At 43.3% G+C, this 72,089-nt stretch overlaps 1 protein-coding gene across 4 annotated transcripts; it reads right to left on the bottom strand.

Moving 5' to 3' along the window:
- Positions 1-21,132: 21,132 nt before the first annotated feature.
- GPRIN3 (GPRIN family member 3) lies at positions 21,133-55,749 on the bottom strand. Of its 4 annotated transcripts, none has more exons than XM_050338353.1 (3): positions 55,295-55,749; positions 34,255-34,368; positions 21,133-29,809 (listed from the first exon to the last, which is right to left on the bottom strand). In XM_050338353.1, the coding sequence occupies exon 3, from the start codon at positions 29,715-29,717 to the stop codon at positions 27,336-27,338; it is 2,382 nt and encodes a 793-aa protein (XP_050194310.1). In that variant the 5' UTR covers positions 29,718-29,809; positions 34,255-34,368; positions 55,295-55,749; the 3' UTR covers positions 21,133-27,335. The 4 variants fall into 4 exon arrangements, with proteins under 4 accessions (XP_050194310.1, XP_050194311.1, XP_050194312.1 ...); XM_050338354.1 differs by lacking the exon at positions 55,295-55,749 and adding an exon at positions 54,860-55,205; XM_050338355.1 differs by lacking the exon at positions 34,255-34,368.
- Positions 55,750-72,089: the final 16,340 nt, after the last annotated feature.

The following is a 72,089-nucleotide window of genomic DNA, read 5'->3' as shown; positions in this document are numbered from 1 at the left end:
GGTTGGAATCTGGTAGAGCTAATTTAAATCAAACTAATCTCTCACTTTTACACGAGAGCCTTTAACAACTTGAGGTCAGGCTGTCATCTCTATAACCTCTTGGGAAGAGCTGTTCTCAAAAGCTGCTCTGCTGCTTTTCAGAATAGGGACTTGTGATCTTGATCCCATTACAATAATTGACTGTTATTAGTCTCTAAGTAGCAGATTAGTCAAAAGCCATGGTTCCCAGTGGACAGAGGTAGTGCAAAGACATAGCTCTTGCCGGAAACAATTTAGAAAGGCAACTCCTCTGTCTCAAAAAATTGAGTTACATCATCAGTATGACAAAGTTGAAACCACTAATTTCTGACTCCAGATCAGTCACATTTACAGGAACTAGCTAACTCCTTTTGTACCCTGTACAAAGTTCTCATTACAATCAAGATCCATGCATCCTAGCAGAGATACTAACAAAGAAATGGGCCAATATACACAGCAAAGTGTCCCCAAGGATGCTGAACTGGCTGACTTGGCAAGACACTCAGCAGTGTGCTTTGTGTTATCAAGCTTTGTGGAAAACATCTGAGGCCCCATAAAACCAAGACTGGAATTTCTATAGCTGAAAGTATCAGTGCTCCTAGGAGAGGCAACTCCTTATCTGTGGAAAAGAGGTGCTCAGAGCTGAGATGAGTTTAAGTTTTTCTACCTATCTTAAGTCTTCTTTGTTTTGAGATCAGTGTTTCAGGCTATATACAGCCCTTTTCCAAATGCATTCAAACACACACATCCAGCTCTGTAAAACATACCAAGCATGAGAATGGCAGTCTGGTCCAGCTCCCAGTCCACCTTAATAATCACCATTATTTTCTATCATTTTCCTTTGCTCACAGCAATTTTTTAAATTGATCTTTGAATGTGTACAATTTTGTGCTCTGTAGATGTCTCAGACAAGATTTAAATAGCAACAGATTGTGTTGCAAGCATTTCACATTGATGGAAATGAAAGGCCCATTTCCCAAAGCTTTTAAATACGTGCTTAACTTTGGACACATGAGCAATGCTATTGACAGCAAAAGGATAATTCACATGCTTTGCTGTACGGCTGCACAACAGCTGAATGGCAATACAAATTGCTCAAGTGATATTCATGGGATTACTCTACATGTTTTCTTTCAAAAAGTAAGCCTACAGAGGAGATATCACTTGGCAAGGGGAAGAGGACCTGGTAACAAAGAACACACAAGAGCCTGAGGCACACAGAGTCTCTTTTGTCTCAGTGTTCACAGGTAGGACCACCCTTAAGCAATCCAAGGTCCCTGACACCTGCAAAACTGCAGCAAGGAAGACATAGCCTTCGTGGGAGAGGATCGGGTTTGGGGATATTTAAACAAATTGGACATACATTAATTCCATGGGCTTTGATGGGATGCACCCACAAGTGCTGAATGAGCTAGCAGGTAGCATGACGGTGGGACCAGTCTTCCTGATCTTTCAAAGGTTGGGTTGCTCAGGGAAGGTTTCTGACAATGGAAAGAAAGGACACTTCTGTCTTCACAAAGGACAAGAAAGAGGATCCGGAGAAGTACAAGCCAGTATCCCTCACTTTGATGCCCGGGAAGGTGATAGAAGAAGTAATTTCTAAACACACAAAGGATAAGATGATAGAGCAGTCAGCAGGATTTCTGAAGGGACAAGCCTGACTAACCTGATAATAATGAGATCACTGGTGAGGGGAGAGAAAAGGATGTTGTTTATTTGTTCAGTGGACTGTAGTAGGCTTTCAATTCTGTTTCCCATAACATCCTCTTAGACAAGCTGATGAAGTACAACTTAAATAAAGGGACAGTAGATTGAAAGCTGTCTGAACTGCCAGACTCAGAGTCATGATCATGAAATCCAGCTGTGGCATGAATCCCAGCTGGAGGCCATTCACTAGCGGAGTACACAAGGAAAGTATGCTGATGTCAGTACTGTTAGGCATCTTCATTAATGATTTTGATGAGAGGGTGGAGTCTACCCTCAGCCAGTTTGCTGATGACACAAAATTGAGAGGAGTGGCTGATATTCAGGGGGCTGTGCTGCCATCCAGTGGGACCTCAGTAGGCAGGAGAAATGGGCTGACCTAAACCTCACACAGTTCAACAAGGCCAAGTGCAAACTCCTGCATCTGGAGAGCAACAACCCGACACCTCAGTACCTTGTGAAGGCCAAGTGTTTGTAAAACAGCTTTACAGCAAAGGACATGAGGATTCTGGTGGGCACCAGGTTGACCATAAGCTATCAACATGCTCTTGTGACATAGAAGACCTCCAGCTTCTTGGGGGATCACTAGGAGGAGCATTGCCAGCAGAAAGTGATACTTCCTCTAGTGCTGGTGAGACACATAGGGAGTGTTGAGTCCAGTCCTGGGCTCCTCATACAAGGAAGATATGGATTTAATGGAGTGAAACCAGAGAATGGACCAGAAGATCATTAAGGGACTGGACCATCTGTCATATAAGGAGAAACAGAGCTAGGACAGTACAGCTTCATAAAGAGACAGCTGAGGGAGGATCTCATCAGTGTGCAAAAATATCAGATATGGGGAGAAGGGATAGAGAGGACTGAGCCCTTCTCAGTGCTATCTAGTGACAGGACAAGAGGCAATGGGCACAAATTGAAGTACACAAAATCCCATTCAAACACAAAATTAAACATACTCTTTTTTTCCTTCCTGTGAGGGTGGTAAAAACACTGGCACAGGTTCCCCAGAGAGGTTGTGACATCTCCTTCATTGAAGATATTCAAAACCCAACTGGACATGACCTTGAGAAATCTGCTCTAGATGACTCTGCTCTGAGATTGGGGGTTGGTCTAGATGAACTCCAGAGTCACCTCTCACATCCAACCAATAAATGGCTGTATGAACAGCATTTAGAGGAAAGGGAAAAAAAATCAGAAAGTATGAATAGGAAACTCTTCAACAAAATTTGCAAAAGTATATATTTGTGATTGACCAAGCAATCTACAAAAGTGAGGGGCAGCTTTACTCAAGTGAAAGAAGTAACTGCCTAGTTTTATCAGCTTCTAATATGCTGAAGTTCATGCTTAATCACATTTAAAAAAAAACAAAACAAAACAAAAACCAAAAACAAAAACCAAAAACCAAACAACTATCATTCCTATTTTGTATTGTTTCTTGCCTTTGGTGGTGTAAAAGATATCCCAAAGATAAATCTCTGGATTGCAAACTGGCTTTGAACATTTGCCTTGTGCTAAATCATTGTTTTGACCAAAAATGCTTAGTCCCATTTGTTCTCAGATAATCCAGCAGCAGCTGCCACAGATGCCATGCTAAATTCAGATTTACATTAAGATTTTTAATTTTACTTTTCCTGGTGGGTAAAATAAAACTTTTAAAATACAGCAGTATAGCTGCCTTATTCAGCTCAACCGTGAAATAATGGCCATTGCAATATACTCAAGCTGAAGGCAGTAACAGCCCATTATCCTACAAGTGGTGGTTTTTGCAGAGCTAACCTTTTAGCTACATCTTTACTATGCCATTTCCAAAGCTGCCAATGCTACTGTGTTTACATCATAATCTAAATGGAAAGTATTTATTAAAGTTTTAATTGCCTAAAGGAAAAGCACAGCCTAGCAAAACAGAGTTATATCCAGTTTTCTTTCTCTTTTTATCTTCTGCTTGCAAGGTTCCAGAAACGCTTCAAAAACACTGTTGCTCTCCTGCAAAAGTCCTTTCTGTTGCCACTTGTGCTAAGGTGTGGTCTGTAGTTTCCTCTTTTGACACAAAAACAGCAAATGTATTTTAAGCTTACAGAAAATGCCAGTGAAACTCCTGGAATACTTATGATTCCTCTAGTGCAGGCTGAGTCATATTAGCACCAAAATGCTGGGAAGCCTGAAATGCTCTTAGAAATATTGTCTCTGTTGGTGAATCAAAGACTGAGTAATTGTCAGCTTTCTGCAGACCTTGGAGATTCACTGGCCTCTTTCACCATCCAGAGGAAGTATTAAGCTGATGAAGCTGCCCGGAATTGCGGGAGAGAAAACAAGGAAGGTTGCTATGGAAAAGGACTGAGTATTAGTATTTGACAGACTTTAACTCATCTCAGCCATACGCTAGTCACACATTCAGTTCAGTCCTTAATTCTAACTTTTTCATGGTTCAGAGGTGAACTTGGAAATCATACATATATGGCTGGACTTTACGGTCTTAAGTGTGCTTTCCAACCTAAATGACTCCAAGCTCTATAGTATGCTAAGTGCATGCATACACTATTATTGTGAGTGCTAAAATTTGCAGCAAACCTTCCCAAAGCAGAAGCATCAAGCTAGCATCCAGGCCAAGCCCTGCATTAGCAACAAATTACTTGAATCAATATTTACTTCTGCAAGAATCAAAACCAGGAAATTTCACAGGCAAAGGCAAAAATAAAAAATATTGCTAACAGGTGTACAGAAAAGCCAGTCACAAGGGAACCATTTGAACAGCCTCATTTTCCCATTAGGAGCTAACACAGGGATGGTCCACCATTATTTATTGCAGAGCTGATCATGATTTTGCTATATTACAACCACAGAAAATAGATGCTACAGACAGCAACTCTCACTCAACACTATGGATATGACCATCCTACAAGGAGGAGATTTTATTCAGTAGTGGTACCATTGGTTTCTTGTTTGGAATCTCAAGCACTGTTGAGATTCAAGTCAGTAAAATTGGTTCTCAGGCTTTGGAGTTTTCAGGCCAAAACATGAGTTGCAGTTTTAAGCTACCTTTCATTTTAGAAGATATTTATAGTTATGAACACTGCTGAGCATTGTCCTCATTTTCCACTTAGTTCAAAAGAGGTGAAAATCTGGGAAAATTTCTGCCAAGGTTTTGTAGTTTGTTGGTTTTTTTTTTTTGGTTTGGTTTGCGGTTTTTTTTTTCCTTTTTCCTTCTGCATTCCCAGCAATGGAAACAAACCAGAACAAAAGGAAGGGCCAGTGTGAGCCCAACTTGAATCACAATGCTTGCAACTGGCACACAAACATGCTCATTAACCAAATGCGCTGTAGTCTGACTCTGCTGATAACACAGAGCAGGAGCTGAATCACAGCTGAGCAGGGCTAGACAGAGCCTGGGTTTGATGTAGCAGACTTTTGTGGAGTTAGTCCAGCAACAGAAAACCTGTTTTCTAACTCTGCTTGTCATAAGTTAACAGTCTAAGTGGAGCAACTTGTCAAGTACTTCAATGAGAGCACTACTGAGGCTCACGATAAGAAACAAGCAAAATTTCTGCTCAGCACAAAAATACCGTCAGTGGCTTTTTTTCTCCTTGTTGATTTGTCCTAGATAGTTTTTACCTAATTTTCAGCTGGTCATTTCTACAGAAAAAAGTGTGGGACCAAATTTTGCTACACTGAATAAAGGAGAATTTAGAAAAGTGTTACAGAGCACATGTGCTGCCCTTTCAGAGAACACAAACCTGTTCTTGATTATTTAACAGTATTTGAAGTGTTCAAAGTGGCTATGCTGTTACATACAGTATTTTACCATCTCCTAATTCCAAGTTTCTGAGCCACTTAGCTATGGGCAAAAATCCTAGAGGCATAAAAATAAGGAAAGAGAGATAATTAGTTTACATGTGCTGTCATGAAGATTATGACATTTCTGATGATATTTTAAATATTTGGGATAGACAATACTGACACAAAGTAACTCAATGAAAAACAATACAGGAATAGCTCAGATTATTACTTTATATACATGTTGGACACACTTTCCACTGAACCATGAAGTTGATCTCTACACAGTTATTGTATCTCTTTTTATCAATGCTGATTTATTACCATTTTTGCCTGCAAGAGCATATGCATCAAACTTGAAATTGCAGTAATTTTTGCCTCTTTGACAGCCAAACCAAGGACCAAAATACCAGGTTTGGATGACATTGACCTCCTATAACTGCTCAGGTATTGATGTTATGTGAAAGACAACAAGTGGGGAGTGAACAGAACCTCTATAGCCTTGGAGAAGCTTTTGCATCAGTCACTTCACAATTTTAAATGCCAGATGTTTGAAAATCAGCAATGAAGATGTGTACACTCCCAGCCCACTGTAGCCAGTGACTCTGTGGCAGGGTATAGTCCTTTGACCCTGGCCAGAAGCCAGCACCCACTGACAGATGCTTTCCCCCCACCTCTCTCTCCAAGTGGGCAGAGGAGAATAAAAACCAGCCAGTATTCTTGAGTAGAGATAAGAACTAGGAGAAGGCACTGTTAATGGGCAAAACAAACTCAGAGTGAGAATAAAACTTAGATTTATTACTAATAAAGTAAAAGTTAAATTCATTGCTAACAGAATAAGAGCTGAAGAGTAAAAAAATAAAACAGTCTTATAAGACAACACCTTTCCCCACTCCTCTTTCTTTGCAGATCTGCTCTCCTTCTCCCAGCAATGCAGGGGGACAGGAAAAAGGGGGGTTGTTGTTGTTTCAGTCCCTCCCCTGGACTGCAGCTCTTCCCATTCTGTTGAACAGTAGGTTACTCCTCCATGGTAGTATAAGGGGACACTTATTTCACCATGGATTTCACCACAGGCTACAGGGGGACATTTCTGAGTCCTTTCCCTGTTTCCATGGTGTCTCTCTCATGGACTTCTCCAGCATGAGTCTATCCCTTGGGCAGCAGTTCTTCCCAATCTGCTGTACCATGGGTCATCCCTTCACAAATGAGCTGTATTGGCCTGGGTCTCCCACAGGAAAACTTGCTTCACCCTGGATTTTCCTCTCCACAGTTCACAGGTCTCCTGCAGGACTTTGCTCTATCCTTGGGCCTCCCACAGGGTCACAGCTTCCTTCATGTAACCACCAGTTTCAGCATGGGCTCTTCCATGAGCTGAAGGGTGGAGGGAATCTCCAAACCCCAATGGTCTTCCACCAGCAGCAGGGGCCTTGGTTCTCAGTCTTTCCCATGTTGGAGGGGGAGAGGGAGGTTCCCCCACTCAGGCCCCTGCTCTCCCCGTCCTGGAGCTGACCTTGGAGTCTGCTTGTTATCCCATGTTCTCCTCCGCTCTTCTCTGGGCTGGAATTTCTTCTACGACCCGGCCTTCCCTTAAATATGTTATCACAGAGGCACACCTTCATTGGCTCAGCCTTGGCCAGCAACAGGAAATTCCTCCTAGAGCTGGCTGTCGTTGGCTTTTTCATAGGACAGTGAAACTTTTAGCAGCTTCTAACTGAAATCACCCCTATGGCCTCCCTACTACCAAAATCCCAGCCACCTGAATCCATGACAGAGGGTAACTAGGAAGAAGCTCAGTATAAAGGTGCTTGGAATGTACATGTAAAAAATGACAGCATTTAATGAAGTTAAAATGTTGCCTCAAAACGCTGCTGGAATAGCACAGCTTGTTTCCGGGAGTGGAGGGAAAATTGAATCACCACAAAGCAACACTTGCAGAAAATTTCAGCAGTTCTTGATATCTTGTTTCTGTAACTCATTTGCTCACGGCTAGAAAGAAGAGTTTTTAACCACCGAGCAGCTATTCAACGTTTTCATGGACTCATGACGGTTTGGTAGCATTTGCATTCTCTAGCCAAATCATACTTTTTGCAGTAAGAAACCAAGAACCTTCTGTCTACTTGGTTTGTGTAAGAGATTCTGTTGCTAACATATACTGTCTAGTTCAAACAGAAGTAAAAGGACTTCTGAGTCCTGCACACCATGGCATTAGAGCTAAACATGTCTAAACATGCTTCTTGGACAAGACTTGGAAATGATGAAAAGATTTAGGAAAATCATGTCAATAGCAAAGCCTAAATTGTCAGGAAGGAGTGAAGAATCTGATTTGGTGATATTGAAATAAGGTCTGAGCTCTATTTGTAGTGAAAATGTCCTGAGTTCAAATCATAAGAGATTTTTAATTTTGTTATGGGTTCTTCTATCAGAATAAAACATTTTCGTAGTTTCAAAGGCACTCCAGATACAATAATGGACAGGCAGTGCTGATAGATGACTCCTGTGCTATCTATTACAGGGCATCTGTCACACATATCCCTGGACTGTTTTTCACTGCTGTTATTTTAAAGATGACAGACATGTTTTCAATTAGAAAGGTTGTCTATTTATATCCCCTTGACACAGCTCCTTTCACTGTTCTGTAGAAGCTTTATCTAAATAGGAAGGAGGACAGTGTAGTCTGAAGGATGCTCTTCCCATTGAAATGATTTATACAGGCATGGCTTCCTGGGAAGATATAGGGGTCAAAGAGGAGGTTAGGGCTAAACCATGAATATTGGTCCCAGTTAGCTTAGCCATGCAGTTTTCAGCTGGGGCCACACATTCACTTGGCTAGAAACAATGCATGAAAAGTATACCTAATGGTTTATAAACATGTTTCAAGAAATTAACACTAAGAGGGAAAACCCACTGGTGACCTGCCTGGTCTGTCTGGGAGGTTGCAGTGAAGAAAGAGGATGGAGTGAACAGCAGATAGCCTTCTTGAATCAAGTGTCCCCAGTGTCCCAGCTGCAAGAGGGGATGTGTGCATGACCCATCTACAGACAAGCACTTCGCAACATGCCCAGTCACCAGAATAACCCCTTATTTGTTGGTTGGGGCTGTTGCCCCTCTCTGAGCCTCATGCTGGACATGGAGCTGTCTGAGGGGTCCTCAAGGACCACAGTGATGGCTTTTTGCTCTGGACCTCTAATGTTCTGAACTTGTGCCAAAGGCTTCCTACAGGGAAGCCTGCTGCTGGAGGAATGTTTACCCACCACCTCATCCTGCAAACCTAGCAGGACAGACACCTGAAGACTGTCCCTATAGAATGCCACTTACAAGGTATCCTGGTTTTCAGCTGGGCCTCAAGCTGGCACAAACTTGTTTCTGAAGTTTATTTTCTGCAGGGAACTTCAAGGGAAAGACTTGTTCCCCAAGGAAAAATCAAAAACAAACTTTCAGTATCTGTGGAAATCTTGCCAGTGACTTCAAAAAGGCCAGGATTTTGCAGTGGTCTAATGGTATAAATATAGAGACCAAGAAAAATGGTTAGGTCATCCCTCTTGTATCCATTTCTGGTCTTTCCAGGCCCCATCTACCAGAAAGATTAATTTGTAATATTATTCTAAATACAGTTGTCTGAGACCTCAGTTTCAGCATAGTGAAATGTTGCCTAGTTAAAATGATGGGCTTGCTGTTATTTTTGCCTTCCCTAAAATTACTACTTTAGTAGTAGAGTCTCACTGCAAGACACTTATTCTTTAAAAAGATTCAGCATAAGAGACTCTAACTATGTATTAAAGCATTGGGATAACTTAATTAATTGCAGAGAATGGTGTGGAGGAGACCCTCACATCTTTAAAGCTTTATGCTTTAAACCCAACATTAAATAGTCTCAGTTTCTCTATTTAAAAAACAAACAAACCAAACCAAACCAAAAAACTAACCCACAATGACCTGTCAAGATTCATTGAACTTCTGTTCTCCTTATATATCCCTGAATATAGTTACATCTGAGGTAAGTTAAAGATATGCTATTAATGCCTTAAACGAACATGAGGTGCAGTTAACAGTAAATTTAAGGAGAATTGAAGATATTGTTGACAGCTAAGGCAGCAGGGCACCTTTTCCTTCTAATTGAAGCAAACTGCAAAAAAATGGATATTGATGATCAAGTAATGTTTGCCGCAGAGTGGCAATATAGTTTGGGCACAAAACATTCTTTCACACACTATCACAGACCACAGCCACTTTCTCTGCAACAAGGTGAAGACCCTCAGCAAAAGAAAGAAACTAGGAGATAATGAAAGAAGTGCCAAAGAAATGCTTGCCCTTGAAACAAGTGTGACTTCGTTAGATGAGGAGTTCTCTTGCTTCCTCATGCACAATCCTCTGATTGCTTTAACATTCAGATTTTGAGCACTCATCCCCTCAGGGCTTAGGGCTGCCAATAGAGTCTGTTATTCCCTATATCTCAAGTCCCCTGTAAAAATACCCGGGAGACAAGATTATAGCTTTAGCATCTCCTGATCACTGTTGCATTCACAGGCACAAAAGCCGTACTGATGTAAACTGAGTATCTGCCCCACTCCTCCATCTGTTTCAAGTGACTATACAGGCTATGCCAGCTCCGCCTCCACAGCCAGGCTGTTTCTTATCAGTCCAGATGCCTCAAGCTGTTATTTGCTATTATGCTATTGATCATCGTTATCTCTCAGACACATCTTCAGAGAGAAGTTTGAATTTGCAGATGCTCTCTGCCTCCCAAACCATCTCTGCTTGAACAGGCCCATGAAATCTGGAATGTGAAATGCCCATTACCATGGACTTTCACTAGAGCATCGTGCAATGAGCCCCCTGATGACACCTGGTGAATGGAAGGAGCTGTCCTCAAAGCACTGCTGGAGTTGCAGTGTGGTCACCCACAGCCACACACTGCCAGCTGAAAAATTAACCTAATACACATTCACGGGAATGGGATTAAAAGGTCACTTGATGGTGATTAGCAAAACCCCAAACCTTCTGTTTAGTTTTGTTGGCAACCCCAGATATACACGGTAGCTATGAGATGCTTCCTGTGCCTTCCTGGCAGAGACATCTAGTTGCACTGGGTTTACACATCTTAACCAGGCACAAAACTGCCATCAGGCCTGCAGGCAGGACTGCAGCTTTTCCCAAAGCAGAGGGTAAGCAACAGGATCCATGGCACAACCATGGAGCCACAGCAGTGTTTCTGTGCCCTAGATGTGGTGAGGAAAGGAAACCCCCCTTAAGGCTGCAGGGATTTGGGGGAGATCAGGGACCAGGCTCTGGTTCTGCCAGAGGTTGGGGTTGGGAAGGTTATATGCAGATGTGGAAACAGCAAACAAGAGCACTATCCCCCTCAGTCACTTCTGAATATAAACTCTATGATAAGAAAATGACTAACTAAATCAAGGGCACTTCAGTGGAGGGGCTGAATGCCCCTACAGGTAGCATTAACAGCCCTGTCGGCTTCTCACAAGCGTTCAGTGACTCCATATTCAGGTAAGAGGAAGAAAGTAATTCAGGAGGCAAGAGCCCCTTCATACCAGGCACTGTACAACTTTGGATAGCTTCCCTGCCCTCTGAGTCTGCAGTCCCAAGAGGACTGGAACAAAATAGATCAGTAAAACAAAACGATCTGGGACTGGGAGGTCGAAAGATAGTCAATAAACTGTGCTCTGTCAACTCTGAACATTGAATTTCTGACAAAGGCTCAGTTGAATTAAACCTCAAAACGTAACATCTAACCTCCCCCAAAAAGTGCAAAGTTCAGTCTCACTATCTACAGGACAGAGGTTGTGCAAGTCAGATTCAGATCTTAGGTGTATGGAGTTATTCAGATTCAAAGTTAGTTCATCAGCAGCTATTAAGTTACTGATGGCTTTGTTGCAGTCAATAGCACTATGTTCATTAACTCCAGCTGATAATCTGGCCCCTGGGGTTTGATTCAGATACAAATCTTTAATCAACTTAACACCAACACGAGAAGCTGCAGATGCATTTGTGGACAGTCCATTGATTAGAACAGGAAGAAAGAGGTGATTTTTTTCCATGTATGTTTAACAGCTACGCTTTGAATTGTTTTCAGATTTAACATCAATCAGATCTAATATGTTTCTTTAGAGGAAGCTACATAAACCAGAGTCCCTTCCCTTTTATGTGAAAGAAAAACACAGTGCAGCTGAGGGGTATGATGGGCATTATTATTCTCAATATGCTGCAGTCTCATTACATTCCAGGGCAGTCGTCCGAGTCGATTGCAATGCCCAGAGCACTGGTGATTGCAGTCCAGGGGCTGGCTGATCTAAAAGCCAACTAGGATGCTGAAAGAATAGGTAAATGCAGATTCCCTCTGCCTTTCAGAAGGAAATTAAAGCTCTTAATTTTGTTTCCTAGTAAGAATCTCCCTGCTGAGCAATTCTGCTGTGCTCTGCTGCTCAAGATTCTCCTGGAGGAGTTCAGGAATTTCTTTAGTCTGATCATCACTTAAGCTTAAGGAGTGGTAAGACTTCAAGAGGGAATTCTTACTGCAAAGGTAGAGGTGAGATTAAGTCAAATGGAAATCCATTCTCTACAACCCCTGCATGTGATCCTAGGAAGAAGACAGCATTAACATAACATGACACTTGGCCTGGCCAAAAGGAAGCTGTGGTCTCTGGGGTGAAGTGAAGGTCACAGGCAGAGCTGGCTGCTGGCCAGCTGCCAGGCTGTGTCCATCTTGCACAGGGACAGTTTGGCCCAACATGAAAGCACCAGGACATTTGCTACAGTGGGCTTCCCACAACCTTGCCCTCCATCGAGTAAAGTCTTGGCTGCCTCCTTTCCTTTGATGCAGGTAAGACTGTAAGTAGTAATCACAGGACTTCAGAGGTGGTATTGATGAGTAACCAAAGCATGTACTGCCTGAGGGTAGCCTGGGCTGCACAGGGAAAATGGTGTGGATGCTGTGCCTTATTCACCCTTCTGCAGATGGCATGTTGTGAAGTGTCCCTGCATAACATGAGAGATGGAGAGGGGCCACGGGCACTGAGATGTGTCATTGGTCTGTTGGTGATGATACTGCAGGTTTGTATGGCAGGTGCTTGGGCAGATGGACATACAAGTGTTGATTTACAGATTCTTCCAGGAAGCAGCATTATTTAATGCATTTAATTAGCAGAGGTTCTCCACTAATTCTGTCTGCTTAGCAAAGGGATGCAAAGGCCATCAGCCTCCACTTACTAGAGATCAGCCTGCAGGCCTTTGCTTCCTGCCGAATCCCTGTGGGAGGTGAGTAAGCTCAGCTTCTGGAAGGCATTATTTTTCTGCAAGATTATGTCCTTTGACATGGAAAACCCCAATGATGAACAGGTCTTCTGCAGGTTTTATCATCAGAAGAGACCCTCCTAGTCACCTGAACAGTTTGTCTAACATATGCCAGAGAAACACGTTCACTAATTTTTGCACGCATCTGGCTGAGCTGAAGCTTACTGGTCTTGCATGAAACACTCCCAAGTGATTTAGTTGGACAACATTAGAGACTCTGCTACTGACACTTTTTGATACTTGCCAGCCAGCATTGTCTCACTATGGCCTCCATACATTGCACTCCTGTCCAGGTCATGAGCTGATGAACAGCTGGGTGGCTTTAAAAAAACCCAAACCTGAGCACTTTGTACATTGAAGAGAAGAGGGTTTTAATGCTTTGTCTCAGTACAGAAGCTATAAAGCATCCTGCAGTGTGACTGCAGCATTTTCTGCTTCTCCTGCTATCAGCACATCCTAGCAAAAACCGTTCTCTTAGACTAGAGGAACAAATGCTTGCACCCTCTGTTACAAGTGACATGGAAGGAAAGACTTTCTCTAAATATGGCAGGTAATTAGAAGACTAAGAAGCGTCTCATTCTCTCAGAAATTAAGGCTAAGGCTTTAAATACCAATGCTAAGGTGCCTACATCATCAGCTGAAACCTACCTACGCAGCAGTGCCCAAGACTCCCTGTTGCCCAATGGTTTTGGGATAGCCTACAATAAAAGTGTCATCTACGTAAGTAAGAGTTAAAGCTGCCTCCACAATTGACTGGTTAGACATTTTGATGGCAATTTATACAAAGTTATGACACAGTCATAAGACTAACCCGTCCCTTGGTGGTTCAGTAGGCAGAGACAGCACTACTCACTGGAATGAGACATGGGAACTAAACCTTGGCCCAACACACTTGCCCTCTTCACTGCAGATTTGCTGCTCTTGTGAGGAACAGCCTATATGCAATCACTTTATTACCACAACCTAAGAAGTCATGCTGGGTAGCTGCCTCCCTTTGGTTTCCTTAATACAGGGTCATCCATTTACAAAATTCTTCCAAAAGGTCATCTCAGGAGGAGGGAGAGATGAGACACTGAACGTGCCAGCCTCAAGCCATGGCAGCAGGCACTGTGAAGGGTGAAGGTATTTCCTTTGCTAAAAAAAAAAAAAATTTACCAGGGTGTGATGGTTTGCTACTTGTAACATGAAAATTTTACCTTATGCGACACTTCTGACTCCCCTGGGTTTAAAATACAGTTTAGTCTATAGTTAGCTGAAACAGTTTATCAAGGAGAATATAAGGCACTGGATAGCTGTATAGACATAGAGACGGTCATCGTCTCCAGAGGGGACAATTAACTTTGCAGTGCAAGAATCCTGCCAAGATCAGCTGCTTCCTCTAGATGCCTGTCAAGCTTTGACAGCTCATTAAAAGTTAGGAAGGAAAAAGATATTTGCTTCCCTCAGAAGCAAAGCATAGAGGCTTACCCTTCTGCTCAAACAATGCAGTCAAAGTGACCTTCACTCTTCCCAGCTTTTCTATGCTACACCATAGCTAGCAGCAGGGGAGGACCCAATTCTGTGCACAATTATTGCCAACAGTCTTTTAGTGCTTTAGAATTGATTCTTCAGTCAGATATTAATTTGCAGTGCAAGAAATGATGTAGAGCTACCTGCAGGTTAGCTGCATCGATTATGCCAAAGGCACAGTTTCAAGATAATCATTGCAGTTTGGAGAGATAAACTTCAGATTTTTATTTTTTGCCCCACTGAATAGAAACAGAGACTCTGCAAGGTCATATCCACTTCAGGCCCTGCATGCCAAAGGCATAGTGCAAGAAAGAGTTAAAGATCCACGTGGCTGGTGCTGCTCCTGAGAACTGTCATAGTGTTTGTGTGCAGTGTGTTAGAGTGACATTAAAATCAATGTGTGCTGTGTATACCTGCAGGCAATGCTTGGTCCCTGGTAAACAAGGCAGGCAGGGCTGGCATGAGAGCTACACGACAGAGGACTCAATAACTTTCCTCTATTTAAAAGAGATCTCATTTGAAATATATGGCAATCCCCCATAACTTGCCAAAAACATCCAAAATACTAGAGCACATTTTCATTCTTCTTTGGAGTTCTAAGGTGAAAAGAGTGCTGAAGATACTTTTTCACACATGAGAAAGCTTTTGTGTCATGTTTCTCTATTACTCTGGTAGGTTACACAATCAATATACATCTGCCTTTTCTATGTATCAAACTTCAGTCAACATATTTTTCTCCCACTAAAACCAATAAAAACTTAAGGTAAAAAATCTACCAGGGACTTCTTATTTGTTTTTGCAGCTACGTGTCTCATGGGGAAAAAAAAAAAGAGAGGGAAACACTAAAACTTCCAGAGGAAAGCCTGGCCTCACAGAGTTTTGTGTGACTCTACGGTAAGTCCACACAGCTGTGCCACTTTGCACCTCGTGGGCTGCCCTGCCTGGTGGGAGCATAGGCACACCTGCTGCAGCCTTAGCTCTTTTGTCCCTCTTTTCTTTGGATCTAACTCTCTCTTGTTCTTATTCTTGATTTGCAAAGTGGGAACCATAAGCTCAGCCAAGCATCTCAAACCACCTTATTTCTCTACTGAGAATCAAAACCTCTCCACAAAGCTGTACCTTTTCCTTGCTATGTATTAATAACATCACATGCTCCAGGTAGTGCAATACTCCCACTGTCAGTCCCACCTCTCAACCCAGATCTCCATCCTCTCCACCTGACAGATTTAAGTTTCACAACCCTTTGGACCAACCTTAAATAAAGGCACCACAATAAGCAAGAACTCTGTGTTACATCTTACCTGCAGCTTCCCTAATTGTCTCAGCTGTTCTGCAGGATAAAGAGTCTTCTCAAGCCGTCACTGGAGGCTTTCCCATCTCTCCTGAGATGGACCCTTACCCATGTTATGCCTAGGTGTCTGCTACAACTTGCTGCATCTTCATCAAATGCCTTTAGGCTCTTGGCTCCAGCTCACTGAGCTTAAGTAATGAAGAGCACTCGTGCCCCTGCCCTCTTCCCACCTGTCAGAGCCCCTACTGCCTCCTGAGCTTAACGCACATCACCAATACACCTGGTGTTTGCCGAGGTGGCGAGAGATGGGAGCCTCCTTTCTCACTGTCCTCCCTGCAAAGTCCAACCTGCCAAGACCACTGGTTAGAAACCAGTCTTACAGGAAAGCTGCTCAGAGGCTTCTCATCTAAATTGTTATTTTTCTTTTAATGAGCTCATTTTCATCCACACTGTAGCACTTTGGAAAACATGTCAGTCACTTCATTTTCGGAAGCCAAACTGAACTCTTGCAACAGTGTTGAAATGCCTTTTCAAAATATAGTTCATTCAACTGGAAAGGTGCAGAGCATCTCCAGAAAAGGAGCATTTAAACCAGCCCATCCCTTCCTCTACAGACCTTTTCTCTTCACTATCAAAGCAAAGCTCTGCAATGTGATGTTCTTCCCAGTCACACTTGTTTGTTGCACATGCTGCATTCTCAGACAGGGACGCCAAACCTCTTTTTCCTCTCAGCATCTGAAAATGTAGGATTTTTTGGATTTTGGTTGGGCATGTGACCTTTTAAGGAAATAAGCCACAGCACTGAAGGACTCAGAAAATTTATTCAAGCAGAACTTGCCAAACAAGTTAAAGAAGTACGAAAGCTCTTCTGGAGCTGGTATTGAATACCTCACAATGCTAGAAAAGCGTGTGATCAGAGCAGACTGGCAGGAAAGAGCAATGTGTACATTGTGCCACTATATGTGCTTGGACAAATAGAACAGAGGAGTGTGCCCTGTTACAGGGAGGCTTCAATGTCGGGTTTTTCCTTTTTCAGCTAGCAGTGGAGACAGAAAAGACCAGCTGTGCTGAAGCTGGACACAACCTCCATATGTGCAGCTATCAAAAAAGCTGGAAGCCATACCAGGTAGCTCTCCTTTTGTCAGGAGTTGGTTCTAAAAAGCTCCAGTTTCTGTTTTGGCAGAAATTAGGACCATTTAGGGACTGCCTTCAATTATGTAGGCTCTCTCTACAGTGCCATCAATTAGTATGCAGTAGCACTTCCACCCCAGTATGTGAGCTAGGCTGGAAAGAAAATGTCAAAAAAAAAAAAAAAAAAAAAGCGCACAAATGTACAGCTTTTCTCTCTGCAATATCTCTGAGTGGACACTATGAGATGGTTACTGCAGCTCTGTACCTGTGGAAATTGTGCCATCTCAGGGAGATATCCTGTGGAGAAAATGTGAATGCTTTCTGCTCCACCTGTGCTGCTGCAGGGGACCAGGCCAGAGAACCTGTCTTTGGCTTTGCAAGGGCAGAGACATGAATGACAGATGGGGAAGAGGCTACTCACCCATATCCATCCCAGAAACCATGTACTGACTGTGTTGTTTGCAGTCAGTTTAATGATCTCAGGACACGTCCCCAGAGGATGGGAACGCACACTGGGAAACACAGGACAGTTGCCAGTATCAATCATGGCAACACCCAAAAAGTGAAGAGAAAACGAGAGTGAGTGACCAACCGCTTCATTCTTCAGCTGTCCATCATCAACTGAGCCAAGCTGGAAAGGTAGGTGAGTTTGGGAGGAGAGAGAGCACTGTCAGCCTCCAGGAAAATAAAGCCCAAGATGATAATGCAGAGGATAGCACTTTGCAGAGAGCTTTCAGTTACACTAAGTGAATTATTCTTCTCTGAAAGAAGATGGGTGCATGGAGGAAGGGTATAGTCTGTTGTAGCATAAGCTGTGCAGCAGGGAAGTTAGGGGATATACCAGGAAAACTTTCCTAGCAGAGAAATATATTAGTATGCAGAGCCATGTCAGTGAAAGCAAAGAGATAAACGTGTAACAAAGAGTATTTCATGTAATGAACCAAAATTGCAGCATATTTTGCATTTGTATTTGCCTCATATAATTTGCAGGACTCATTACAGGGTGTTACCTAAGCTGCTGTATGGCTCTCAGCTTTCTTAGCCAGTGTTTCTCCTTTAAATAAGCTGAAGTTACACTGGGTGCAGGGAAATATTTGGACATGACCTGAGCAACCATCAGCCCTATTTATTTCCCATTTCTTCTCTCCTGCAGCCAGGAAAAAACAGAGAAACCTATCCACCAATCTCTGCCTACAGAGCAGGTGCTCAAAGTGTCCAAAACCTAAGGGGAGCCCAGGCATTTCGGAAGCGTAAGTAACTCAATGCATGGAGACAGCATCTCCCCAGAGGCTTTTCTCTAGCTTAAGGCTTACTAAGGCAATTTCTCTTATTAATTGGCAGCTCAGTAACTATCCTTGAAAAAGGAAGAGACACAAATCTCAAGGGAAGAAACACGAGGAACTCCCAAATCCCAGGAGGAGTAGCTTCATGGACGGCCTCACCTCTGCCGGTTCCCAGGCAGACCTCGTCCCTCCTGCTTCTCGAGGCCAGGGTGACACAGTCTAGCGGTTCCTGGCTCAGCGCAGACGTGGGGGCTCTGCAGAACCCAGCAGACATTCCTGCACACCAGCCATTTTCTGTCAGGTGCCGAGGAAAAGGTGGGTGCCGAGTGGTTGTGCCCTAGCTGCCAGCGTGTTTTCTACCAGCCCATGAGAAAAATGTCCTTAACTGCTCAGCTCACTGATGTTATGTAAGTGGATTTAGAGGAAAAAGCACTGCCATGAGCTGGTTTCTAATTAGGAAAAGAAATAAAAAGAATTATGGAATTAAGGCAGAACCTCAGCATGAATGACCCAAATCCCTTCCTTGTGCCGCAGTCCACAGCAGGCTATTAGAAAACTTTTTTTTTTTTTTTGATGTTAATTCATCACAAAGATGAGGCAAATTCTTTTGTAGGCTGGTACCCACTCTTCCAAGCTGCTGATCCCACTTAATTCATCTATTGTAAGTGCAAAGGATACTTTAGGAAGAGGGGTGCTTTGCAGTGTAAGAACTCCTACAGACACTGCTGATATGTAGCAATGGGGCACACCATAGAACCAAGAATCATCATGGTTGGATAGACCTTTAAGATCATCATCCAATTGTCTACCCAGCTCCAGTCCATTTACAGTCCACTGTAACCCCTAAACCATTAAACCATTTCACCCAGTGTGAGATCCAGATGCCTCTTAAACACCTCCAGGGATGGTGACTCCACCACCTCCCTGGGCCACCTATTTCAATGCCTGACCATCCTAACAGAGAAAAAACCTTTTTCTAACCCTAACCCTAACCTTTTTTTTCTTACTCTCCCCCATCACAGCTTAAGGCCATTTCCTCTGGTCCTCTCACTGCAAGCACAGCAGAAAAGAATGGCCCCCACTGCGCTACAACCTCTTTTCAGGTAGTTGTAGAGAGCAATGAGGCCTCCCTGAGCCTCCTCTTCTTGAGACTAAAGAAATCCAGCTCACTCAGCTGTTCTTCATAAGACACATTTTCTAGACCTTTCAGGAGCCTTGTTGCCCTTCACTGGACACGCTCCAGCACCAAAATATCCTTTTTGAAGCCAGTACACTGTACTCAAGGTGCAGCCTCACCAGTGCCGAGTCCAGGGGGATGATCACTTCCCTAGTTCTGCTGGCTATCCATACAATCACCGTACAATTACCATTTCCTAATCTGCACTGGCAGCTTTCTGTAGGTTGTGTGCACTATCATGACAACTCAGAGTTGCCTACAGTGAGTTACTATTGCACTGGGTATACATGTCTCATTAATAGTGGTGATGTCAGGCATCCACAGGTTTTCACAACCTGACCTCCGCAAGAGGTAAGAGTACCCTACACTTCTCACAAATCAGGTCATATTTGTCTGAATACTAAGTTGCAGATTTAAGTGTCTACACTTTAAAACACTGGCTAGCCAAACAGGTCATTTATGGTTCTCAAAGAAGCGAGCAACTTGAAATTTGATGAGGAAATTTTAACTTCTCCATTCACAATACTGCCTATTGTGAGTGGTAACACTCACCTAGAACAGAAGCATTTTGATGGCGTTGAATCCCTAAAGGCATAGCAGTTCCTTTAGCAGGTTAAAGAATCTAAGCAGATGCCCCAGGATGTAGTGCTGCTGGTTGCAAAGCTCACATCCTCAGTAAATCAGTTGAAGTCAGACTTACTCTTTATATATGAAGGCACTATCTCCCTGAAACTGCCACGCTATATGATACAAAATCTGCATCAGATGGAAAATGTGCACTGGTGATTATTGGTTTGATAGAATGATAGCTTAGCTTCTGCACTGGTCTTTTTTCTGCTGCATCAGTCCCTTAGGCTTTTTCCTTTCTGCAGCAAGACTACAGGCATGAAGTACAAAAGGGATACCTCAGCTTTCTGGCCTAAGAGAGACCTTGTCAATTGTGGCACACAGCTGAATAAATCCAGGTACTGCAGGGAAGCACCTTGCTCCTGGCAGTTTGGGTTCAGGACTAATGTTTGACAGCCACTAGCATGCAGGAACATGAACCTGACAAGGAATCTTAGCAAAGCCCATTAATAAAATACCCTGCAATTACGCAAAGGACTGGGTAGTTAGTTGAAGCACACGGAGCACTCACAGCCAAGACACAAGTACAGAAACACAGTGAAGAAAACAACTCTTTTCTGGGGAGAGACTCCAGCTTGGGGTGAGCAGACAGAAACTCACTGGGTAGCAGAGGCACCATGCAACCACATTATCTCAGTCTGTTCCGCTCCTCTCCTCTCACCACCTAGGGTAAAGTGTGTGCTGAGGTTGGGTCCTCATGCTTTCAAGTAAAAGTCAGGTACATGGAAATACCATACCTGTAACACTGCCGGATCAAAATACTTCACTGCCACAGTTATCTTATGCTCTTTTGTACTCAGAGACAAAACTTTCTCTTTGTTTTAGGGAAGAAAAATGGTTACTGTGATGCTGATGCTCTCAGCTTTGTGTGTGGTGTGTGCTGGTGGGTGGTGGTGACCATTTGCTACAGCAGTGACACAGCAGGGTTAAAACACTGCGTTTTCCACCTCGGCTCCTGGGCTGCCGAGCTGGATGAGTAATGTGTTTTTGTGTGGCAATGGACTGCTGAAAGGCTGAGTGAATTCATGCAGAAGGGTAGAGTAGCAGCTGATGCAGAAAAGCCTGTGCTCATGAACAGCTGTGCAAAGGCAACTGCACTTACACAGACGGAAGCAGACAGGTCTCTTGTCCAGCTGGGACAGCACTTGGAAGCTTCCACCATGCTAAGCTTTGCAAGGTGCCAGGTCTCAGGCCTGAATTCAAAAAGCCCTTCGTAGCCGCTCTGACTTACAGACATTCACAGATTTAGCCAGAAGGTCCAGCCTGAAGAGTCCTTTTTTTTCCCCTGTCAGCCTACAAACAGAGACCCAGAATAATTAAGACAGTGCTCATTTTATTGTACTCAGCATGGAAACCAGATGTAAAACAGCAAAACATTAAATTCCTAAGGGACTCGATCAGGTGGGTAACATTGCTTTAGTATCACTGTAAGACTTCTTCACATGCAAACTTCTGTTGGTATGTCTCAAATGAATGCCACGGTACACCTGGAAGCCTAATACTAGCTTTATTTTGTACAGTACATCACGTTCAATCAGTGTAACTATAAAATGAATAACGCCACAATAATATTATTCGTTGTTAGAAGCCCCGAAGTTAGTTTTCTTCTGCTGCTGACTGATCCACGGCCATAGTTTTTTGGAATTAAAAGTTCCGCTATGCTCCCTCCCTTTAGCTCTGGGCAGAAACTCCCTGTACTTTTCAGTGTGCCACTGAGACCTTTATTTCACAACTCAGATGTGATTTTATGTGCCACAAACACAGAGATCTTTCTCTTCCATTTTTATGGAAATTCCTCAGGGCAGTGTCTAAACTTGCTTTTGATGTACTTGAAATTATTGATTGTGAACTGGGCTAAGGGAAGTGCTGTCAGGAGGACACTCAAGCAGAAGGGTCACCTGTTGTAGCAGAGCTGCTGAGAAGCATCTGAGACTCATATTCTGCAGCAGACAACTTCTGGAGACTTTGCTGGCAGATGTAATTTATTTCTACTCCAAAGAGTGTCAGTCTAAGCAGAAAACTAACAAAAACTTAAGGTCTATTATTTCAAATGGGGCGATGTGATTCTATTCCTAATGAACTCCAATGCTTGCTGTCACCCATAGTCAGTTTTTTAGAGACCAGATAAGGAGAAAATCCTTGTTTCTGTATTGCAGAGTGATTTAAGCTTGCCGCAAGGTTGTATAAAATGCTAAGCCTCCAGCATTCAATCAGAAGGGCAAAGGGAAAAAGTCATTAGAGCATGAATGATGCATGAGACTTGCACACACGCACTCCCCTTTTAAAAAGGGACACATGTACACATAAGCTTACCTACAGCAAACATTTTCCTAGAGGAAAAAATATTTCCTCTCTATGTGATTTGGCTCAGTAATAATTTTTTTTAAAAGCAGCCTGAATGGTGAAAGGTATGTTTCACTTTGCAAGATCTTCGTTGTCAGGTTTTGATGCAAAATCCACATTAGAAATTCTAGGAAGGAAGGGCTACTCAGAAATGCACAAAGCAGAAAAAAACCAGTAAATCTCAAGAGTTTAAAAAACCCCAGATGATAGTAATTTCAGCTTGGCTCAATTCAGCTGTAATACTTCATTCTTTTAAACATCTACACTAACTCAGGGGGGATAATTTAGGCCCCTAAAAGAACATTGCAGCCAGTTCAAGGTACAGGCCCTGACCTTCAGGTCCGTGAACCACTGCAGCATCCAGTGATCCTAGAGATACTTGGTAGTGTGCAGCATTTGGATAAGGATATATGTGCACATCTTTGGGACAACTGAAAATACTGACCACTCACAGAGCCATTACAGAGACATCAAAAAATAAACCAGCCGATGTTGGTTACTAAAACTGCAGCTGTAACTTTTTAAGCCCATGGAGCCTGACAATCAGTTGTCCCTTTCAGAGAAGCTGTTCCCATTAAGCTGTGTGTGAAAGATTTTACTCTGTCTTGGTAATGTTTTGCATTAATTTTTAAAAAGTGTAGAAGGATAGACACTGAACAAGATAACAGAGCTAACAGGATAATAAAACTTGTGCTTTCACACAAACCTTGCATACACTGAGCTAAATTATAAAACACTGTAATGGTATATTCCATCAAGTTTCCAAACCGAAAACCAGTGGCAGCCAATTTGAATTTTCCTTCAACACTGATCTTCATTTGGATTTCCACTTTTACCTTTAACATTTCAACATAGTAATGAAATTCAAGAGAAAATTTAGTGTTATCTTCAGAGCATACATTCACTTTTTCTGAATCCCTTGAATATACTTCTCCAAACAGTGCATTTTACAATTGCAGTAGCAGTAATAAACTGAGGTTGTTTGCCTAGAGGTTTTATTTAATCGAATTTGGATATATCTATAAATACTAGCCAAATATATAACCTTTGGAAATGCTAATTTTCCTAAAAGCCACGGGATACCACCAACAATATGAAAAATGTGTGAGGCCAGAATGAGGAAATGGGCAGACCCTAAGCACTGGCTTTACACACACAGGAATGGGAATTCCTTGTGAAGCACATACATTATTTTATATGTCTTGTGGTCCCTTCCTCCCCATGTTTCTCAGCAATTCCTTCTTGTATATTCAAGAAGTTTTTTTCCTCTGAAATGGAGAAGACAGATATTCCCCTTCTTGTCTATTCAGCTACTTCCCCACTCTTTTTTCTTCCCCAAAGCAACACACAGCTGGCAGATACCAACCAAGTACACACAGACATACGACACAGCCTCACATGAAATCCAGGACTATATTGCAAATTGCCTGCACCAAGATACTCCAAAACTCAGGTTTTGTATTGGTAACACTGAAATGTAATTATTCTCATCTTTTCCTAGTGCAAAGCTCCTGAAGTGAAACTAGAGGTAAATATTCTATTCTCATTCACTGCTTTTATAAATGGTTCTGTCCATGTCAACCTTCCTAGAAGATGCAACCAAGAGGGAATAGTGACAATAAGCTTGTTTCCCAAAATTTCTCATCTTGCAAAAAAATGAATTTAAAAGTTACTTCAGCTGGCTAGGCTGCAACACAGGTATTTTTCTCTTTTTTTCCATATAGATTTACTCTTGGAAATGACAAAGTATTTTCTGTTTTGAACCCTCTTTTTATTAGCCCAAATGGATTTCCTTAGTTTTTAGTCATCCAACCATCAGCAATATGATTCTGAGTCACTGGGCAGAGAAAAGGAATGGGGTGGTGGCACACAGATCATCTGCCCCTATTCTCTGCCATATCCCTACTCCAGGCACACTTTCATTTTTGACAGATGAAGACACCAAGTCTTTCTTGGCTGCTACAAGCCCACTCACATGCATAATATTTGCTAATTGCTACCCAAAACATGGTTCTGTTTTGCTGCTGCTGAAACATGTGTCATCCATATGAGGATTCACATTTTCATCCAGACACTGTATGGAGGAGCAAGCAAAAATCACCAGTGTTAAAACTAGCAGCTTTCCTACAGTCTGCCCTAGCAAGGCAAAGTCAAAACCTAAAATATTTTCCATGAGATGTGCTGGTGATTATCGACTCATTTCTGTGTGCTGGCTTTTGGCACTTTATTGCTTGACTTTAAACACACATCTGAAGGACTTCTGCACTCACTAGACTGTGTCACAGACACTCGGCATCTTTGCACTTATATTTTCCCAGAATACATGCTGAGCAGTAAATTTTTTTTTCAGTTATGCCCATGCAGTTGTTCAGATGCATCCACTTAGTAACTTGTCCACCACTGCTTTGTGGTATGTAGGCATTAGTGAAATTTTCCTAGAAGAAAATTTGGCGTGGGGAAGGGAGGTGTGGGTGGACTGGCTAGTGAGACTCACAGCTGAAAGAAGCTGCAGGGAACCAGGGGAGATCTCCCATTCCTCACAAAGGAGAATTAATTCTAGTGCTGGCCCAGCACCCTGCTCATTCATCGCCAAGCCCAGTTTGGTCTTAGTAAAGCCACCCATATGGTAGAAATATTTTGCAGAGCTTAAGCTAAAGGATAAAGTTCATAGAAATCGGTGAATGTGCGATAGCTGTTTATTCTCCTCCTGAAAAAAATAAGACAATCTATTTGTATATTCAGACTGAGGATATTTGTAAACGGACAGTTCAGAATAAGCTGGCTCACGGCGCGACAGGAAGGGTGACAGCAGAGAGAGGGACGCAAGCTGAGCCAAGGGACACGGTTTCACAAGAAGACAGGCTGGGCAACAGCTAGTGAGGGAAGGGGCAGAAGGGAGGCAAAAGGAGCAGCACAAAGCCTTGGACCTGAACAGCAGACAGCAAAAACCACAGACAGCTCGGGGAACCTCGTTAGGTCTGACATGGACACAATGTGGGAAGAGACACTGAACTTGTCAACTAACCTGACCTAATGATACTGCCAATATTAATCCCACACAAAATTTCACATGAAACTCACATCTCAGACACTGCTAGGAAGGGGGTGGAAACAGCAGTACTAACAGAAAAAAAGGCTGGAGACTATCCTCCTGGTAGGCAGAGGTGGGAAGACACTCTCTAATGTGATGTTTCAGAATGAGCAATTCGGCATCACAAGTGGGAGTGGACTTGAATTAACGTACAGAAATTGATCAAAGACGTGACATAAAACCCCCAGATATTCACCAGAGGAAAACTGGGAGTCAATTCAGTACTATGCCTAGGGGCAACACCTTTCATTGAAATGGGTTAAAATACTGTATATTACAGTATTTTACTTTTCTGTTGGGGAAAAACTGCCCCAAAACATCTACTATGAAGGGTTGCCAGTTGATACACTCAAGAAATCTGGCCTCCTAAATAAAAGGGAACTACCTCAGGTTCATTTTACAGAAAAAAAAAAAAAAGAAAAAAAAAGATTAATACTCATTTACACTGCGTAAACCTGTAAGATTTAGAGTAAGTTGTAAGAGTAAGATCTACAGAGTAAGTCAGGTGTGTGGTACTAGAGACAGAAAAAAATTATCATGATTCATGAAATATATTTAATGGAATAAAAGTAACTCCTATTTAACTCTAGTACTTTGCAGGACTACAGTATCCAAATCCTCAGTGCTTTGCAGGATTGATAACTAAATTTCCTACAAACTGCAGGAGTTCCCCAGCCTCCCATTATGAACTCTAGTGGACAGAATAAAAAGCTAGTGGGAAACATATTTCCCAGGCTGAAAAATATTACGTTGAAAAATGTGACCAACATACATTTGAGGCATTGTATATCACAATTCTGGAGAAACAGTCACTAAGCTACCTTTTATTAGCAGTTTCTATAACTTTTCTAACTTCAGAAATACAGCAAAGATTGTCTCAAGATTTCAGTACTGCTATAAAGTAAATTTTTCAAGTTAACAATATAATGGTTTATAATATAGAGTGTTAGGTAAAACAAAATACACACAGGCTTAATAAATGGTATTGGTTTTATGAAAGGCAGCAAGAAAAGCACCAAAATACTGAAAAAGTAGAGTTGGCTAAGGACTTAAAAAGGGAAAAAGACCCACACTAGACATGGAGGCTCATGAACCCAAATGGACAGGACAGCCTGCTCGTACGGGAGAACATCTCTGAAGAGAGAAGAAAGATCCAAATCACTTTAATGAGTGATTTAGAGGAGACGTGCTCAGCGCCGTGGGAGGCTGGGAGCAGGGGCTGTCCACCCCAGCTGAGGAGCCAGAATGGCTCACTGCTTTTGAAAGACCTGGCAGGAACACCCCAGCAGGCACCATCCCACTGGATGTAGGTACATCTACCAGTATGCTCTCCTGTGCCTTGCCTGCTTATACCTTAAGCATGGCTTAAGGTATATTTTGTCCCCATAAGGGGACAAAAAGCCCCTCTCTCACCCTCCCCTCCCCTTCTGGCCATCAAAATCCCATTGATTTAGCTCCTCCCAAAGAGATAGTCCTTCAGTGCTGATCCTCACTCTTTGCCTGGTTCTCCATTTCAACAAGAGGCTCCCTGGGGCTCACCTGAGAACACTGCCCCACAGTATCAGCAGAAGTGAGACTGCTCAGTGATCAATGTCCATAGCCTGTTCATGGATTTGCCTCAGCGTAGGTAACTTACACACCAGGAAAGCCGTCTTGTGTTAGGTCTTTACAGGTGTTAAACCTTAGTTCCACCTCCCACAGCTTCCCCCAGTCCACCCCCTTGTATAAGACCTCATGATGCACACAAATAATTTCCCATAAAAATTCTGATAATCTCTCGCTTCCTGCTTTATCAGAAGGTGCTGCTCTCCCTGTAGCAAGGTGGCAATTGAAATTTGTGCTTTTGCTAAGTGCCTAGCTTTTCATCTGACAGTAATCGGGATGGGGGCATAATGTGGGAATACACCAGCTGCGACAATAATAATGGCATGATGGAGCATGTGGCTAGTCAGAAAACAAAGGGGAATAATTTTCCACTGTTGCTGCATCACAACCCCAGTAACACAACCGAACAGCAGGACTCGAGACTTGAGGAGAGGGATTCTCTCTACCACTGCAGAGATCCAGGCACCCCTGCAAACCATGTCAGTCTAATACAGAAGAGGGAGCAGGTCGGACACAGCAGTTAGGACGCCTAAAATTCTGCAGCATGGACTGGAACACGTTGTGCTGCCTCCCTTTCAGTTTCTTATTTGAGGATGTATCCGAGGAAATGGATTTCCGTGTCTGACTATTCTGGGCCCGGATCAGTTTCTCGTGTTCCCGTATTTGTCTCTGTAAGTGGTTCTGGATGGCAATTCCCAGGGATTCTGGATCAAGGGAAGCACCGTAAACTTCCCACGTCATTCCCTGCTCGTCCCAAACAACATCCCTGACGTGTTTGGACTGCTTCACTTGCACTTTTGCCTCCATGGCTGGGGTGGGTTGCTTTTTGTTTTCCCCCAGGTTTGGCAAGGCCTGAGTTGAAGCAGGAATCGCTGCTGTGTGAAGCTCGTGTCTGGACTCCCTGGCCTGGAAGCCTTGCTGCTGGAGAGATGCCGATGCTGCTGCAGGATGGGCAAGACCTGCAGAACTCCCACTCATCTTAGGTGTCAGTCCTGCCTGCAGGTTCTGGCTGCTGGCTGTCTGAGACTGGCTGGTGTCTCCCTGGCCTCTGCTCTCCTTCTCACCTACATCCTCCAAGCACGCCGTTACGTGGACAGTGGCAGGCTGGCTGCTAACACTCATGCCTCCTTTAAGATCAAGCACCACCAAGTTTTCTTCCTTTGGTTTTACCACAGATTGATAAGGAATGGCCTCCCCTTGACCTGCACCCTTACTTTGCACAGGCTTTTGCTCAGAGCTGGCTGGGATCTCCTTCTGCTTGACTTCACTGTCTGTGCTACAGAGTAAAGCTAATGGGCTGCTTCCTGCAACACTGGCAAGATCTTGCATGTTGTTCTCAGTTCCTGGGACAGCAGCAGGGGAAGTGTTGCTTGGTTCATCAGTGCCAGTCCCAGACTGGGATGGAGTTTGATTACTGGCGCCAACAGCAAGCTGCTCGACTGGGACAGGCTTTGGTGGGACTGGAGCATCCACTGGCAGCTGAGCAGCATCCTTGCCACAGCAGGCTTCACCGGTCGTTCCAGCATTACCCACAGATGTCCCTTGGGAGGTAATGGCTGCAGGGGAGAGGGGGACAACAGGTTTTGCATTATCTGCTGACACTGGAGACACCATGTCGGATGGGACCCCAGGCGGTTTGACAGGCTGGGTTTGGGCTGAAGCAGTCACAGCCATAACAGTCGATTTTGGTGTGATACCAGGAGAACATGGGGACTTTTGTTGTGGAGATAAACTGTCAGTATGTGTAGCCTGGCTCAGCCCCATACCTCCTTGGTAAATTACGTGCAGTTCTTCCTTCTCCTCTGGAGGAGGATTCCCTTTCAAGAAGGCAACAAGGATGCTGGGACTGGTGGAGGCGGATTTGCTCTCCACGGTAGCCACAGCCTGAACCTCAGCATCTCGCCATGTCCTGCTTACAGCTTCCTGAGTCAAAGAGTTGCTCTCTGGCTGAACCGTCATTGTACCTGTTTCTCTGAATTTGGAGAGCTGGGTGGGGCCTGGACTTCCTGGCCTGGGGTCCGTGTTGTGTACAAGATGTGGACTCCTGTGGCTAAACTGGGCTGGTGCCGTGTTGCTCTGCACCGCTTCAGCTTTATCTGCGGGCTGCAACTGCGCCGTGTCTGCAGTCCCGCTGTTCGCCTCCAAACTGGTCTGTGGGTCTCTCCCCAGGTCAGCTTCGGTTTGCCTTGCTGGCAAGGCTGACTGACATGCACTGGAACCATTTTTTTCTGCTCCCCTGTCTTTTTCCCCTCTTTGCAGAAGGTTTGCCTGAGAAGTATGACAGGATTCATTACCCCTGATAGGATCACCGGGGGAAGAATAATTTAACACCTCAAGTGCCGGCTGATCATCAGTCCCCTGAGGTTTCAAGGCAGAGTCATCTATCTGCGTCAGGGAGCTCGTTTTCACCTGGCTGCCTTGCACGAACTGCCGGGAGCTCTGAGGGGCTGGCATCATCTCTGGCCCCTGCCCCGACAAGAGGGCTCCTGCTGCAGGAAGGGCTGATGCTGCCGGTGCTCCGCTGCCTGCCAGCTGGGAGCAACCAGAAGGATTTACAGCTGTAGGACGCCCCTCTGCAGCCGTGCTGGCGAGCCCAGGAGGAAAGGCTTCCAGCTGGCTCCCATCGTCCTTGTGGCACTGCTCACACCTCTGTGTGCCGGCAGCACCTGCGCATTTCAGCTCAGACAAGCAAACTGCAGCTGGGCTGGACGGTGTGCATGGGAAGCCATTGCTGGTCCTCTGGTCGCTGGGTAGCTGGGGCTGGTGTTTAGCAGACTGCAGGTCTCCCAGGTGCTCCTCCTCTGCAGAAGCTGAGACAAGGGAAAGCTTGGCAGATCTCAGAGGATCTGGTACAGTCCCCATGGACTGCCTCCAAGATGTTGTCTGCGCTCAACTTCTCCTTGGAGTTTTCTCACTGGGCAGGCTGTCAGTGATGGGTTTCCTGTGAAGCTAACCTGTTAATGAAAAGAACAGCGTTAGCAGCAGTCAGATTAAAGAAAAAGCACCCAGAACACGTTGATTTTACAGCATGAAAAGAAATACTTGCAAGCAAAGGGGAAAGTGAAGCACCCAACTCTGCCTAAAAGTCACAGAAAAGACAGATTTCAATGATCTTCCAGTTCTGAAGTCTGGCTGGAGAAACCAACGTTAGGGACAAAGCAAAAACAGCTGCTCTGTTGCCAATACATTAATGAAAACAATGACATACCAAGAGGGAGGGAAAAAAAAAGAAATATGAAGTTAAAGAAGAGGTATAGACTTTGTGTAGAGGTGTCTGAAGTCACAAAATAAACTCACTGTGACAATATTCTCTAACAAGTCACAGGTGGAAGGAAAAGCCCTGTTGCACCTTGCCTGTTGCACCTAGGTGAAGAACAGATCTGATTCCCTAGATCCACCCCCAGACCTGAGCAGATCCCACACCTTCAATAAGTATCAGTTCCCCTTTCTTCTCAAGAATAGCCCTTCTAGCTCCATTACCAACAAGGAGGTGGTCACAGGGGGCAACAGGTCAATTCAGACTAATGTGGATGAACCCAAACCTCACTGGTAAAAGGAATATGGAGGGATCACAACCTGCTGAATGATGCATATAAACAAGAGGAGAAGCTGCTGCACAAAACAGCACAGAGGCTGTGCACACACTTACTGTTTTCACGTTTAGATCCTTTGAAATACAAGGAAGCCAGCAAGATTAATAAATGGGGGTACAAGTGATCTAGAAATCATTTTAGGAGCAGGTGGTATGACATTGGAAGGGAACACTGAAGCACTGCAGGACATGAGGGGCCCATGCCATATCCAGGGAAACATGGGAGAGGGATTTTAAGTAGGTGCAGCAGACTTATCGAGGTTGAAATCCTACCAGGACTGCAGAGAAACCATCACTTCAAACAGGAGGCGATCTCCAAATGTGCCTGTTGGCTGGGCATTCCAAAGGGCTTAGCCCAACTTGGATTCTGTTAAAGGTAAAGGACTGCATCCCTGTCAGTGTTAGCAGAGTAGTGGTGGCCAGTGATAAAATCCCAGCTCACTCTTCTTTTAAACTGCATGCTACATGTGCTTGTCTAAAAAGTTTTCCCTGTCTTATGCTGCCAGGAAGACACAAATATGAGACTTGGGAGACACCTTAAACATTTAGTTTTGTTAACCAGAGAGATGACACCAGGAAAATTACTGTACCTTTCTGTGTGCCTCCATCTCCACAGGCACACAGTAGGATCTCCTCTACTACATTCCTAGGGAGATGCTGCTGGAAGCAGCTGTGCAATCACTAAGCTGTTCCAGACCCTCCCTCTCCACTAGCAAAATCAACAAAAGCTCTTTTCAGAAAACATCTCTTCCCTCCTCTTTCTCAGCCTGAATGGCAGCGGTATAACTTCCTTAGTTTTTGTTAAATTAATCCTAAGTTTCAGTACCTTAGGATACTTAGAAAGAGCAACAGAAGAAACATGCTCAATGAAAGGAAAATTTAAAAAATACAGCCAGTCTATTTTTCTAAGAAAAGGAAAGTGCTGCAAGTTATTACTTATTCATTGAGCTTTACATCTTCCAGATATTAATAATTTATTACTTTTATACTGTCTCTTTGGGCTCTGTCCAACCACAGATACACAGTCTGCTGGGTTAAGCCAGACCTGAGAAACTGTGATCCTGCCCCTGAAGGGGGCTTAGCTATAAGCTAAGTTCCTTAGCTATAATCTGTGACATCAGCCCAGCATCATCCCACAATGGCTTTCCAGGAAGGCGAAGGATTGCTAAGATTTTTGAGAAGTATGTAAACCAGACTGCAAATCAGTTGGAGTTTGTGGCTGCCTATGAGACATCTTCACTTTACTTTGTGCTCGCTTTACAGACAGACAGCATAGTCCTGAAGGAAAGGAGAGCCATTCCATGTTCTGCTGTTGTACTATAAACATCTAACGTCTGCGAGGAGAGGAGCAGATGGCTTCAGGAATCTTTTTGTCTAAATTCTGTTACTGTCTTCTCTCCCTTTCCAGATATTGATGCAAACTAAACCAGTATATACAATTGGGCAGGTCAAATATCTCTTTTATTTTTTAGATCCAGAGTTTATTTAAGAACAATTAAATAATTGATGGAACAAAACCAACCCACATTTTTAGGATGAGATGAACTTACTCAGCAGTTTCAGAAGAAATAAAGATTTCAGAGAAAATCTGTTCAGTTCTTCACTATACAGAACCTGGAGCACCATCTTTAGCTCATACCCTCTCAACAGGGGAATGATTCCTAGTTTTTCAATTAAATTAATTAGTTTTGCTCTGAACCCCTGCATGAATTCTCCCCATCTGTTTAGTGGCTCTTCCCCAGCATCACCTGAAACACACATTTAAACGTCTGCCTCGTGCTAATTGAAAGAAATTCTGCTACAGAGCCGTCAACATCTAATGCCAACAGAGGAAATTTTGCCCCAGAAAATCCACCTGGACCTATTCTCTGATGTGGGACAACAGAGCACAGACCAAACATTTTGTTTGACCCTTGAACACGGGTTGGGGACACGGGTTATTCTGCTGCCTGGAATGACTCTGAAAATGAGTTAGAATAAGGTTTTTATAATGGTTTTGTTGTCAAAGTAACGGGAGCTATTTTCTAGACTCTTCACTAAGCCATCCTAATGACAGGAGCCAAAGGCACTGCAGTAGTCTAAATAAACACAGTAATTTTTGATAATGTTCTTACTGAAGAATATATAAAAGTCAGAAAGGTAAGTCTTATGAAAGAGAACAACAAGCAAACCAAACAGATTACAGAATTGTAAAGGTATTTCTGTTATTGAAATCTCATTTATGACTATTGTCTCATTCTTATTATTTGAGTCCTGTTATACAGGAATGAAGAATAATGCTGGGACCTTTGGGCAACGCTGTTCAACTGCCACGGCAGTGAGAAGTCAAACAAACAAGCAACAATGCCTGCAAGCAAATACTTAGGAGAAACAGAAATACAAAACTCAATAGTTGGCCAAAAAACATGTCAAAACAAATCAAAATCACTGATGAATTTTTCAAGTCTTGTACCAGACCTGAAGCAATCACCCAAAATTTTCTTTCATCAGGAGGTGAAATTAGTATCTCCACAAAGGTCAAAATCAATTTTTAGTTATAAGAACAGATTTGCTATGCCAACACAGTTCTCCTTCCCCTTATTCTTACAGGCCAAATTAGCCTGCCTGAGTGTGTCACTCTCGTGTCAACAAAGAATTACTCTGTATCTTTTGCAACAAGAGGTTTCTACCTTTGACAACTACTGTGTTTGGCTTATATGGTCTGGGAGGGTTCCTGCACGGCAAGCAGACCTTCATGGACTCTTGTGACTGAGTAGGTCTTTTTTATGTGCTGTAAAAAACCCCATAGAAATACCATAAACTCCCAAACCAAGAAGTTTCCAGGCGACACAATGCTGACAATGGAAAGAAACTCCTAGTTATTTCACTAACACCCAACCCCCAATTAAACAACACTACACTTTTTCCTCTTGCCGCTTATGAGAAAGTTCTGCATGTTTCATAATACAAATCAATAAATTTGCAGCAAATTCCTACATAAGACTCTGCCTCCCATTCTCTCTTGTATAAAATCTGAAAATGTGCAAAAGCGCAAATAGGACCGCCAGCATCTCCACCTACCCTCACTTGTAAAAATAAAAACAATTAAAAAGAAGCTCTCAAACTAATCAAACACTCCTTCCCCAACTCTGGATTCTCATTAGCTTTCTGTTTTTTGAGTCCTTCACTCTTAGAGCCCTCTCTTCACCCTCGTCTCTGCAAATATAAGAGCATTTGCTCTAAACAGTTCTAATCTTACATGATCTCTCAGAGCATCACAAAAATCATTATACAACCACACGGGTTAAGGACAGAGAAAAACATTTGCTGAAGTGAGAATTCAGTCTCCATTCTCATTTCTTGATCTGAGAAAAAAAGATAATGGCTCACCCAAACTCATATTAGACCACTGAATATAAAGAGCACAAAGTGCACTTCTTTAAATTTTAAACATACATACGTATATGTGTCCTAAGTCTGTACCCAGTGGGCTTTTTTCCCCACATAATTAAGTTGCTGTTCTCTGTAAATGCTGTAACTTTATTTTTTTAGTGTCAAAGGGTGTTTGTTACTCTGTTTATCTGTGAAAAATTTGCTTCACGGGTTATTTTCTCCCAATTATCTGTGGGATTGAAAACTGGCAGTGCAAATGAAGGGCAGCACAAACCAAGGACACAGTCATTAAAAGATGAAAGAGGTTGCCCGAAGAGGCAAGATACAAGACACAGAGCTTCCATCTTTCAGTGTGCTCTGGGATGCTGACAGGAGACATATTATCACACTACAATCACAGGGAAGCAAGAGGCGGCAGTGGATGCCCATAGATACCTTGCATACATGCAGTTCCTAGCAGGGACGAGGCTGGCATTTCAAGGGTAAGGTGCCTGAAGTCCCACTTCACCTTCTACACCTGGGGACTGCACATGTTTCTGAGGATCAGACCTGCAAACACAGCAGGAACCAGTTTCAGGGACAGACAAGGAGGTGGATAGCAGAAGCAACAAGTTCAACACCACAGGGCTGCAGCACCTTCCATGTACACATTAAGCAAAGTGGGTTGTATGTGGTAGGTTAATTTTGATTGTCTCTGCTGACTCAGCAGAACTTCTGTAACACTTCAGCATATACTGCTAAATAGCTATTTACTCCCTCACTATCCAGTGAATTGATAGGACCTTACTCAGCCCAGATGGACAACAGCCTATTGTTACACTGCTTTTAGTGCAATAAGGGGTTGTCTGCCCTTTTCAGCAGTTTACCTTTTCCTACTGCTTCTTGATGCTTTTCTGCTGCCTTACACTACAACGCACCTTGATTCTGCTCATCAGCTGAGCCCATCATCCTGGGTATCTGAGCACATTTGTTGCAGCATCTGTGCTCAAGGCTATCTTGAGTTAAGGGCCTACTCCACAGTCTGACCATATCCAAAGCCTTCTCTGGCTGTATCACAACTGCCCTGAGGACAAAAACAGGGAAAAGTGCGATGTATTGTGTGTCTTATTTGTGTATTTACTATTATGTTCCTTTAAATGGCTGGTGGGGTTAGTCACACCTCTCTAGAAGGAGAAGCTCAGCTCAATGGGCCATGGGACAAATGTTGGAGCAGGAAGCTGAGAAGGAACTGAGATGTGCAGCCCCTGCAGGGAGCACCCAGTCAGGTGCCAAGGGGGACAGGATGAGAAAGACTGGAGAGAGCCAGGCAGTCTCATGCAGGTCAGGAGCCTCTGCAACCCTCATCTGCTTATTTTTATTTTTCACTATATTAAAAATTACACTCCTCATTTGCGATTTTTTTAACTCTAGGTTGTGTGGGGGTTTATTTGAAAAGCTTTTCAGTTTTTTTGTTAGTTTTTCGGGGTAGGGAAGTTTACTTTAGAAAAACATCAGATCCACCTTAAGGCTCCACCCAGCCTGAAGCCCAAGCACACATACAGACACAGATCCTCTGTACAGCCTTCCTGCTGCTGGCTATCAGGAGTTTAAGGATTTTTCCAAATGGAAGGACACACTTCAATCACCTTTTGGAAGTGAATGCACATCTATGAACCTCCTTAGCGTATCTGGCCCATACAAAATGCTGTGCAATGCACACGTGCGTGCCCTATGGGAAAAGGACCTTTATTTGTACAAGTGGAAGTCTGGGCTGCTCATTTTAATGTTAAAGCAAACACCACCAAACAAAACCCCACAGCCTCTCCTAAAACCCTTCCCAGCACTTGCCCTAGAAGCCCTTTTGAATCACGTGTGATGCCACAATACTAGATCAGCTGAAACTACCAACTGAGCCACATGAACAGCCCTGAAGAAAACTCTGCTCCACCCAGGGCTCCCAGGGTGCAGCCTGGCTCCCCACTGGGCCTCACAGCTCTTCCTCCCAGATGCTGACACTCAAGCAGAGTTGAACCAGATTTGGGGTACACCTCTGCTCCAGTTTCAGACAAAAGGGTTCAAACCAGTCCAAGTCCCATGGCTTGAGCAGAACCTTGCCTTGACACTTCAAAATGGTCCAAGGACACAGGTGTACCTAAGCAGTTGCTCAGGGACAGATGTGTGAGAATATCTGCAATCGGCTTTTAATAGGCAGGCACACAGAACAAAAACTGTGCGGTGATCAAGCATGATTCAGTTCTACCGTCCTGCTGGCAGTTACCCTACAATTAGAAAGATGTCCATCCAGAAAGGAAGTACAGCTCTGCTCTGACACAGGATGTTCTAGCCTGTGTCCCCATCTGTTCCCTGTGGGCAGCACCCATCTCGCCCTGGCCAGGAGACAAGCGGCAACCCCCACATCCAGCTCCAGCACCCAGTCACAAAGCCCTGGTGGGAGCCCGTGCACTGTTAGCAACACCATGATGTAATGCAACTTCTCTCCTGGTTGCACTTTGCTTTTAATTTCTGTCAGAAAGTCACTGTACTGGAAGGGATCACATTATCCTTTTGCATACCCTGATGCATATAGCTACTACAGTCCCACCAGGGGCTTTCACTCAGACATTCCCCCCACAAAAGCTGGGCTGGGTCTGCTGAAGATGTCACTGTCCAGTGGCCATGGCCAAAGGTAGCAGGCTGGCACGTACTGTGGACATGCTGCAAGAGCATCTTGTTTGCCTGGGAGTAAGGACGAAGTGGTTACGGATTTATGGGTGCACTCTGGTTTTGCAACTCTTCCAGGTTTCCAGAAGGAAAGTGGGGTTGCCTTGAGCTCTGACACTTTTAAAGCATGAAAAAAAGGTATTCAGAAGTGGGAGAAAATATAGTATTGAGAAGACTGCTAGAAGTCAGCATTCAGAAAGGAGACTGAAAATCTTGGTTTGAATCAAGAATTGTGGTATCATCTATCGCCATTGAAGGTTGAAGCCTTCAAAGTTCACTTCCTTCTCATGGATTAAAAGCCTTTTCCAGGAGAAGCTCAGATCCTCACATAATCATAGCCTCTAGAATCTCTCAAAAATGCCCCACACACGGTCAGAGGGCGGTGGCATGGGAAGGAACCACAGGAGGGCTGGGTGACAGCCTGAACATGCAACATCCTTCTCCCCATACCATCCCTTCCTCTGACCTCCAGCCCCATCCCGCCCCTCTACTCCCCCAATCAGCCCATGCTCCTAGGCATTCTCCCTGCTGGCAGACAGAGGCCCTGGGCAGCAAAGACAGGCACACCTCCTCCCAGGGCTACAGCACCCGGTAAAAAGTCTTTCTTCAGCAAGGTGTGTAAGTATGCACAAGTCCCTGCTGAACACTGGGCTTGCTGCAGAACACTGCCAAGAGCCTGCCAGTCTTTCTCCTCCAAGGTGAAAGGGAAGGATAAATGGCTTTATGAAAACAGCTAAATCAAACAACAACTACGCTGACCAGCAGCCAGCTGTAACAGTTGCATAAGCTACACTGACATTCCTTCCTCATATCCTGGGCCACCCGAGAGGGGATGTGACATGCAAGTAAAACCCACACGGACATATAGTTTATTCCTTTTTTTCTTTTTTTTTTAATTTCATGTTATTATGTTTAGCCTCATTTTTTATCAACAGGTTTTTCTTATTTCAGTATCTGACACCAGAAGTCATTTTTAAGGAAACACAGCCTGACTTCAAGGGTAAGCCATGTTTCAGGAGGAACGTCTGCGTGTACACCCCTGACACATGCACACAAGAGGAAACCAGCAACCTGCTGTCCACATCAGGTGACTCCATTTCACATAGCCTCACTGCCACAGTATTTTTCTTTAGCTTACTATTTAGTAAAAACAAGAAGGGGTGTTTGAGGCATGTGAACAGGACGCTTTCAAACACCACTTTCATGTTTGATGTTGAAAGCAACAGAATTTCTAGCAGACCAAGTGGGAATTTCACTCCTTATCTATCCTGCTATCTTCTCCTGTCTGATAAAAGTATGGTGAAATCTAACCCCTCATTAATGCATTTCATGCAGCTGAAAGCTTTTGAATGTTGACAGCTGACAAACAAAAGCCCTGTTTTTTGTGAGAGCAGTTTAACAGTAGCCAACAATAAATACCTTTTTCCCAAACAGCAATGCCAACTATAAAGCAGAGTGATCATCTTTAGGGATGAAAGCACAATGCTGGCTTAGTGCCCATGCAATTCTTGCTTTCTCAGCTATGACTCTCAGACAACTAGCAACAACCAGGATGATAAGGTTTATGTGGATATCCATCTCTTGTAAGCTGGACCAAGACCAAAATCACATTTCTGTGGTCAGGAGAATGTAACTACTGCTGAGTAGGTGTGTCATGGAAAGGGTGGCTCTAGGGACAAAGGATGTTATATACTTCTAACATGCTTTCCGATCCTCAAAAGAAGTTTCCTGAATTTCATTATGACCTCCTTAAGAGTATTCCCCCAGTGCACTGAATACAAACACTCATCTCATGGCTGAAGCATCCCTGGCAGAGGAGCTGCTAGGCTAGATAATTAGGCCTGATTTGCTGCTGAATAATCATATTATCAGTGCCCAGAGAAATGTATTGTAGCAGCAGTTCTTGTTTTAAAACCAACCTTGCAAGTAAGGAAATTTTGCCTTGGAAGAGCTGATGGCAGGATCAATGTCTTTTGCATAAAGTAAAATCCAGTGATACTGTTTAACTCTCACATGCTGCCTGAGAAAATTAAGTTCTCCTCATATATCATTTTAATGAAGATGCTGGGCTTAGTATTAGAGAAGGGAAGAGATCTTTACATAACAGGCACCTGGTAAAGGACATATCCATTGTCATTTACAGGCGTTATCCTAACGGAAAAGAACTACTCCAAATGGCATGTAATTAGAGAAGAAGGATGTAGTGCCTAACCAGTCATTACTGTAACAGAAATTAGCCGTACTGTGTGATTAACCTAAGAAAGGCATGATGATGATCTCACCATCTCTGCTCTTGTCTCCTGGCTATCAGAAAACACAACTAATGCGAATAAAGGCTGGCAGCTGAAACAGCTATTACTGTAGCTTTATTTTTCTTTTAGAAAAAAAAAACCCAACAGTTAAAAATATCTTGCCTTCTTCCTGCTGCCACCTCAGCAGTTGCTTCCTGCTTTTTCACGTTGTCACTTTGCTCTGCTGTTTTCTGTCACTGACAATAAGAGCAGCAAAAAGAACAAAATAATTTCCTTAGTAAACCGCCTCCTGCTAAACACCTTCTCAAAAAAAACACGAGAGGAAGCTCCATGTGCTGGGCCACTTTCTGTCTGATGTATTGAGGCTCTGCAGGAAACCAAATGGCTGCAGGTTGGAGGCCTTTGCTGTTCAGGGATAAAAATCGGAGCAATTCTGTGGTATCTTTACAATGCTGGTAAATGCTCTTTTGAGGGCAATGACTCAAACCTGTATGATCAGCTAAGGACTCTAACCTGCTCACCTCAGCCACTCAAGCTTTCAGTATGACTTCAGTGAGACCATTACATGGAAAGCTGTCACCTCAGACTCTTCTTTTTTTTTTCACTTGAGGCTATACACTTTATTTTGTTGAACATTGATCCTGCGGAAATTGGACAAAACCAGAGATCAGTGCCTCATTTGTTATTTTTTTTAACTGATGAAGTACTGCATGTGGGACATGGGGAAAGTGGGATGTGCTAACTGAGCAGGGACAGGATGACACACCCTAAACGGCACCTTGCAAAACCAGGAAAACCAACACATGTCATGCACTGCAGATAATCAGTGACACCATTGTTCTTTATATCCAGGAATGACGGAACAGCCTAATGGTGTACAAAGCACTGTAGGCATGTGAGGGCTTCCAGTCACCTGACTCTAATGAAGGTAAATGCTAGATATAAACATTACAACTATAAACCACAGCATGTCTTCTTTGGTTTCCACCCAGTGCTGACAGAAGGTGTTGAAAGACACATCAGAGAAACCTTCTAGAGGACAGCAACTGCCACTGTGGCAGATCTGATCAGGTAAAATTGAGAGAAACCTGCTGTTCTGGCTCTTGGCTTGAGCAAAAGGAGGCGCTGGCACTGACAACAACTCAGCAGTGGTAAAAATCGACCCTTCAAAACTTACATCGCTAACTTGGGAGTCCTGAAATTCACTATACAGCCAGAGAGCTCCTCAGGATAAAGAGAGGGTCTTAAGTCTCCTCCATCCACCACTTACATGTGCTTGAACAGAGAAACTGCAGTGCTTCCTCTGGGTGAAGAAGCCAACTCAGTCACCAAGTCACTCTCTCATCACCTCCACTTTCCTGCGGCAAAGAAAAACACCAACAGCTGTGCTGTATGACGGCTTATTTTAGGAACAACTCATTATTTGCAGTCTATCCCACAGGTGTCTGATAGCAATAGCTTTTTAGAGTTGCCCTTGCCGGCAGCCCAGGCGTATAAAAATCACTCAACACTAACAATCGAAGGAACCATCCTCACTTCTTTTAGAATTGTTTCCTAACAATGGCTTATTCAAAACCTGCATTTTTATCCATAGATTCAATGTGCTTCTATCCTTCCAGCCCCAACAAGGGCGGGGGCTAAGGTACCTAACTGTCTACAACATTTTATACTATGCTTTAAATATGATTTTCACAGGCTTAAGAATAATTACATTCTCTGCTTCTGAATTCTTAAAAATCTCAGTCTCAGCTCTTAAGACAAATCCTCTTTTAGTATCTGAGACCTGGGAAGTCCCATCTGTGTCAGAACCAAACTAAACCCAGAAACACTGCCCCAAGACAGACAATATTTAAGATAGAGCAATGCAAAATCTGGAGACTAGTTCAATAAAACATGCTGGAAACAGAGACACAGCATGTCTTGTTCCGTAAACCCTCTCAAAACTAGTAATAGTATTGGGAGTCACTTACTGGAGGTGTCACAAGCCAAAGCTTTGCCTGTTGCAGTATGGCACAGCTGTATCCATACTCTGGACCTCTGCCTTATCCATTCCAGACGTACACTCTGGTCTGTACCCTGGAACTCTGCAAGGCCACGATGGCTTATACCAGGTTAATGTGACATTCCCACTCCTGTCAAAGGGAGCTAGAATTTGAGATTTACACTGAATCTATTGCTGGGCATACCTCTTCTCACTTCCTCTACACTAAAGACAGGCATATTTACATTTACATTTCACTTCAGGTGACTGAAGCAACTGAAGCATACTGTGATGGAGGTAGTGGTAAAAAAACATTAACTTTGACTTGAACCACTGTCCTTCAGGATGATTGCCAAATTGGTTAATAAGTATAATTAGCATTAATTAAAATGACAGCTCAAACAAGATGTATCACATCTAAGTTTAACAGTCTCGGCTTTACTGACGCTGGCTGCCTCAACCACCTGGCCAAGCCCAAACCAGACATTCCCACGGGCAGCGTGACTGGCACTCACCATGGCAGCTATCCCTCCAGCTCACCTTCCAGCTTCTCAAGCTACACACAGCAAGCAAAACATGCCCTCAAGCATTCAAAAAGATTTGGCAGCCCCAAGGAATTACTGAGTTTATCACCAAATGCCCAGCATCTCCCATCAGGCTACACTCTTTACTCCTCTTTGGAGCAGTTTCAGCTGCCCTTGCTCGAGCTGCCAGCATATTTAATCTGCAAATCTTAGAAGTGAGCTGAGGTCAGGTTATACCTTGCTAGAGCACAGCTGTGAGCGAGCAGGGCTGTGCGATAGCTTTGTCCTTGTTTCTAAGTCAGCTGGAGTGGAAGCTGGCAGGGTGTGAAAAAGGATCATTCACAGCTTAGGGTTTAATTACTGGACTCGCATTGAACATCAATGCCTCATGCACAGAGGCGTGAGCAAGAAAACACATGGCAACCTTGGAGCCAGTATGAAAATCCAGACTAGATGGTTTATTTCCACACAAGACCTCCTTGAAGATAAGTACTAGATACTTCAACCAATCATCTGACAGCTGTGAATGCACAGTAGGCTTCCTACCACAATTTACTTTTATTGACATCCTATTTATGGATACAATTCATGTTACCACAAAGTATGCATACTTACATGATTGCAGGTAGACATACACATACATATAAACTTTGATAGATGCTAACACAAAGATAGTCATCTAGCCTAATCTGAGTGATTAAAGCCAGGCACTGAAATCAAAGAAGTCTGATGCTCAAAAGTGCTGAATAATCAGAACTACCAGTAAAGCCAGTAGGATTCAAAAGTTTCTTACTATTTTTGAAAATATTTTGAAACTTTTATTCCAATTCTTATCCAAGAAACGCCAGAAGGCTCTGACATTCTCTGCGGTTTTGTTGGATGCTACATGTGAGCACAGAGATACTAAACATTCATTGCTTAAGCAGGCAAGATACTGAACTGAGGTAGGAACTGGTACATTTTCTGCCTCTTCCTTAGAAGCTAACACAGCTGAAGATCACAGAGAAAACTATGCAACAGTCAGTGTCTAATGCCAGTGGTTTAACTACAGAACACCCATCTCTTACATCTCATCATCTACTACTAAGACCTGTGTAATCATGAGCACAGCAACCTGGCTTCAGCGATGCACCTCTGCAACATCACCAGAAAAAACACTCAAAATGGGTGTCTCCCCCTGCTAGATTCCTGCCATATAGCAAGTCCTGAATCTATGAAGAGGGAAAGCAGACTGGTACCTCTGTTAAAGCAAAAGCCAGAAAACCAAACAAGTGTAGAGAATATGCTGCTGCTAGCATTTGTGAAGAAAAAACCCAAAACCCACAAAACCACCATCTCAAAGCTGAGTAAGCAAAGGATGTTACAGACCTAGGAAGGCCATCCACCCAAGAAAAGTACTTGCAAATACTGCAGATCCGCATGTGTTCACACAAGGAGGTAAGCACTTTTGGAAAGGGCTCTGTTAATGCTCTTGCTCTTCAGAAAGCTCAGGCAGGGCATGGGATCAGATGGGATATGAACGCAGGACAAGCAAGAAGTCTAAACAGGGCAGTAGTCAATGAGATACTGAGCCGATGACTCAATTGTCTTTTCTTCTTACAGATGAACTGCTTCTCTTGCAGAGAGCAACTATTGCAACTTGTTCTGAAAGACCTTTTCTACAAACCTGTAGTCTGTGTGCTTGAGCAAGGGGACTCAGAAGCAACGAAGAACAAATGAAATATGTGGACAGAGGCAGATTGGGTCAGAGGACCAAGTAAGTCCAGGGTACAGAGCTATGAAACTAAGTGCAATTTATCAAGTATTCACTGTATAACTATATGATCAAATGCCCAGGCCACATTCCAAGAAACCTGGCTGTCAGTAAGGTGACAAGCCTGCACACCTCCATCCCTGCTCAGCTACTGGTCAGCACAGTCCAGGTAATTACTACAGCCTGATTTTCATTCTCTCAGCTCTCTTCACTCTGCTCCCTAATCTATTTATTAACAACCCTAAACCACATGTGTAGGCAGCCACAGAGAAACTGTTGGGTTTGTTCTACTCCAAGTTGACAGGAGAAAAACATTTTTGCAAATGCAGACTGCCATGGGAGGTCATTTGAGAGAGACAGATGTGTGGTTAGCACTGCAGATGGGCTGGAAAATCCCCCACTACCGCTTCAAAACTCTTATCCTTTTCCTTGCCCAGGAGGACAGAAAACACATTTTATCCCCTCATGTGTGGGGGCTTTCCCCTTTATTTTAAGGGAAAAACTGCAACATCTGGAAAATCATTAGCCCGCTGGCCTTCTCTCTAACAACTAGGTGAAATGGCTCAGTTTTGAATGTCAAGATTAGCATGCCTCAGTTTCTCCCACAAAACTAGAGTGTTAATGCTGACCTTGGGAACACCAGCCTTCTCCCACGTGAGCTCAGTAACTTCATTCCATTTACGAGGCTGACAGATCTCTACAACTGCTGATTGAATTCTGTCTGGTTAAGAAGGCAGGAGAAGATAAGGGGTGAAGGGGGAGACCTGCTCTTTCAGAAAACAAATGAGGATGTGCAGGGGAAGGTAAGTTGGTTGGTTCTTGTGATAGAGGAATTTTTGTCCCTTCGCCAACTGGACCTAGGTTTGAATGCTCCTCCAGCACTGAATCCCCATCTGCCTCTTACTGCATGCTCCTTGCCAGACCATTTCACAGCTTCATATAGCTCAAGGCCAGGAAACTGTTCATAAATGGATGTTTTAAAATAATCTTTTAAAAATGATGCTATACCATGGTGCAAAAGACAGTTTTAACACTGCTTAAATATTTGGGGTGTTGACCGTGTTCCTACATCTTGCTACCTCATGTTGCACGCTCAACTTGAGCATTGTTCTGTCTTTCTAAGCCTCTGAAGAGTATTTTCCCCCATTTCCTGATTTTTTTTTTTTTTTTTTTTTGGTAATCTATTAGGTCTCTTTCTTTCAATGGTTGACCAAGAAAGCTGCTCTGTGATCATACAGAAAGTATTTTTCTGTGTATTGGGAAATAAGAAAAAAAAATAAAAGGAAAACAAATAGACTAAATAGACTTAACTAAAAACAAATGTGTACGTGCCTGCTCCCTTTTCAGTCAGAAACAGGAAACCCTCTCAAGAAAGGCAGACTTAGTCAGGAAGTGTATATAACCAATTAACCATTTCAACAGTCAAGAGTGAAGCAGTTAAAATCAAGACCAGGTGACTACAAGAGATTTACCCCAGCTAAATTCTGTTCACAGAGGTCAGCTCAAGAGCCCATGGATGAAATTTCACATGTAACACACAAAGTCAGCCTTCAAGAGGAGAGAGAAATGGAAAAATACTGCATTAATTCAAGGAGCAATATATATCTATTGTCACATGCATTTCTTCTTCAAAATACTCTTTAAAACTAAGCTAACGGGTCTAACCCAAACCACCTCTAATCACGTCTTCAACTCCACAGTGTAAAAGCTTAGTGAGAGCCATCATATGATCTGCTACAACACAGACACTTTTACACACATGTTTCCACTCAAGATATGAGATGCTGAACCATTAACCCAACCAGAAAAAGGTTCAAAGAAGCATCAGGAAGACTGCAGGAAGCAATCAGAACAGTCCTTTCTGCAATCAGATAGAAGAACCGAGAAGGTCGTGAGTGACAAGACCTGCTCAGTGTCTTTTTCCCCTGCAAATTTTCTACCACTCTGGTCTTTCTTAGATTCAAGGATAGGAAGCTATTGCAACAAACTATTGCATAGGAAACTTTGGGTTTGGAACCTTCTGCTCACTCACTGCATCAAGCACACTGGATACGGGTTCCAGACTTGCAGAAGTTTGGTACAATCAAACTTTTTACTCTTGAGAGTTCATTATCATCATTATCCGCTGTTTAGGGTGCACCATTGCTCTGTTCAGTGTTCCAGCCAGAACTATTTCAGGACCATCACTAAAGACTGTAGAGGACAAGGATTTCAAAGCGTATGCCACTGGCTGGCTGAAGTATCACAGCTGAATATTCTGTCCATTCATCTCTACCTCATCTGCTCTACATTCACTATGAATCAGCTAAGATAGGATGACTGAAAGGATGATGTTGTTTGGCTTCCTGTCAGAATGGCAACTATGTTGTTTGGAACAATTTCATGTTAATTTAATAATTCTGGTTATATACATCTGGTAAAAGGCCAAATTTATACCTAATATGAACTACAGCAAGTCCATTAATGGGGTTTGCATCAAAGGAATTACAGCCTTTAACTTCAAGGTCAAATTTCACTGACGCTTATGTGATTTTTACAATAACAGGTGTGGTTCTGATTGCCAACTAGTTGAACTTGGGGTCATTAAAGACTAATTTAATTGCTGAAATTGAGATTATAAATCACAATGAAAAAGAAGAAAGGTTTCAACAGACAAATATGAGACAAACTGAGGCTGAGTAGGTGGGATTCATTAGTCACCAGAAGGCAAGCTCTGCTCATGAAGGAACAACACCACATGGGTTGTGTTGGAGCATCCATACGGATGGAAGTGATGAGTAACCGCAAATAACACTTTTACAGAGCTCATTACTAGGGATCATAGTATTAGAAATGTAATGTAATTAAAGCGTGTTTTCTTGGTAGATGCTTAAAACTATTATTAGCTTTGTCGCGTCCTTTTACTTCAATTTTCTTCTAAAGCTTTTTGAGAAGCAGCTCAGACATTGTGTGGGCTTTCTCCTTGTCATCTGCATGTTTGAGTTGGCTGCTGGTAGGAAGATCTGCTCATATTCCTGCAGGCATGCCAATCTGGATACGGCAGACACATACAAATAGTCTGCATGCAGTAATCTAGCTAAAAAAAAAAACCACCAAAAAACCCAAAAAACCCCAACAAACCCAAACAACCCACCCCCCCAAAAAAAACCCCAAACTCCACAAACAAATGCACAAAAAAAACCCCCCAAACAAACAAACCAACCACCAACACCCACCCCCCAAAAAAAAAAAAGAGCCAACAAAACCCCAAAACACCCTAAGACAAAACAGGGTGCTATCTTATTAATACATTCAGTCCCTGCATATTCTCATTGGGAGCAAGTGTGAGTGTGCTTATTGTCCATTTCTTTGGCAAGCCTCCTCCCACCTTCCTGTCCCCTCCAGCATGGAAAACTGTAATTTTAAAATAGGTCATTTTATTATGAAAATATGTTTTCCAAGCAATATTCCCCTGAGGCCCTTCATATTAAGAGCATCCTTTGAACTGGATAAATACTGTTCTCCTATTTCCCAATATCATCTGCACATGCCTCTGTGATAATGGCCAAGCATGGTCCAGCTGGAAGCAATTCTCAAACAGACCATGTAATAGAAGAGAATCTCTGAAGGAAGGCTCCCAGGCCTTATAGGATATTATCTGATTTTATTGCACTGGGGCCCCATGACTTGAGGTTTGTGGATTGTTCCCTGTAAGCTGATGCAAACACTGAACCCAGACAGGAGGTAAAGACCTCTCTTCTTACCAAAGGCAAGACCATCTCTGTTAGTTTCTATGCCTGCTATATGCAGGAGGAAACTGCTTGTCCCTTCCCCTTCCATCAAGCTAATTGAGACTCAAGCAATCAATAAAGGCTGGATTAATTCCTGAGTGCCAAAAGCACAAGCAGCTAAATTAATGAAGCTAATCCTTTTGTAATACCCATTTGTTAAAACTTTTGTCTGCATCTCCTGATGGAGCTTGCTTGACTTGAGAGCTCCAAAATGAATGAACATCTTTTATTCCTCAGTCACAGTCTGCAGTGCATCCTCATGTGTTTTTAGCACTGCTAGCACATGGCCAGAACCACAGGCTGAATTTAGCTGATGAACCCCCATGTTCTCAGGCATGAGATAACAGCACAAATTCTGCACAGTCCTGACCCAAAGGCATCACATGTTGGTACGGTCTTCCAAGTCTAATCAGCTCTTGGCTGAGGTAGGTGAAAGCACATTTGAAGTCACTAATGCTTGTTCTTATGGCATGAACAGGTTTATTTGAAGAACTGGACAGCAGGTAGGGACTGGCCACTTTATTCTGCCATACCATGGACTTGAGATGACTCTTTGAAATACCACTTGCCCTTTCTGTGAAAATGCCTTTGGTGCTGGAACTAAGAACTGTCAAATGTTACCACAGCTGAATTTGTACTTGGGATACCTATCCCTATGAACTGAATAGAAAGTGTATTTTATTTTTATACAGTATTGAAACAACAGATCTTGTAAAGCTAGTGTTTAGCTTGAGCAGAAATCTGAGTTCTCAAACTCATGCAAACCTTCATAGCCTCTTTTCTGGTTTTTAACAGATATTCCCAAATTATTAACCTCAAGGGGAGGATTAACATATTTTAATAAATATGGAGATGCTGTGGTATGCTGCAGCATACCACATTATAAGGAGTTGTGAAATACCAGCCTTTCAGAGTAGAATAATTCTGTCATCTTGTTTCCATACTGCTCTTCTCAAGAGCATCATCTTTCTGACAAGTATTTTATCACATTACTTCTACCTCTTACTACACTCCCCAGAAAGCTTATTATATTTCATAATTTTCTTAATGATTCATCTCAAGCCTAATCTTTCAATTGCATGAAGTTTTTCTTGAAACTGATGCTTCAGAGAAAGGAGAGTGACATGAATAAAAGTGACCCTTTAGTTTATTCAATACTAAGGGGTGATTATCCTTCAACACTTTCTAGCCAAAGGTCTAGCTAACTCCAACAGCCAGACTGCTTCTAGGAGAGCTGATCTAGGAAGATTTATAGGACTTTTACACCTCTCTGCTTCCTGAAGTTGGGACCTGGTGATATCTAATTCATTTCTCTATGTCCAAAGGCCATCCTAAAAGCTGCTCTGAATTGTAGCTCCAGCAGTCTAAGAAACTGGGGCCTTGCTAAAATGCAAGTGCCCTGTCCACATCATCTTCTTTGATAGAAGATTCCTTATCTAGTCCATTATACCAACTTTCCAGATTTACTATGTTGTTTGATCCTGTTTTTGGCAAAACTCCACAGTCAGAGTCCTAGGATCCTATGGAAAGGGAGGAACTGTTCCCTGAGCGCTCAGCAGACAAGCTACTTTTTGAACTAAGATCTCACTGGCAGCACACCTTCACCACTCCAGGACTTCAAAGTGTTTTACAGTTTCTTTACTATGACAAAATGACTGCCTGCAAGCAGAAAATCCCCTTCAGTCAGGCTGGCTTTCAGTTAAGGGACACTGCTCACCCCAAAGCTGCCAGACACAACATTTCCCTGACCAGAGAAACCATACAGCAGCTCTACCTGCTACCAACAGGAACACTAATCTCTTCCCAAACCCATGTAAAATCAGATTAGTAACCAGTCTACTATTCTTTTCCTTCTCTGTTTCACCCAGGAAAGGAAAAATCCATCCATCTGAAACTTATGCCTAACCAAGTAATTTTTTTTTTTTTCACATAAATGTTAGTGAATTGACTCCTGTTGATCAAATGTAAGGTAAATAGCAGATCCTTTGTTATCCTGTGTTGGAAATTCCTGCTGTTTCCATGATAACATCTTGACTGATTGCTCAGCTTTCTAGTGATTATTGCATGGAACAGCAGGTATAGTCTTGCATGTAAAAAGGGGTCCTGGAGTCACTGGAAAATTTCTGAATTAATTCTTCACTGACTTCACTGTCATCATTTGAGATAAGCCATTGCTTTTTATAGTATCCTTTTAAGATTAGTCATAATGTAGCATAGTATTCATGCTCTCTATTTGAATTTGTTGGGGGGTTTGCATGAAAAGCAGTAAAAATAATTGCACAGTTCCTTGTTTCATTTTGCCTTTTTTTCCTTTTTTTGAATTCTTTTAAAAACTGAGCTTTTTGTTTGTTTACACATTAGCATCAACTGGGAAAGAGATTTTCACCACTAGAATGCAATCTGGGATGCCGATCTCAATAGCCAATATTTGTTCAACTTTCTCCAAAAGAAGAAGAAAGCCACATGTGCATATAAAAAGCCATCCTCTTTTTCAGGACAAAGTGCCCACTGGTGATAATTGCATGATGATTTTGAAGAGCTGACAATATTAATTACCACCACTGAGCTCCAGCAGAATCTCAAGATACAGATGTCCCAGAGAGAATCCAAGCAACCACTGATTACTTCCCAAAATTTTTAGAAGCACCTTGTCCGTTTAGCAGAAAAAAATAAGAAAAAAAAGCCAGAAAGTTGGCAAATAGTAAGATATGCCTGAATATTTGGTCACTACATTCTGCTTATGTTTGGTATATGCTTTTTTCAAACAAAAAGAATACTTCTGGTTGCAGGCAGTCTTCAAGTAACCTCTCCTACACTACTGACTTCAGTCCTAATCTATGCTTTAGTTGAACAAATACATAGTTGTAGCTGATTGAAGCACTGAGATAGCTTTATGAGCTCTTGCTGGAATTTGCCAGACTGCCAATGCTTCAGGAAACATTGCTCTTCCCCCCATTTGTGTGTGCATTAATGCATAGGCACACAAATGAGAGGGCATAAGTTATTCCTGTGTAAGTCTGATCAATCCATAGACAATATGAATCATTTAAAATTTAGCAATGCTGCTGCTCTCTGGATCAGAAGGTTACCAGACCACAGTGAAGATTCCTGTCTAGCAATGTGCTTCACATCTATTTTATCACAGTTGAGTTTGTTTCCTTAGCAGTGACTGTGAGGGTTGCACTGAGGTAGAGATGATAAATATCTCAGAATACGTTCTTCTTGTGGTCCTCTTCTAAAAAACTTTTTTTCCACTCTCTCAGCAGAATATTTCTTATCCAAAGCTAGACAACAGTGATATAACTTAGCTTGGGAAGTGAATTGTTATCATTTGCCAAGTGATACAAACTTTTTGTCTCAACTCAAGAGCTGGTTTCCCATGTTAGATAGAGATACTAATAGTAGCTAGAGATGCTGATGGCACAGATACTAATAGTTTAACAAAGCACTGGGGTGCCTGTCTCCTCCTTAATTCCCTCTTGTTCTTCTAAGAAAAAGACTGTCAGAGGGAGGGAAACAGGCAAAGAAACAAGGAAACTCAACTGTTAGTACGTTTTACTAATGTATAATAAATACAGTAAAATAAACAGTAGAAGTAACGGGTGTTGCCAACACTTATAGTCACAGATGTAACAGAAACACTCTTTTTCCGCGATCATTCAATATAGAGCTGTACCTTCTTGGATGTCTGGTTGATACTGGTTGTGGTAATAGCCTCCATACCTGCCACCAAGTTTTGTTACACAGGATCACGGAGTCAGAAATGGGGGCGAGCGAGGGAAAGAATTCAGTATCTGTCCTCTGTGGACACAGCTGTAGCGCCCTTCTACCACAACTCATTGTAATATTCGTGATTCTTGGCATTCTTCCCTTGACTTAATTGTTTTCCTCACGTACATGTGTCCACTGACAGAGGACAAATAGGGGCAAAGTGATATTAAGGCTGATTCCTGATTATCTGGTGCCCGCCTTTCCCTTCACCTCTCTCCTCCACACACCACATGGAGTTCCAAGTGTTGGCATTGCATTTTTTTCTCTACTTACTCAGCAGCATGCTGACACCTCTACCCTCTAGGATCTGCTGCCAGTTTACAAATGTGAACTCTTAGCCACAGGCTCCCAAGAGACAAATCGCTCAACGTTAATAAGTAACTGATCATGTGTGATTAAATTTTTAATCGGTACCAGCCCTTGTTTCTATAGAACTGTTACCAAGTTCAAAGTCCATGTATATAATAAAACAGATATACATAGACCTTTACTATTTTTACTATTTGCAAAAGTAAACTGTACTCAGATATGCTCTCAAACGGTTTTCCTACTCGACAGTAATTTAATTTAATTCAGACCATGTCCAGAACTTGTTTTCCTTCAGTAAAATTACCAATCTTTCTTTTTTTGTTCTCTCAAAAAGGTTATGTTTACCTAAATGATCCAACATGTAAGACCAAATAGGGGATCAGTTTAGGCATCCTGTCACATAGGACTAAGGCTTACAACGAGGGCACCAAATTCATATCCAAGGTTAATACAGAAACAACTCTGGGAGGTTTTTGTTATACTTCTAACCTGCCATAATAATACGAAAATACTGCCAGTAACATCACAACTAATTTTAAAGAATTTTACACTAATAGAACCAGTTCATAAAACTTTCATAACTGCTGTACAGTGTTATCAGCTATGAAGTCTGTTACATACCCTTAGATAATGTCAGCTCTTAATCCAGGATTGCTCTTAAATCCACAAAGGCATCAGATTTAGCCTGTATCCCAACTCTGCCTTTAATGTGGGAGTTATAAATTAAGAAGTGATGCACTGCTAGAAGCGCAATCATGAGTTATGAAATGTCGCTCTGTAGCTGTGAGACTGGAAGCAGCTTGCTTGTACTCCTACATCAGTGACGATTTCACAAATTGGAGGCAGGATGTTGTTCTCCTTAGCTCTGGCTGCATCTGAGAGAGGGAGTTTATGTTGTTAAAAATAAAGATGGCAGTAACAGCTGCAGGACCCGAATCTGACAGGTTTTACTACTGCCAAAATATTTTGCTAAAGAAGTCTGTCTAATTCTAACCTAGCACTTTCTGGACAGACACTTCTGGACAGCACTTCTGGACAGTCTGAGACTAAAAAATACTATCTTCTGTCTGTCTGTCCTGGCCCTGTAGGATTAATTAACAGCCACTAATCTTAATGCAGGGCTAACCCTGGACAGATATCATAAACTCAGAAATTTGTAACTTTTGGGACCCTATAGAAAATACAGATATTCTTCTGATTGTGAAAGGAGTTGAAGAGAAGGTACGACCTCGAGAAGAGAAAGCCTATGTTGAAAAAACTCAGATATCCCCTAATTTGGGGTACAGAAGCTGAGTTTGAATGTGTGAGAGAAAGATACCTCTCAGGTAATAATGCTTCAAAATTTCATATATACAATTGTATAAACAATTGACAAACAATTCCTAAGATTCTGACACCAGCCTGTAGAAAATTCACCATAATTCTAGAGCTCAGTGATACTTTATTCAATCAGATGTGATATCTGAACTTTGTAATGACTTTTCAGACCTTTTACGGGTCCATCGCTATTTATACTTAGTGAAATTTTCTGAAGAGACATTTTCAGGGACTTGTAATGAAAAAATCTTCATGAAATTCAAGAACGTTCACTGTCCTGACATTTAAGCCATTACACAATCAGAACGTACTTTCCTTAATTCTAGCACTTTGAAGACAGTTAGACCATTCTAAAGGCTGAAACCAGTTATCTTAATTCACGCAAACCAACCTTACTTACAAGCATCATCCTCATATCACTTACTTCATGGGCTAGTCGGCATGTACAGGTCTTTAACTTTTGGACCTTTCTCACATTGCCCTCCCTCAGTGCGCATTAAGCCTGTAGACAGGGTAAGTCAAGTTGATTACTAACCCGCCACCTCCCTCCAGAAACAAAAAAGCATACTTCAGGAAAGTAAAACAATATTCAAGCTCAAGACTTGCAACATAATGAAACTGTGTGTGATAGCCTACACATTATACCCAGTAGTGGCATTTACAATTCTCCAAGACAGAAAAGCAATTCTCTTTCTCCCTCACCAACACTTGGGAGGCCCAGCTGAACAAAAGCAGTTACAAAACTAAATCACTGTAGTGGGCACTTGCTGTTTTTGGTTTGTATATTACTAGGTATAACTTCTCCTCCAGTAAAATTCAAATAACTTTAAGGTCATCTAGAGTACTACGAAGAAGAAGACAGACTTTTTAGGATGGAGGTCCCATGAAAAGAAACTCTTTTGAGTTCTAGAGGACACCACAGGTCTGATGTGATTCCCGAGCTGCAGACTCCCTAGAACTGAAGTGACTCAAGGAGGGAACAAATCTCCTAAATATAGGCAGATGCAAAGTTATACATGTAGGAAGATTTAATTTAAATGCCCCTTACAGGACAGACAACCAGCTTCTGAGAAAACCCTGGCTCACAAGGAAATGCAAGGATCACTGCCTGTAACTAACGGAACAGCAGTTCCCACTGTGTAGTCGTGGGAAAGAAAAGTTTGTACCGCTGGGTGAATAGACAAGGGAATACTGAGCACGAGGTTATTATCTCCACACGTGACATTAACAAGAGCCTTCCTGGAATCCACAGTGCAGTGCCCGGTGGCCAGCAAGGACAGTGGTGGGGGCTCAGAGAAGACCAGCCCACACGTTTCTCCTGGGGAGCATCTGCATTCCAGGGAGAGACCAAAGGAGTCAGGTCTATTTATCTCAGAGACAACGTTAAGTAGCTATTTAATTACTGCCCTTAAACACTTGAGCAGACAGATCATCTGAAACTAGATAGCTATTTAATCTGACAGACAAGACAAGATCCAGTAGCAAGAAGACGAAGTCAGAAAAGTTCAAAGTAGAAAAGAGATGCAAACGTTTAACAAAGAGATTAACAATTGGAGCCAATTATCCAGGAATGCAGTCAATTCCCATCGTTGGAAATCATTAAATCAAAACTGTTTAAAGAGGCTGGTGGGCCAGACCTTGGAATCACTGGGGAATAGCCTTTATAGTGGTTTATATTATGGAAGAGGTCAGAATATGGGATCATAATAATTCCTTATGAGTCTAATAAATCCACCACCAGCATCGTTATCTTCCTTGAGAGAAAAAGGAAGAATTAATGAATAAAGCATTAATGAAGCCACGGCCTTTATGGGGTACAAAACCCAGGCCGAACGAGGAAAACACAAGCCACAGACCAGGAGCCGGCAAGACCATCAGTAGTTTTGTCACCAACTTCAGCAAGAAAAGGCCCGTGAAGGATCCGATCCCAGCCACAAGGCCCCGATGCAGGCGGGCGGCAAGGCTCTCACACTGGGGACATCACCCGGCCAGCGCTCCTGGTGTGATGATACTTGACGGCGACATCCCAGCTCGGACCATCCTGCCCCTCCCGGCCCGGTGCCCCCACAGCCCCTTGGGGAACCCTGGGCCAAGCAGACCCCCGCACCGCTGCGTCCACCCGACTTCGCCCCGGGGAGGGCCCCAGGGACGCCCCCTCGCCGGGCAGCAGAAGGCGGGGGGCTGGGGTTGCCTCCGGGGCACCTTCCGCGCTGCGACACGGCGGGCACGTTGCCGTGGCGACGGCGCCGCGCATCCCCCCGTCCCGTCCCGACGGTGGTGGGGGGGCGCCTGATCATTTTCCCTTTCTTCTTTTTTATTTTTTTTTCCCCCCTTAAGTTTTCCGCGCTCCCAGAGACCACGAGGGAGCCAAAGCCGCTTCCAAGCGCCGGAAGAAACGAGTAGAGGCAGAAAGAGGCGCCCTCGGGGCTGGCCCGGTCCGACCACCGCCCACCCGCTGGAGAGCGGGGCACAGCCCGGCCCCTCGGGATGCGCTGCCCGGGCACAGCTCGGTCCGCCCGGCACCCTGCGGCGAGCAGGGCGGGGCACCCCCCCCGCCTCGCCCCGGGCACCTGCCTGCGCACCCACCCCGCTCCTCTCCGGTGCCGAATACACTCGCTGGTGCGTGTGTGTGTGCAGGTGCTCACGATCCCCCCACCCCTTACCTCCGCGGCGGCGCCTGGGGAGCCGCGGGCACACCGCCGCCGCGGGCAGGGATGACCTTGCGGAGAAATCCATCATCCGGGCAGGAAAACAAGCCCTTCCTCGGGGTGTGCGGCGGCGGCAGGAGGGCGGGAGCCAGGAGGGCTCCACTCGAGCGGCCCTTCCCGCCGCGGGGACAGGAGGGAGGCGGTTCGTGCCCACTACAAGAGGCTCGGGCAGCCCGGCCCCCGGCAGGCTCCGCCGCCGCCCGGGCAGACGCGGCTCCCGGTCCCGGCCGGCTCGGGGAGCCGGGCTCCCCCCGCGGCCGCAGGGAGAGCGGGGCAGCTCCCGCGGGCAGCCCCCAGCCGGCGGGGAGGGCACCGCGGCACCCCCCGGCCGCGCTCAGAGCCCGCACCCCGCCCCGAGCCCTCCCAAGCGCGGAGGGCGCGGGCACGTACCTGCTTCCAGGGAGACATTTCCCGCTGACGCCAGCCCCACCCCAGGCCTCGCCTGGCTTTTATAACCCGGGAGCTGCCGGCTCCCGTGCTGCAGCAGGGGCTGGGCAGGGGGCCCTGGGCAGCCCCCCGGGAGGGTTCGGCAATCCCCCCAGAGCGCCGGGCTCCCTCTGCGTTGTCGCCTCTGCCAGCCGCTTCTCTGCAGCTGCTAAGCCAAAACTACGAACTTGAGCTGCTTCACGGCAGAGGAGCTAGAACCTCACATCCCAAATCCACCAATTCCGTCCACCTGTGTTGGTCTTGCGTGTGTCCGCAGCCAGCCGGCGAGGCACGTCCCGAGCCCTCTGCCTGCCGGGTGGTACAGGTTTGCGTGGGGAATTGCAGTGTATGCAAATGTTCAGCATCAGTTCTTGTCACACTTTCAATTCGGATTGTTGGTTTTGATAGGCAAATGTGGCTTCCTGTATGAAGCACTGCCCTATTTGGCTAAAAAAAAAAAAAAAAAAAAAAGTAGATCCAAGCAGCAAAAGATATTTTGGCTTGGAACTCTTATTATCTGGAAATCTTTGATGTAATTTCGGTTTATTCCCACCACAGTGGAATTTTATCTCTCCCTGCTGCAGTCACAGGAAATGGTTCTGCAGTGCCCGGAGAGTGAAGTCAAGTACAGGTTTTCAACTGAGAAGATTTTAACTCTTCTGCCATCCTTTAGGGATAAATAGGAGAAGGATTTCAAAGAGCTACAGGACAAGATGTGAGATTTCTATTGCAATATGGAAAAGGTTGAGGGGGGAAGAAGAACAGTTGACTAGGGGACCTAATAATTTTTATCTCTAATCCTCATAGATATCAATGGATTATATTTCCTTGATCCATATGCATGGACCCATGTTTTACTCACTACTTTGCCAAACATCCTCTAGCTCAGTTATTGATCCTAAATCTCTTCAACTCATGGGTTAAGTGATTATGAAAAACGTCTTACATTTCCTACTATGGCATATGTAATTTCTTGCCTAACAGTGGCCACTAGGATCAGCACATATTTATGTAATAGCCTTGAGTGTGGCTTTCTGGCAGTTATCTAATACGGAAAATTTAAGAGCCATTTTCAGTATTCACCAACAATAACCACTTTTTCACATGTGCCAAAACCAAATCAGCAGAAGAGCCTGAACATCCCAAGAATGAGGGAACTTCACTGGAAGGAGAGGAGAGTGGAGAGAGGAAAAGATTTATAGCACTAGGGCATCCAAGGCTTCCTAGTAGCTCTTTACTTTGTTCTCTTCACAATCTTGCTGGGTTTTTTTTGTTGTTGTTCTGGAGGGCTGAATAGAGCCTGGTCCTTACGCTGTTCGTGTCTGAATCTGGAAGACCAGGTTGGCAAACAGTCAGCATTCAACTCCTTTTCATTATTCTGCTAAATGACCTATTTTTAAAGAAATATTGCTAAACTTCCTAGAATTAATCCTGCTAACATTGACATGGAACTTCCCCTTTTTTGATAAAGAAGGAGAAAGGCTAGATGATGCAATTTCCTATTGTCAGCAATTGTACTTTTATGAAGAGGTAGCCATCAGTGCTTACAGACCTTGCTGCTGCAAGGGCTTTGTGGGACCTCAGGGGCTGCTCAGCAAGGGACAATTACAGTTAGTATGGTTTTTGTATACTTTCCTGAACATGAGATTCCTTATCTGGATTCTTAAGAGAGACCCCTTCTGTTAATAATGCACCCTTTCCTGAGATATAAAATCACAGTTTTGGCATTCAGTTAATTAATTCTACAAGCTAGCCAAGCTTCTGGTGTAGCTTTAATGTAGCTTTAACACCCTACAGCTATCTTTTCCTTTCTTCATCTTTCCAGTGATGTCCAAGTCACTGAAAAGTATTAAGGCTATTCCTTTCAACAGCAACCTTCCCAGGAAGAAACAACTTGCCAGAGAAAGGTGAGGTTCAGACTTGTTTCCAGGCAGACCTTATTTGTCTCTGAAACCATTTTCTAATTTCAGCTGCTTTAGTATTTACAGCTAATGCTTTGCTCTTCTGTGGAAAACAACTTTGAAATTAACTGAAGTGGAAACATGGTAGGATTTTCAAGTGCTTGTAAGAGAGGTGATTGACAATCCAGCCTTGACAGTCACAGCAATAAGAGTTATATAGATTCAGCTTGAAAGACGGGGAAGTTTTTTTCTTTTCTATTTTAGGGTTATTATTTTAGGGTTGTGAAGCACCTTTAGAGCACGTGGAGGACTCAGTCCCAGAACTTGTGAGAAAGGAACAACCCTCATTCTGAGGCAAAAAAGGAATTGGGAGCATTTTTCTCCAAGCACCTCCCTGCCCATGCATGTCAAAGGTGCTGCCCAAACGTTTTCCTGCTGTGTTCAGGTACAACTTTCTTCTGTCTTTACAGCATTACTGAAAATCCCCATGCTGCTCTCAGCAGTCATGTTTGAGCACAGGGTCTACTTATTGTCTGATGGACAAGGAAATCTGAGAGGAAAGAAGACAATAATATGACTGAAATACAGCTCAACTAATAATTTTTTCCCATGCCCAATAAGGCATGGATGCTTTAGTTTCCAAATGCAGTGATGATCTGGGAAAGCTGAGGAGAGATATTGAAGAGACTCAGATCACTGCAGAAGTTGGTTAAGGTGATGCACTCAGGGTATGGCCACTTTGTTTATGAACTGTTCTCATGTACTTGTTTTTTCCCCTATGTCCTTCACTCTTTGCTGAACCACGGTCTCCCATGGAAGACCAAATTTGTGAATATAAACATTTAACATTTATACTTTTGTGAAGACACTTGCAACTTTTCTTCCCATTAATGTGAAAAACAAGTGAATGACTGGGTGAATATGTTTCTTTGGGACTGAGCGCTGAGCCAAAAAAGGTGCAAATCCTGTGGTATGATAGTTGCAGTTGACAGCTGTATCATTAGGGACAAATGTATCAGGGAAGAAAACCATACCATACACAAGATGACTTGAGGCATGTGTTTTGTGACCATGCATTTTCTATATAGCCAGCAGAGCAGAGTAAATACTCATTCCACATGTTACACAGCATCTCCCTCTCTTAACCTCTCACATACCTAATGGGCTGTACTGGGCATCTCACAAATGGATGCACTGTTTAGCCACAGTAATAAGCCTCCTGGATCATTAGACTGGGATTGATAACACAGTTTATGGCTAGAAACTGTAGGTTCTGTTGGTCATAGTTCCCTTAAGAATGTTTCCCTTAAACATTATTGTCTTTATAAAAGTACTAATAAAAGGGATATAAAGAATACTGCATGGATCAAATAATGTGCCATTGTGAGTGAACTCAGTATTTGGAGTGTTTTGCTGTTTCACGGTTGTTCTAAAACCCCAGGAATCCATAAGCTAGCTGCTTGTGCCTCGCGCATCTATGCCAAATTTCAGTTAAAAATATGTAAGGAAGTGAATTTTTACAGCATTGTGAAAATGTCTTTGAACCTCACCATGCACCTCTTGCCAGCTTTTGCTTCTGACTGCTGTAAAGGTCCTCATAGGGACCTTAAACCACCTTAATACATACAGGAGGGACAGTACAGAAAGGCATAGGCAATCCTGGAGGCTCTTGGAGTGCATCAACTTCTTCACTCAAGTGATAGAGAAGCCAAAGAGAAGAGGTGTTCAGTGGACTTCATATTTGCCAACATGGAGAGGCTCACTGAGGATGTGAAAGTGAAAGGCAGCAGTGACAGTGCGATGGTGGAGTTTGGGATCCTGAAGGGAGACAGGAGAGTAAAAAGCAAGCTCACAACCCTGGATGTCAGGAGAGCACACTTTGGCTTTGCCAAGGGTCTGGTTGCTAGAGTCCCATAAAATAAAGCCCTAGAGGGAAGAGGGGCCCAAGAAAGCTGGTTAATATTGAAGCATCACCACCTGCAAGGTCAGGAACAGTCTATTCCAATGAGGAGGAAGTCATGCAGAATTTCTGCATGAATGATTAAGGGGCTCCTGGACAATCTCAGAGACAAAAAGAGATGAAGCAAGGACAGGTAACCTGATACAAATATGGATACATCGCCAGAGCATCCAGGTGAAGTTAAGAAAGATAAAGCCCTACTGGAGTTTAATCTGTCTAGGAATGACAAGACAACAAGAAGGACTTTTATGAACACATAGGTAACAAAAGAAAGGGAAAATGTCGGCCCACTGCTGAATGAGATGGGGGACCTCTTTACACAGGACATAGAAAAGGTGGTAAGAATGCCTTATTCACCTCAGTCTTTATAGCAAGACTGGCCTTCCGAAACCCCAGGTCCCCGAGAACAGGGGAGTTCTGTAACAGGGAAGACATAGCATTGTGGACAAGGATCAGGTTAGACAATACTTGAGCAGGCTGGACATACACAATCCGTGAACCCTGATGGGATGCACTCACAACTTGTAGACCTGGCTGATGTCATTGCAAGGTTACTCTCAATTATGGCCAGTCTTCGCGAGTGAAGATCCGGGGAAGGTCTTTACACCTTCCAGCTTGCGCATTGGATTTTTTAGGTGAGACACAGTGTGCGCGGAACTGAGCCCACCCTTTAATCCTAAGGTTCATCTGCTGAGGCCAAGCAAGCTTGGATGGTGGCAGCGAGGTCCTTAGGATGTAGATGGGTTGCCTTTTTAAGGGTTAATGAGCTCCATCAGCCCGGGAGTGGCCCTGACCAGGAATCGAACCCGGGTCTCTGTGGTGACAGCGCCGCACCCTTACCACTAGACCACCAGGGGCTCCACTCTCAATTATCCTCAAATGATTATGGCAACAAGGACAAGTAGGTCGTGTCTGGTGGCACAGAGTCTAGTTGGAGACCTGTAACCAGTGGTGTTCCCCAAGAGCTGATACTGGGTCCAGTCTTTGTTCAAGGTGTTCATCAATAAATTGGATGAAGAGACAGAACCCCTTGTCAGCAATTTTGCTGATGACGCAAAGCTGGGAGGAATGGCTGATACCTCAGGAGGGCTGTGCAGCCCTTCAGAAGGACCTCGGCAGCTTGGAGAGATGGGCAGAGAAGAAATCTGCCAGTTCAACAAAGGCAAATGCAGGGCCCAGAACCTGGGGAAGAATAAACCCATGCACCAGGACAGGCTGGGGACTGACCTGCTAGAAAGCAGGTCAGCAGCAAAGGACCAGGGGGGTCCTGGTGGACAACAAGCTGTCCATGAACCAGCTGTGCCCTGGTGGCCAAGAAGGCCAATAGTATCCTGGGATGCATTAGGAAGAGCACTGCCAGCATGTTGAGGGAGGTGATCCTGCCCCTCTGCTCAGCCCTGGTGAGGCCTTACCTGGAGTTCTGTGTCCAGTTCTGGGCTCCCCAAGACTTAAGAGACATGGAGCTCCTGGAGTGGGTCCCATGGAGGGCAATAAATATGATGAGGGGACTGGAGCATCTCTCCCAGGGAAGGCTGAGTGTGTTGGGCCTGTTCAGCTTCAAGAAGAGACAACTGAGAAGGAACCTCATCACTGTATAGGATTATCTGAAGGGAGGGTGTCAAGAGGATAGATCCAGGCTCTTCTTGGTGGTGCTAAGCAGAAACTGATGCACAGGAAGTTCCACCTGAACATGAGGTCACCTGTTCAGGTGACAGTGCATTGGAACAGGTTGCCCAGCGAGGTTGAATATCTCCCTCACTGGAGATATTCAAGAATGATCTGGATGCAGTTCTGTGCCATATGCTCTAGGACAATGCTGCTTGTGCAGGGCAGTTGGACCAGATGACCCCACTGGTGGTCCCTTCCAACCTTACCTCTGGGATTCTGTGTGAAGTACATGAAAATGGAGGAAAGCAATTGTCACTCTCATCTTCAAGAAAGTCAGGAAGAAGAACCCAGGCCAGTCAGCCTCACCTCAGTCCTTGGAAGGTGATGAAGCCGCTAAACCTGGAAGCTGTTTCCAGGCACGTGAAGGATCAGACAGTTGTCAGGAGTAGCCAACGTGGTTTCAGCAAGGGGAAGACGTGCTTGACCAACTTGATAAGTTCCTGTGGTGAAATGACTGGCTTAGTAGATAAGGAGAGAATGGTGATTATTGTCTGCCTCCACTTCAGGAAGGACTTTGACACTGACTCTTTTAAGATCCTCATAGCATGAAATACGGGCTGGGTGGGCAGTGAGCTGGATTAAACAGTGGCTGAACAGATGTGTCCAGAGGGTGGTGATCAGTGGCGAAAAGTCTAATTGTAGGCCAGTCACTAGTGGTATATCCCAGGGGTGAACACGGGGTTAATACTATTAAACATCCTTCTTCATGATCTGGATGACGGTGCAGAGTGTACCCTCAGCAGTTTTGCTTGTGGCACAGATCTAGTAGAGTGGCTGATACACTGGAGTGTTGTGCTGCCATCCAGAGGGACCTCGGTGGGCTGGAGATATGGGTTGACAGGAACCTGAAGCATTTCAGCGAGGGGAAGTGCAGGGAGGGATAACCCCAGGCATTGGTACGTGTTGGGGCTGCCCGTCTGGAAACTTTGCTGTAATGGTGACCAAGTACTGGCACACTTGCCCAGAGAGGCTGTGGAGTCTCCGCCCTTGGAGGTATTCCAAAGCCATTTGGATGTGGTCCCAGGCAACTTGATCTAGGTGGCCCTGCTTGAACAGGGGATTTGGACCAGATGACCTTCAGAGATCCCTTCTAGCCTCTAGTAGTCTGTGATTCTGTGATTCCTTTGTTATGATAGGAACCTTTGGTTAATGTGCTGTGACATTATGTTTTCACCCTTAAACTCTATGGAGTACAATTGGGTATGATTAATTTCCCATTCTGCTATTCCCATTTAACACATATTCTGTGTATTCATTACTGTGTTTCTACATGTGAAACAGGCCACACAGAAAAATAACCTCCCTTCTCAACAAATTAAAACAAACGATTTGATGAGTCAGTAATTTATACTGTTTACCTCCTTTTATGTCAACAATACCGAGACCTGGAACAACACATAATCGTAATGATTATAGACATAATGAGCTGATTTATTACGTAGTCACCACATGGTATTCTGGTGCATATTCAACTGTAATGATGTCAAACAATATGACTGGAAAATCTATCCGCTCAGGCAACCGCTGCCTAGTGTGAACAATAAATTAAGCTAATGCAGTGTCGGATACATGGGGTCTCTGGATTCAGAGCTCCATCTCTTCTTAAATTATGTATATATCAAAAGCTTTTGACATTTTTAGAGTTTCAGGAAAAAAGAAAATCAGTCAGGGATTCTTTTCAGGAGTGGTTATGGGTGTTGAAGGTAAATGAAATACTCTTCGAATGCAGTTCTGTGACATGGGACCACTCTTACAGTTTGTACATGTTCACTGAGTTTAAGAAACTGTTCTGGTTGCTAGTCTAGCTCTGTCTACTTCCTTGGCTGTATAAAGTGTTATTGCAGAGAGGAACATCCTTTTTGACAGGGCTACTGCAGCTACTTTCATATCTTCACAGTTTGTTGCACAAGACAGAAACTTCTCCTCATGCTGCCAAAAGAACCATTCCCTGGAGCACTACCAAAGCTCCTTATGGCTTACAGCTGCCTTCCCTACAACATGGATTTTTATGCTGATTCATACATCAGGTGAGATGAAAAGCAAATGTAATAGGTGCTGCAAGGTGAGCAAATAAATGATGGATAGGCATAAGCATGAAGAATAAGTACCATGAACGGTAGAGAGTAGAGGTAAAAAGAACTGAAGATGAGCAGAGGCTCTTGTTTAAATATAAAGAATGTAAAAGTCCCCAAGAATAACTATATATACCATAGGTCAATGTAGAACTATATACCTCAAAAGAAAAAAAGTCTGGATTGAAATCACTTGTTAATATGATCTCTAAACATGTAAGTACTGCATTGGAACAGAAACCCTGACATTAATTCCATGCAGCTGATAAAATAAAAAATCAGGTGTTTCTGTTTCCTGCATGTATTCACTAATTTTCACCAGAATCCTACTGACATGGTCTAACTGTCTGTAATGCAACTGTTGCTTTGTGAAACAACATTCCTGGTTATCATCTTCGAATTTGCCTGTGCATACATTATTCCTGAATTCTGTATAAAAGCATCTGATTTACTTCCTCTTGGACATTCTTTGGGGTGTTGTATCTATCGTCAGAATGTATCTATCAGTCATCTATCTATTATGTTGTTTTATCTAAAATGAGGAAGTCAAATCTTTACAGATTTTTGCCTTCTCATGCATCTATTACATCACTTGCCCAGCTATGGTTCTAATAACATTACTAGTAACAGAAACAGGTAAAAGCTGCTCTTTTGTCTGAATACAAAGAAATTATATCTTTGACTGAAAAAGCTTAGCTGTAGCTCAGTTCTGTTTAGGGTAGCTGTTTCTAGAAGCTGAGCTTGATCTTTTTAAGCAATCTGTTTTGTCTTTTTTTGCCCCTTTTCTTACCACAGAAGTAGTTATCTCCACTTGATCAAACCACTACAGTTTCTCAATTTAAAGTAGATCAGGCCCTGTCCTCTGTTTCTTGGGGCTACCTTCTGTTTGAGCTTTCATGCAATACTGTAAGCAGCTCAGTCCATTCACACCGGACACCTTCATCTTCAGACTCAGCCAGACCTGGTCAGAGGGCTGCCCAAATGGACACAATTGCACTTTCCCTGTAGGGTCCTCCAGAAGAGGCTTCATGACAGAGCTTAGTTTCACTCAAGTGGGTAAGGTTTACCTGGAAGTTTCTCCCTTCCTCTTTGTTCTTGTACCTCTTTCTACTAGGCTGATTTTCCACTCTTTCTTGGTTACTCTCCTTTTGTACTCCTTCCTAGCTACAGGGATCATCCAAACACTGTCACTAGCATGAAGGACAGGAATCATTCAAGCCAGGACTGAGCTGATCCAGTGGGACATATAGGGGGCCCATTCTATATGATTTCACTATTTTTCTGACCCGTGAACGTAAGGAAAGCATTTTGAGATAGGCTTTCTGGAGCACAGACCATCACTGTTTCCAATTCAAGTTCTAGGAAAACACATGTCCATTCTGGCTGTTGGTGAATTGCATTAGGGGCAGCAGCATGGTTGTCACAAGATGCTTTTTCTGATTTTTATTTAAAGGTGTTTTTCCTCTGGAGTTTGGTACATCCCTTCAAAATATGAACTAGTCAAGGTTCAGTGATTTATGGGGAGATTTGGAAGATTCTTATCTCACAGCCACAGAGAAAGAAGATATTTTTATGTCATTGCTAAGGAAACGTTGTCAAAAGTTGTCTTTTAGCTCAACACAACTGACACTGAAGTCTCTAGGTGATTACTGATTTAAGTGGACAAGGCAAAAATCATGAAATAAGTCACAGATGGCAGATGAATAAATGTTTTACTATCCCTTTAAAGTCAACATCCCCTTTGTATAATTTCGGAAGAACTTGACCTTATCTTGGAGCTAAAAAATCTTCTGACTCCTGTTAACCAGGGAAAAGGGCAGGGAGAAATAGCTGAAACTAATTCTAATAATTTTATATTGTCTTGCCAGCTGATAAGATATTTGAATGATTTTCAGCATGGAAAAATAAGGTAATTTTTCTATCTATATCTAATGGGAATTTAATGTCACATTGCTTTATGACAGAAACTTTGATTAATTAGCAGCATTGTGAACTCAGAAACTGATGGTCTGTGAGTTTAGCTTGGCTCAAGAAGGTGATTATTTTAAAAACCACTAAGACTTGTTATTTCTTCTTAGAATCGTATAATCTATTAGGTTGGAAAAGACATTTAAGATTGCTGAGTCCAACCATTAACCCATTGCTGCCAAGCCCACCACTAAACCATATCCCTAAGTGCCACATCTACAACGTCTTTCAAATACCTCTAGGGATGGTGACTCCACCACTTCCCTGGGCAGCCTGAATGAATGAATGAATGTGCATTTGGGCCAATTTGCAAAGCTTAACTGCAATCCAGCAGTGAGCATTCCTGTACTTCGTGGCACTGGGACTACTCATTTACTAGGTGAAAAGTTAGCTGTGACTTTTGATGTGTGCTGTGTGGGCTTTCCTTCACGTGAAAGTTCAGTTTAAATACTGCTGTGCCAAGATTGGAGGAACAACAGGAAAAGAGAAGGCAAGCCATTTCTCTCCAGTATTTTACACATGCCAACACATTGAAGGCAACTCAAACGAAGATGCTTAGAGTAGCATCTCCCTTTTATCCAACATCAGGTCGAAATTACAGAACTTATCAGTTCCACAGGCCAACCTTAAGTAACCTCTCCTCTTGCAATTCTGTCCCAACATGTCATTTGCCTGCCCGAGTCCAGTCACTTCCTCTTCCTTTCCCTATAGAATTATTAGAATGAGGCACCTTCTACTAGTGAAGTTGTTCTAACCTCTTCTTTTGAAGACAATATCAAAGCTTTCCTCAACAGTCTTCTCACCTGGCCGTGAATACAAATGCACTTTACAGTGTAGCTTACCAGATGGAGTAAGAATCGTAACATCTCTCTTCTTCAGATAGCAGAGGTAAGACTGTGAAAGTTCAGTTAAGCATTTCAGGCATATTTCAGGTAGCAACAGCACAAGAAGAAAAAGCATTTCCCTATTGGCTTTATGAAATAAAGTCAGACACTATAGCTGACCAGACAACTTCACTTTATTGCCCATGGTGTAGAGGTAAGGCAAAAAATGTTAATTCTTATGTTATACCTGACAAAAAGCCCCAAACAAAACAAACCAAAACAAACAAAAAACAACACCCAACAACAAAAAAACAACCAACCGACCAAAACAACACTGTATATAAATCCTGTTATATTGGTCTCAGGAAGCATTGGACTAGTAGTGGTGAAAACTCCTCAAATTCCAGAAAGATATGGTATTTTAGAAAATGCGCTGTCTAGAATACATAAGCCTGGCTCTGTCTTTCATTTATTCCCTTACTATTGTTATTTACCTTTCTTCTTAGTTGAAGATATGCTACGCTGTGCAGCTAAACGGTGCTGTGTGTGATCAGTGCTGTGGGTGTTGCCAAAGGCACTTGCTGACACCATGAACAACACTGAACAACCACCACATTAAGAGCAAAAGCCCCCCATCCAAAACTGTAAAGTAGAAACAAATTACCTGGATGAGTATCTGAGAGGCTGAATATTTTAGAAAAAACTTTCTTAAAGATGCACTCATGGGTCTCACTACAGTCTAGAGATTAGTCACCAGAATATTCCCAATTGGCACAGAAATGTAAGTGTTTTGGAGCTGGAGGGCTCCAAATGTCTCATTGTGCTTTTGGGTATGAATCTGTTCTAGGCTAACAAATGCCTAAGGCTGGCTGAAGTGCTATATGAGAAAGACATACATGGTGCAGTGGTTAGGGCAGTGGATTCTGGCATTATTTTCTACCCATTTGAGCATGATCATAGGTCTCCTTCATGATGTTAGTCAAACCCTTAGGGCCTTGGTTTCGTACTTTAAAGGATAGTTGCTCAAGAATAACAGAATTGGAAGCTATTTGGAGCAAAGGAGATAGCTCTCTGTAAAACAGGGCTGACAGGTTTTCAGAGACTTTCCTCTTCTTTGCCGAGCTTGCAGTGGAGTAGGACGTACTTGAGTACTGTGATCACCAGAGCTGACAGAGAAGACTCCGTCTAGGTTTGCTTTTTCAGAGCTATTATTGTGGGAAACAGCAAGAGGCCAGTGGTTACCATATTATCAGTCAACTTTATACAAAATCTGCAAGTTTGATATTTGGGAATAGAAACTGCCTGAAACCTGTATCATATACAAAATGGTATTTAAGACATAGGAGCATTTGGTAGGTTCTCTTGGGCTACCTGCTCTCTCAAGGCACACATGGAAGAAGCCAGACAGCTCAGGCTGAGGATCTCATGCATCTCTGTCCCATCAGAGCAGCTTGTTTTCCCTGTTCCTCCTGTGAAAGGTTGACTGATCTCCTTACCTGTGAATCCTAAGGTGCTAATGTCTACCATCTCCCAGGAAATAGAAATGTTAAAAGCAAAGTACTGCAAGAGTGGCATGGTTTGGGTTTTATATTGAGAAAATCTTTTTGACGTTTCTAACAGCAGCCCTGTTAGCAGCCTTATGCCCTGGGGCTTTGCAAAGGGAAGTCACCCATTTGCCAAGACAGCAGAACAAGCATGACAAAGTGTGTCCTGCTCTGCTCTGGTGAAGCAGCTGCTGAGTATTATGGGATACATGCTGATACTGTGTTCCCTTGTCAAACAGCACAGAACTGTTTCCTGCCTGACAAAACCCTCTGGACAGCCTAGTGGATTTCCCCCAGTCCAGTTGCCAATTCCCCCAGTCTCCTACCTCTAGAATGGCCACAAAATCCCCCTCTTTCCTCTTACACCACTATTAAACACAAAGACAGGTCTCCACGGGATCACATTTCTCCATGCTTTCATTGGGAATGACCTCAGCCCTCATGTGAGGGCACCTTCTACCCTCCCATATTTTTCCTATTTGTTTTAAATGGTTATGACTCAGTAGCCATTTTTTCCCTCCTGTGATGGCATCCTGATGGGATGACTCCAAAATCAGAGGCTTGGGACTAGTCCTGCCTTCCTGCTCATCCTCAGATTCAGCTGGTGTGAGATCCTGGATGTGGTCACTGAACAGGATGCCAAAGTAGTGAGAGTATAAAAATCCTCTTTCCTCTATTGCTTCCGTATCATAGATGAAAAACTGACACGTTCTCAGCTGTTATGACCAGTGCTTTCTGTGGTTATATACACAAACACACACAGAAATAGATAACCTAGGCTAAAGTTTTCCATGCCTACATCCTCATGCTGTGTGACTGGTTGCTTCAAAGAAGGTGGACCTCCCCATTTTGTTTTAATGCCCAGTCCCCTAGATATAACTACATTGGATTTGAATGAGCAAACTGTACCTGTTTCTCCTGCCAGAGTGCTCTGAGCCAGCATCTTAATCAAAGTGAGGCCAAACGGTGGTAATACTGTAAGAAGCAGTCATTATCAGTAAACTGAAATCAATGAATCTCTGGAAATTTATAATAGGTAAGATTTGCCTATACCAAAAGGGAAAGCCTTAAAGATGATCTGAAAGGTATGGCAAGACACAGCAATCTGCAGCAGTCATAGAGCTGTCGTAATGGGCTGAAGCTGAAAGCTCTGGGCTGAGTGGGCATCCTGGGGACTCACAGGGTGGTACTGCCAGATATAGAGGCCTCCTGGTTCCTGTGAAAACACTGAGAGATGAAGCAGGTGGCTGCTACAAAGTAGATGTGAAACTGCCCTCCTTTTATTGGGTACTGAGAACTGTAAAGAGCAGGGAACAAGGTAGTTGAGCCAGGCTGGATCCTGGGAAGACACATGGAAGTCCAGTGAGAAAAGATTCCTGGATTTTCAAAACCAATTGTAAATTAATTAACTCTCTCTCAGAGTTACCTTTTTGTAATACTCAGAGAATGAATGTTTCTTACTTCCAGCAAAATACCATGCTTTTATGTCACTGGAATAATAAAAGTTTTAAATTTGTGGGGGCCTCTCTAGATCTGCTCTTTGCCTAAGTATTAATCACATTCCCTCATTACAGGGGGGAGAAAAGCATAAATATGACTTGACATTCTTATCACTTATCCATTTCCCAACTAAAAGATTTACTGTGTTGCTCTCTGGGAAACATTCTTGTAGTTAAGGGACTCATATAGAAAAACTCAGCTATGAGACAACCTTATGTATCTGAGAGATGTAAGTCAAACCATAATCATCTTCATAAATCTATAGTATATTAACTGCCAGATTGCAAAGGATGGATAAGACTGTGCTATTTTTCACTTGACTTTGACATAACTACCATAAAAGCCATATACTCCCCAGAACATTGTGATGTTTGAGAGGCTTGTGGCCATTAAAATTTACTAGAGAGTGGCTTACTATTCCAAACAGAATATTTTAAGGCAGTGAATTCTTTGCTAATATCTCAGTGTAATTGAAAAATTGATTTGTATGTTGTTAATGTTATTTGCAGCTACAATCATTGCAGATTTGCTCTACTTCCTTTTAACCTGATTTTATATGCAGAAGTACCCTGCTTCCAGGAGACACAAATATCCAGTTTCAGGAGTCACCACAGAGATTTTTTTCCACTGGAATGTCCTCAGTTTTGGAAGAGTGTGCAGTTACTTCACATTTTTCTGCTTCTCTCTGGAAAGGGTTATATTGCTCATTGACATAGCAGCCTGAGAACTCTCTTCAGCATAGCAAATTTGGCTGTGACTAGCCTTCAAGTGGCTTGTACTAGTGGACACAAAGACAGCAGCCTGTAACAGGTAGTTTAGAGCCATTTTGACAATACAGTCGATAATAAAGCTTCATCCTTTGCAGGTTCTTGGGAAGAAGCTCTGCCCCTGTGTAACTTCTTTTGAGCTCAGCACAGCATCAAACATTAACACAGACAAAAATAAACAATAACTTCAGTAATTAATGAAAACAGTCAGTATTGATAGGTCTTCTTTTTATCATTTCCACTAAGATGAACGAGTTTGCTATTGATACCAATGGCTGTATTATTATTCATATGCATACAAAGAATTCATACTATCAAGAGGCAAAAATGTTAAAAGTCTATTGATCTTAGCTGAAGAGCAGTAGCAACTAGTCACACATGAAGAAAACTCACTTCTCATTCTGTTCATCTGACTCAGCCTACCTTCTGTTTTGAGCAAGCTGAATCCTTTGCATTAGAATAAACTGAAGGCTGCTAGGAGATATTCTAAATGAGCCCTGGAAATCCTTATTGAGAGACTGAAAGCTGCTTCTTCCTGTGACCCATACTTCCTTACAGGTATTGCCATCCTCAGGTCTGAGAGAGCTAAATATGTGATGCTTAAAGCCATCTTTATTGTGATTTTAATAAAAGTCTTTGAAGCCTCAGGCATTCGAGGAAACATTTCTCTGTGTTGACTTCATTCTACATACAGAAAGCTGTAGTAAAGGAGTGAAATAGGCAGATGGTGAGGTGAAAAAAAAAAAAAGGGAGAAGTTACACAAAAAGGTCAAAAGTCCATTTATGAGTTCCTTGAAAACACTTGTTGGGACTCCACATGGGATCATGCTAAGAGCCCTTGTGCTTAGTTGTTAAAGAATCTTAGTTGTTAAAGTGGCTCTTTTCTGTTAGTGATAAGTCCGTGTCAGGAACTTCTTAATTCATTCCTGTCAGAGTCAGACATGCATTTGTCTATGCTAGTTTTAATGTAGGAATAGTGACTATCTTGCTTATCTTTGAACTAGGTCCCTTTCTTGAGCACTGGGATTTTTTTTACTGTTTCCCTTTACTGGTTCCCTTTTTTCCCTCCTGTATCGATTCTCTGCATTTACTTCTATTTATGCCAATTACTTGTGTGTGAAGTGAGCACTGAATTTATCATCATTGCGGAAAACTTCCAAGGAAGTCTTGGGTTGCTATGTCTTCCATCAAAGGTCACAGTGCAGTCTACACCTTTTACAGAAGATTTTCTGCTGTTTCTTCCTTTTTTAGCCTAGGTTTACCTTTTGCTGTCCCAGTGTATTCTCATCGGATGATTTTGACAAGTCTTTTGACCCACAAGCAGGCATCACTGTCACAGCAAGATGATGCTGACAAGAACTTCTTATTTTGCCTGTGTTCTCAGGAGTATGGCCTTCAGAAGCATCTCAACCAACCCATAAAGCAGAGCACGTCCTGTACTTTCCCTTAGACACTGGTGACTCTTCAGCATCGCTGCCCATGAGCTTGCACACATCCACCACCAGCTAAATAATTCAATGGCTGCTGAGGGATATATTGAAAAAATTCAATTGGTCTTCTAAAAAGTGTGTATTAATGAAGTGTGTCTATTTATGAAACCGCTTCAATAGGCAGCAGGAGAATTGTTGAGAATTCTGCCAAGGGCAACGGGTACAATTTATACTGCTAACTGAGGATATTACTCACAACTAGAAGAATAAATTGGATATCACCAATGCACTGAATGACTCTCTTGAAATAGGGGTGGGGAACAGAAGAAAAAATAATATCCGAAAAGCATTAAAGAATCCATCAAAGAGTTTAGACTTTTTATTAAAAACTGTAATCAAAGCTGGATCCCATTGTGATCTCACTCTAGCTTAATGGTTGGTAATGCTTCTCTGATCTCAGTGGCATTGCTAAGAAAGGACTCAGCACAGTCAGAGGCAGATTCTTTTTAGTCTCATTTATTGAAGTTAAAAGTGAGCTGAAGAGAAAAAGCTATTTATTTACCAAGATTGATGAGAAGAGGCTAGAGAAATGAAAGCAATATTCCCTCCTGTGTTCAGTTGTGTTGCAGAACTGCAGAGATTAGCCATGCTATCTCCAGGGACAGTCCCTTCCATGTCACAGATGTGGGCCATTGCAGTGGCAGGGCACAGGCACATGTGCACTCTCTCTGCTTGCCCCATGCTACTTCATGACCTCTGTCAAATGGCATCACAGTGTTTATCAGGAATTAAGTTAGATGCCAACAGTCTAGACATACATACCCTTTACCCTTGAGTATGTACAACTGGGCCAAATCAATACTCCCCAGATGAGATTCCTCAGCAAAGCTAACCTCTCTCAGAAAGGCTGGGTTTCTCCCTCAATTTGGGAGGCTTTTCCCTCAGGATGCACACAGCCCTGACAAAACAACATCTAGCTCTACCAAACCAGGAACCCAGGGGCCTTCATCCCTGTTGGTCACCCCTCTCACAGGCTGCAGGTGTGTTCTGGGTGGTCCTACCATTTGTGCCCCTCTGGGCCTGGGTGCACATCTGCACCTTGTGCATGAATGTGAAAATGGTCCC

Source organism: Myiozetetes cayanensis, unplaced genomic scaffold (assembly GCF_022539395.1).
Source record: "Myiozetetes cayanensis isolate MyiCay16 unplaced genomic scaffold, myiCay2020 scf7, whole genome shotgun sequence".
NCBI lineage: Eukaryota > Metazoa > Chordata > Aves > Passeriformes > Tyrannidae > Myiozetetes > Myiozetetes cayanensis.
The sequence above is the reverse complement of the archived record's forward strand: the minus strand, read 5'-3'. Positions and strand labels throughout refer to the sequence as shown.

Excerpts from the sequence above, each read along its gene's own strand:
- GPRIN3 (XM_050338353.1), bottom strand. The coding sequence starts at position 29,717 with ATGGGGACTGTACCAGATCCTCTGAGATCTGCCAAGCTTTCCCTTGTC.